Genomic DNA, 60948 nt, shown 5'->3' with positions numbered 1-60948 from the left:
AATCTTACTCATTGTTACAGGTACAATCATCACGGTGAAATCATACTCATTGTTACAGGTACAATCATCACGGTGAAACCATACTCATTGTTACAGGTACAATCATCACGGTGAAACCATACTCACTGTTACAGGTACAATCATCACGTTGAAACCATACCATACTCATTGTTACATGTAGAGTCATCACGGTAAAACCATACTCACTGTTACAGGTACAATCATCACGGTGAAACCATACTCACTGTTACAGGTACAATCATCACGCCGAAACCACATTCATTGTTACAGGTACAATCATCACGCCGAAACCATACTCATTGTTACAGGTACAATCATCACGGTGAAATCTTACTCATTGTTACAGGTACAATCATCACGGTGAAATCTTACTCATTGTTACAGGTACAATCATCACGGTGAAACCATACTCATTGTTACAAGGATAATCATCACGTTGAAAGCATACCATACTCATTGTTACAGGTACAATCATCACGTTGAAACCATACCATACTCATTGTTACATGTAGAGTCATCACGGTAAAACCATACTCATTGCTACAGGTACAATCATCACGGTGAAACCATACTCACTGTTACAGGTACAATCATCACGCCGAAACCACATTCATTGTTACAGGTACAATCATCACGCCGAAACCATACTCATTGCTACAGGTACAATCATCACGGTGAAATCTTACTCATTGTTACAGGTACGATCATCACGGTGAAATCTTACTCATTGTTACAGGTACAATCATCACGGTGAAATCATACTCATTGTTACAGGTACAATCATCACGGTGAAACCATACTCATTGTTACAGGTACAATCATCACGGTGAAACCATACTCACTGTTACAGGTACAATCATCACGTTGAAACCATACCATACTCATTGTTACATGTAGAGTCATCACGGTAAAACCATACTCACTGTTACAGGTACAATCATCACGGTGAAACCATACTCACTGTTACAGGTACAATCATCACGCCGAAACCACATTCATTGTTACAGGTACAATCATCACGCCGAAACCATACTCATTGTTACAGGTACAATCATCACGGTGAAATCTTACTCATTGTTACAGGTACAATCATCACGGTGAAATCTTACTCATTGTTACAGGTACAATCATCACGGTGAAACCATACTCATTGTAACAGGTACAATCATCACGGTGAAACCATACTCATTGTTACAGGTACAATCATCACGGTGAAACCATACTCACTGTTACAGGTACAATCAACACGGTGAAACCATACTCACTGTTACAGGTACAATCATCACGGTGAAACCATACTCACTGTTACAGGTACAATCATCACGGTGAAACCATACTCACTGTTACAGGTACAATCATCACGGTGAAACTATCCTCATTGTTATAGGTACAATCATCACGGTGAAACCATACTCATTGTTACAGGTACAATCATCACGGTGAAACTATCCTCATTGTTATAGGTACAATCATCACGGTGAAACCATACTCATTGTTACAGGTACAATCATCACGGTGAAAGCATACTCATTGTTACAGGTACAATCATCACGGTGAAACCATACTCATTGCTACAGGTAAAATCATCACGGTGAAACCATACTCATTGCTACAGGTACAATCATCACGGTGAAACCATACTCACTGTTACAGGTACAATCATCACGGTGAAACCATACTCATTGTTACAGGTACAATCATAATTTATAACGCAATACACAGGAAGCACGATGGACATATTATACAAGTTCAGCCATGTGATTTTCATCCTCAGAGGTACAAAGGGGCCTTTCTGGCCGCATCTCAACGTCAACGTCAGCTTGTGGAAAGAAGTGATCCAACACGGCGGCCGTCAAGCAGTCTCCTGTGATGTTTGCGATTGTGCGCAGTCGACCCCTGTGAAGTAAATGATGCTTCGAAATTAGGATTTGTATGTCAGTGGCCATTATTGGAACTGAGACTATGTTTTGGAAGAATTGGTGATGAAGTGTTGTGAAAATTATGTTTTTTAAAAAGATATTTCGTACTTTAAAGAAACTTGTCCAAAAGATATTTCAACTTATAGAAACCCTTCTTTATGAAATAAAGCAACAAAACCCTTTCCATATCCAATAGAAATCTATTGTACGATTCCGCCAGTGTCATGAGCATTCGTTTATGAATCACTATCAAATAGTGATGATACCAGGTGGTCGCGAAAAGGTCTGCGTATCCTTCCCCACCGGTGGCACCCGTCACAAACACATGCAAAGGCAAGTCAATTGTTTACCTAAAAAAAACACGGGAACATGTGGTACAAGTCAAAATAGGGACTTGCATCGGACATCATTATTGTCACAGATGCGTTAAATTTGGAAATGTCCTCTATATGTCTACCATAAAACCTTTTGAAAGCTTTACTGAGGCCTCGAATGCTGCAACCTTGATCAAACAACTCCTGAGCAAGAGTCGTATGACGCTCTTTGAAATCTTCGTAGATAGAGCATGCTCGATTGTATCTCAAAAGTTGTGAAATGTAATCACCAAAGGCTTGAGCAGCTGGAACATTGCTTGACATGAAGGGAAAGTTAACCATTGGAAAGTTGAAGTCATCCCTCTTGTCATGCAGTCTTGTGGAGAGCGTTTTGTCACTCTGAATCTTTATGCATAGATCTAAATATGAAACTGGCGAGGCGGTCTCACTGGTTTAATTTATAGTTCAGGTGGGTAAATCAGTAGAAGGGAAATGGCTATCTGATTGTTATTGAACAATATCAGACCAATGATATGCCTGAAGCTTAAGTTAAACTTCTTGGCCACATTACCTTGTTTTGACTTTGCCAATCCGAGCAGAAATTCCGAACCATGTGTATAAAGAAATACATCCGCAAGAAGGGATGCACAATAGGTGCCCATGGGGATGCCTACTTCCAGCATTTCACATATTTCTTTCTAAGAAAACTTCAGATGGCATTTGCTTTCATTATTAAAAAATTGTCCTGAACCTCTGAATATAGATACGGAACTTATCAGTGGTCACCACGTTTTGTAACAAAAGCCCCATGAATCAAGGAATGAACTTATTCCTTAAGTTCGTCATCCTTTTGTTTGTTTCCCTAAGAAACCTGTCATTAAGGCATCGTTCATTGATATAGATAATAGGAAGGGTTTTGTCGCTTTCTTAAAGATATTTTTTACATTATAGAAAACCCTTCCTTTTGTGGAACAATTTCTGAGAATTCTATTTCCTTCCTTCACAGAACCACCCACAACATAGTGTTACTTTTTCTGGAATGCTATCCTTATTTTTATTCGGGTCTACTGTTTTGTTGGCCGAATGATTCTAGTAAGGCATCTTATTGAAATCTATCAATATCAAAATTTCAACAAAGCAAAAGAACTGTAGATAAGCTTTATCTTTAAGACACAATGAAATGTAAGAAAAAAGAAAAGGGTTGTTTTGACTGACAAACTTTATAGTTACTCCACTTTTCCAAAGTACACACTTTGATTTGTTTTTCATTCCTACAGTTAGATGGATGGGTGAATGAATGAATGAAGGAGTGCCTTCATGTTTAGTTTTAATAGTTTTGAGTCATTAGCTCCATAAACCAATTATTTCAAAGTAACACACCAGGAAAGGCCCTGGGCTATGTGATACTCACAGGAACCAGTCCACCGCTAGCAGGATGGAGATGCTCTCAGTTGGCAGACCGACAGATGACAGGATGACAATCAGTGTCACTATAGCAGCATTTGGGATTCCTGCAGCACCCACACTTGTCAAAACTGTACACAGACTGAAACAAGGAGTGTTGATGAGACATTTCTGGAAGACGATTTCAATGTGTAACTTAACTAATCCTGTACCTAGTTTTGTTGAGAGGGTGAGTTGTCTCGTACGTAGCTTGATCATCTATCCAACGACGAATGTACCATATTTATTCAACACCTACTCAATGGCAACACAACTTGTTTTGTTTAATGCTGTACTCCAATACCCGAGATATATAATCCGAACAGACAAATTAGTGATAAATGAGCAATGATCCAAACCGTCGGGGTACAATGACATGCAATCAACCAAATCGCCGAGCCTGACCACCTTTTACGATCATATAGCACATAGGTTGCTCGGGTTCTATTCTAGAACGGAATCCCCACGGGATAACGGTAAATGTAACCATGATTATATTGAGATATTTCTGAAAGTGCATCAGACAATCTTCAATCCTTTTCAAAGAAGATGTAAAGTGTACATTGGACACTGAAGACTCACTAAATATTTTTGGATTCATATGAAAAAGAATTTCTTTTTTCAAATTCATCTCGGACAAACATTACACATAAAATGATGATCATCATTTAAACTAGATACGATCAAACGGCAAGAACCGGACAATTAATCAAAGGGTTATCTTATCTTACACGACATTGACCAATAATGGCTTGAAATCAACTGATGTAATATTTATATATTTTAAATGATTGTATGTACATGTGTGTGTTCAAATGATACTATATAATACAAATAATAAAAACAATTCCATTTCAAGCCATAAATATCTTTATGTTTTCGCTTATTTCCTATTTACCTCAGCAGAATCATCTCGAAGAAATGAAGGGATATTGCGTGCATCTGGGCAATGTAGACAACCGATACCACATAAAAGATTGCAGTTCCATCCATGTTGATCGTTGCCCCGAGTGGAAGCACGAAGCGAGTGATGGCATTATTAATCTTCAGGTTCTCCTCGCAGCACCGTATAGTTACAGGTAGTGTGGCAGAGCTAAATGCAAAACAACAAGAGTTAGTATAATTTTAGGTATATCGATGATCTGATATCGTTCAATAACCAATTGATAGCCAAATAGCCAGTTCCCTTCCATGAAACGTAATTTCTGTTCGGATGGGCAGAACCGAACTGAGGCAATCAGGCCAAGAAGTTTAACTTATAATACGCTTCAGGTATATCGACGATCTGATAGTGTTCAATAATGGTCAAATAGCCAATTCCCTCCATCCTGCTTAGCCACCCGAGCTTGAAATAAAGGAGACCACCTCATTTGTTTCATATTTAGATCTTGTCAAAGCACTCCCCAAAAGACGGTAGGGCAAAGGGAAACTTACTAATTGTCGACTTTCCCTTTACATCGAGCAATTTGGTGGTCACATTTCCCACCTTTTGAGGTACAATCGGACATCCTCTTTTTGACAAGCTATGAAAGAGCGTCATACCACTCTTGCTCATTAAGTTGTTGGATCAAGGTAACAACATTCAAGGCCTCAGTAAAGCTTTCAAAACGTTTTATGGTAGACATTGACTTGATTTGCATGTACATTGTGTATGTGTGACGGGTATCACCGGTGGGACACGATACGCTTACCTTTCCGCGACCACCTGGTATGATCACTATTTGATAGTGATTCAACACATGCTCATGATGTAGTCGGAATTGTACAATCGACGCGGAAAGGGTTTTGTCGCTTTTATTGACACCGCTTTTGGCAATTATCCAGCCACATCACGGCGGGGGACACCAGAAATGGTAAAACAAGACGAGGAGCATGGGACCTATCTACGTAACTTCTTTGAGAGGCATTAAGAAGTTTGAGTATTAAGGATAAGATTTATGGATGAACTATATTTGTGTGTGTGTATATATATATATATATTTATATACTGAACCAAATTAAAAACTTCACAATCCTAAAATTTTAACATTTTGACCAGTTATCATTGTAGGCCCTTATTGTGTATTTAAACAGTAATAGCCACGTATTTTCTTCAGATAACACCCGTTTTTGTGCAGGTGAATCGATCAAAATCATGTGCACAGCACTACAGTGGCAAAAGTGGTTTTTCACGTGCAACTGGTCACGTGGCCATAATACCGCACGTGTTTTCAGCCATACTTGTTAGCAGTCATTAACAAATAAAGAAAAACACAAGAAAACAAAAGTCTTTACGGCCATTTGTCATGCCACGCCTTTCACGTGCACGTGCCATCGGCATGTTGCAGACGGGAACGTCGCAAGGCCGATGGGTTGTAGCCGACGGACTGTTTATGATTTACAGACGCGTCTACAGCAAACGGGTACCACCGCTGATCGCCCTCGGCCAGGTCGACCACATGTGACGTCACATACAGAGGATCGTCAGATTGTCTTACGTCACCTCCGTAACCGATTTTTGACGGCTACATCAACCAGAAATGGACTGTTTAGGGGTAGACTGAGTGCGCAAACTGTTGGTAACCGTCTGAGAACTGCTCACCTTCAAGAACGACGGCCATACTGCGGGCCGATTTTCTGACGTCAACGTCAATTGTGGGCATAGAGACACTTACGATGGACTCAGAGGAATTGGAATCAAGTCGTCTTCAGTGATGAATCCCGATTTAATCTTCGATTTGCTGATGGTAGGGCGAGGGTGTGGAGGCGCCGTCATAAACGTTACGCCCCGTGTTGTTTATAGGAAGTTGACAGATTTCGAGGCGGAAGTGTCATGGTGTAGGGTGCTTTCTATGGCAATGCACGTTCCAGGCTTCTTGTCATCCGTGGCAACCTCAACGCTGCTGCTTACCGCGACCAGGTACTGGCACCAGAACGTCTGCCTTTTATGGCAGCAAATGGACCCGGTTTGATCTTCCAACACGACAATGCCAGACCCCACAAAGCAATTTTGACAAGGACTTCCTTAGAATGCGGGAGTCAACGTCATGGACTGGCCGTCAAGGTCTCCCGACCTAAATCCCATCGAACACGTCTGGGATGCTCTTGGCAGAGGTCTGCGCACTCTCCAGAACCAACCACAGAATTTGCAAGATCTTGGCACCATTTTGCAGCAACAATGGCCTCGTCTTCCCAATCATGTGTTCACAAGCATCACAAGGTCCATGCGGAGGCGTTGTGTGGCAGTTGTCAACGTACATGGTGGCCATACACGCTACTGAACTTGTGCGCCATCAGATTCTCGTGCTTGGGACTTATGATTTAAACTGTTCATGTTATTACCGAATACCGTAGGTGCTTGGAACAAATTATGGTTACCACCGTTAATTAAAATCCTTCTTTGGACATTAATGATTAAAAATTACCTTCTCTGATACATTTGTCCGTTGTATATCATATATGGGATTACTTTTAAAAATGTGAAGTTTTTAATTTGACTCAGTATATATATATATACACACACACAAATATAGTTCATCCATAAATATATATATATACACACACAAAAGTATAATCCATTTGCAGAAGAGAGTGCTCAATACAAAGTAGAGCATAAATACAGATTTGGATAAACTTTCTTTATATCAGTTTGGGTCTGAGGAAAGGGTCAAACTAAAAACAATGTTTCATTATGCAAATCGGAGTTGCAAAACGATATAAAGAAAGTGTATCCAAATCTGTATATATATATATATGATATAAATTAAACACAAATTTAAGAATATGTTTTTAATTAATTAATAAGCTACTGTATCAAGTTATCATGAAATAAACTTGAGATTCACATGCTTTTAGGCATTTGACCCATGTAATGCTTTATGCCCGACAGGAGTCATGCCCGACAGTTTTCCATACATGAACTGTATATTTACTGCTTACCATAGGATACCCCATAGGTCGCAGAGACATATTTGATACAGCGTTGCTTGCGACTAAAACTGGACATGCTTTTCAAACTTTAAGATATCTGCATACATATTTTCTTCTTGAAACACCTTTGCCACCCCATATGATCATGAACAATGAATATCTCTCTGCCTGCAGGAAAAAACATATTCGTACATTTGAATTATTGTTGCCTTTTTGTCCATGGTGATATTTATGTATAACCAAAAACCCTTCCTTGTTATTGTATTTTCGAGCTATCCGACACAGGATGTATTCCCCGATCACAGGAAATTAACTTAAATTTCTAAGGAACCGACAATTTGTTATTCTCGGGATCCACAACACATTTGTTTCCGAACACCCATCATGTGTTTTTGACAAACTATATTTTCCAGTCTTTTCCGGAACAGAATGTTAAAAACCAAACGAAATCCTAGCCCCAACACAGAATATAAAATGGTGAGTTTCTGTAAACGCTTTATATAAGACGGACATAAATAGCTATTAACCTGGAAGCAATGGCAAGAGCCGTCACGACTGCCTCTGGTATTCCTCTGAAGATTCTGAACGGGTTCTTCTTGGTTAAGACAAAATATAAAAGAGGTAAGAGTATCAGCACATGGATGATTGCGCCAGCTATAATAGTGGTTAAATAGACGACAAGTTGCCTGGCCGTGCTAGCCATATCCTCCACTGATAACACCTTCCCTATGATCAGAAACATTATCCCGACTGGTGAATACCTGCAACATATATTCATAGAATTCATTAATTACCATGACATACATATTCAATTACAATTGCAGTTAACGCAGGAAAAGGGATGTCCCCAGTTTGTCTATCTTCACTACCAACAATAACACATTAAGTTTGTTAAAACTGGTTAATGTAACTAGAACTGGCTTCGGAATAGTTGATAATTGATCATTGCATTTCATAACATAAGTATTTTAATGAAAACGATTCTCTTCAACACTATTATACAACACAAAAACGTAACCTCTTGCCTCACGAAACTCAAAAATAGATAACTTAATATGGCGTGTCTGGTATATATAAATTAGCTTTAACCCTCTTGGAACCACGGAATCATATATGGCCCCTCACAGTTTACACCACCTTAATGCGACGGGACCAAATGGTCTCGTGAAAATGTCCCTTTTCAGCTGTGAATTAAGATGTCAAACACAAAACAATCAAAATTATGACCATCTTTCACAGCAATCAACTCTGCTTTAACTCATATTTAATACAGTGCTACGGATCGCGAAATGTGGTGAGATTGGTAAGGTAGTTACCGCACGAATGACACCGAATTTTGGTTATGCACTCATGTCACATACACGTAACTATTTTAGTATCAGATAGCCAATTTGTAAAAGAAATCTGATCTGACTGGTCAGAAAGGTTTACTTTTTCCCCACTACACAGTTATTGGCGTACGACTACTGACGTTTAATGTGTGTCATGACGATTTAGCACGGCGCTAGAGACGAAAGGACAGTGTTGATTGTCGTTCTGTTAATTATGCCGATTGCCAGAAAGTATTCAAATCTTATGTATTGAAAGATAGCTGTGATCGTTAATATTAAGGTGGTATAATGTATATTTATGGGCAGGAAGTCCATGATCAACACGTAAACATTGAATGACAAAGCCCGAAGTGTTCGACAGGGCATGTTCGCATAAGCTCAGCCGCGATTTCTTGTCGACCAATTGTCCTACATGCTCGCCCGTTTTGACAAATAACTGCTGCTTTTTTCCTATGAAATGACTAAGTCACGTGTGATTGATCACATTTCAAATGCGGTACCTCGGGACAAGTTTCTGTCGATGGTACACGCGACACAAACATAATACAATCACTGAAAACATCAACATGACTTCCAAATGATGACGGCAATACCTTTTTGCATTTGAGTAAAGTGCTTATAGATACGATGGGTTGTAACGTTCGGTTTCAACATTTTTCCCCCTATCATTGAAAGTGTGATAGTGACACTATGATTAGTTTGCTGAAATAGTATTTTCCGTGTGTCTAATTTGCATGTAACATGTTGTGAGTATGCTTGACAACTAATAACCAATTATGTTAGTAGATATCAAATACACATTGTAGGTTTTCTTTGAAAATGGAATATATTAATCATAACATGACAGAGTTCGTATTTCCATCATTCTGCAATAGATATTAGATCTAATTATTTTTAGATTCACAAATTATTGATGTAGACTGTACTCCAGATTATCGTATGATAATCTATCGCATTGCTTGGACTTTTACTTGATACGTTATCTGTAGTATCAGCAATGAGTAAACGCTTTGTTTGTTTCGTTCAATGACGTTATGTGCAATTTTATTTGTGTAGGCTAACATACGGTCGGTGAATTCCCGCTGCTGCAAATCTGTCGTCTGGACAGGTGCGCGTGGTTTGACCTCGCATGTTTGGACGTGGATGACGTCACGTCAAACAGTTAATCTAATGGTGTGGTCGTATATATGGACACACGTGGTGTCAGTTTCTAAATAATAATATTCTGTTTGACAGAACTGATCTGAACTAGAACGTACGAGGAGCGTTCAATACGTTTTGAAACTTCAATATAAGACCAAGTCGCAGAATATCTTTTGCACTCTCCATTCACCTCAATACACTTATTCCATTTGTCCTTCATGCTGTTAATACCACTTTTATAGAAATCCGCAGATTGGCCCTTTAACCACGCCTCTGTGGCAGCCTTTATGTCCTCGTCATCCTTTGAAGCTACTTCCACGTAGGGCAGATTTCATTTGCCGGAACAGGAAATAGTCATTGGGGGCTAAGTCTGGGCTGTAGGGTGGGTGATTTAACTGTTCGAATCCACATTCACATATGGCGGCCTGCGCAATTCTCGACTTGTGAACGGGAGCGTTGTCGTGCAAAAGTAGAATACCACGTGTTAACATCCCACGGCGTTTCTGGCGAATAGATCTTTGCAATTCTTTCATTTCATTAGCATAATACTGTCCATTGATTGTAGTTTTTGGTGACATGTAATCAATCAGTAATATGCCTCTAGCATCCCAAAATATGGTGGCCATTACCTTGCCAGCCGATGGTTGAGTGCGAAACTTCCTCGGAGGCGGAGAATGGGGGTGCTTCCATTGCATGGATTCCAATTTAGTTTCTGGGTCCCAGTGGTGGATCCAAGTTTCATCACCTGTCACTAGACGATAAAGAAATCCAATTTCATCAGCAGTATAGAAATCATGGAGGTCTCGATAACTTGGTCATACCAAGATGCACATGAATAATGGTTCCAACAGTTCCAACTGATATTTAGAATTACCTAGAAAGTTATTTTCACTCGCCGGTCAGATAAAATTCTTCTTCCTATAGCAGCAATGGTTTCCGGTTGGGTGGCATCTGAAGGCCTGCCTGACCTTGGATCATCGTCTATGGACTCCCTACCCCTTTTAAACCGTAGAGACCAATGGAATAGTCAGGAGCATCCTTACCCATCACTTTACACATGCGATCATGGATTTCTTTTGCTTAGCATCCCTCCTTGGTAAGGAACTTTACTACAGCGAATCCATGATTGTGACCACCCTTAGGTGAATGAAACCATCACATCTAACCTTTTGTTGTGTCTGGAACTTGTTATGACACGTGTCAACCTGATGTTATGACAAGTGTCACACCTGTCACAAGTTGACGTTGTTTGTGTAAACACATTTGGGAAGATTTCCACAGCGACCGATGAGTCAATGAGACGAGTTTATCGGTGGACTAATTAACACCGTTAGAATTTGGCGCAGTTTTCTAATTTTGGTATGGCGACATGTGCTTTTCATATTTGTTTGAAGGCGTGATATTCAAAACAATAATGAGCATACAGTTGAGTGAGGGAATGGAATGTTTTTACGGTGAGAAAGTTGTCAAAATGGATCGAAGATTAAACAGCCCTTTTAATTTTGTAGCCATATATACATGAAAATTAACACACTGAACTTACTTTTCACGATCTTATGAGCTCGTAAATTGGTGAGGTAAAACATTTTTTTACAGACATCCGTGTGGAATACATTCTCGCGATCTCGACCTTTGACGAGCTAAATATGCCAAAAACACGAGAATGCGAGTGCTATGTATCAAAACACGTGAATGCGAAATCGCGAGAACGCGACATTTTAACCAAATCTCGCGTTCTCGCGATCTCGCATTCACGTGTTTTGATACATAGCACTTTGTGTCAAAAGTCGACAACGCGAGAATGCGACATTTGGACATGATGAAAAATCTCGCAATCTCGACTTGTGATATTAGGCCTCAAAAACACGAAATCGCGAGAATGCGACATTTTTATACTCCCGTTTGAGATCAGACAGCGCTACGACACGAAAAGTGAAAAAGTCGGATTACAATCCTCAATGATCTGGAATGTCCTATCATTGTCTGAACGCAGTCGTATACGTTCGTAACAGAGTCCAACGGTTCGGGAAAGGTCCAGAGAGGTCGGCCAAGCACTCCCGACAGTATGGTGCGTCCCGTAACATTCGGGAAACTCGATCTGTAGTCGGATTACAGTCGTGACTATGTCGTGACAGATTCTGCTGTATCGGATCAAAATCGCAACAATGTCCTGTGTTGCCTGGACGGTGTCCTGTGGATCGCCACGCTGTCGTGATGAACGGGCATGATTGAGTCCAGATTGCGTCCAGATCTTTCCGATTGTGAACCGTCTTTGTCGTTTCACTGTCCGGTCATTGTCGGATCTCGCATTCGGGAGAATCGGGACGCTGTCGGGACAGACAAGGTCGTGTTTTACCATGCGGTAGTTACAAATCGGATCAGATTGTGATTGAGAACGGAAGAATCGGGACGAATTCGGCTGAAAACGGCTGAATCGGGACGCTTCCTGAACAATATCTGATTATTTGTGAACTTCCCGCCACGAATAACAGGATCTTGATCAGACTTTTGACAATTTTTAATAGGGAATGGTCCTATCAAGGACGGCAGTAAAAATCCTGAATGTGTGACTGAGCCCTTAGGCAAGGTACTCGGGGGCACCAACACCGCTACTACTACCAGTATGTGCTGACATGGCGCATAGCACGTCTTGTATACATGTAGTGAAAGTGCCCCAGGAATAAGGCCGTGTTCAAAATGGTGACGGGTTGGGTTATAGCACAGACAGAGATTTGGGATGGCTCACTTTGATCCCATCGCGCACATGTTGGTTTGGTTGGTTGGTTGGTTTGTTGTTTAACCCCGCACTCAGCAATATTACAGCTTGAGACGGCGGTCTGTAAATAATCGAGTCTGGACTAGACAATCCAGTGATTGATATCATGAGCATCGATCCATGCAATTTGGATCGATGACATGCATTAACCAAAGCAGCGAGCCTGACCACCCGATCCCGTAAGTCGCCTCTTACGACAAGCATAGTCGCCTTTTGCGGCAAGCATGGGTTTATGAAGACCTATTCTACCCCGGATCCGCATGTCGTTTCATAAGTGTCAGTTCGAGGCCTTGATTATTTGGCGGGGTCTGCGCTCTCGCTAAGCTATGTTTCGTTTTCAGCTCAGTCACACGTGTTGTCTTGAGAAGATTTGCGGATACAGTACAATATTCATTCATTTGGATCTTGACTTTAGAAATAATATATATACTCTTCAAAAAAAGAAATGCACAGGTAGTATGTAGTTCATTGAACATGACTACACAAAAAATCCGGTTTAAAAATTGGATATATGTTCTTGGAAAATGTTGGTGGCCTGATATTCGACAAACGGTGCGTCAAAACGCAGCCATTGTTGATTTGCAATGTCTTAAACGGCATTCAAAAATGTCATGGCGGAAAACAGTAAAGCAAAATGCACGTGCAAGTTATGGCATTCGTAACTCTTGGCTATAAAAAGGCAAGCATAAGGCAAAGATTTGTCATTCCATTGTCAACATTTTTCAAGTTCCAAAATGCCGAGACTCAGCGCTACCGATCCGAACATCGGATTGTTTGAGCTGTTCAGCCATCTTTTCGCAAACACCCGGAATCATTACTACATGTATAAGATATTGATTAACAAAAAACATGCTTACGATACAATCGATTCTGCTTTATGCAAAGATTTCTATTGGATATGGAAATGGTTTTGTCTCTTTCTCCATATTATGTCCTTTGAAAATGTCCGATGCCAATCACCCCGAAGTTGTTTTTATCACTAATGAAAAGCACAGACACTGAAACATATATGGACGTATACGGGATTTCTTTGAAAACAGTCTGCGCATGAACTAACCACGATCACTTTCGTCAATTATATTTCGACGTCAATTACACTGACAATTTCAACGGGATTATTTATCGGTAAATTAAACTCGCGGACAATTCGCAATGAATGTACACATAAATGTTATATTTCTATGTTATATTTATATCATCGTTAGGATGTGTACTTTCCAATGATGTAAATTATTGGAGATTCTAGATTTCAAACAAGGGCTCTTGCTAGACTTTACTTTCGACACATTTCGAGTGCTTCAATATCACAGTTAATGTAAAATAAATAACAAACTTAGAATACCGACACTTTCATCGATGGCTAGGTAGTGCATACACATTTGAATTTAGATACTTTTCGAGAAACAATCAACTCCAGTTGAGTTATACAATATGGTCACGTGTGTAGAAATAAGAACGTTGAGGTGAAATTGGGTTTAACGTCGCGACCAAGATTATTGCACTTATATAGCGACGTGCTTGCACGTGTGTGTGTGTGTGTGTGTGTGTGTGTGTGTGTGTGTGTGTGTGTTAGGCTGCTTGTACTATTCCGGACTGATGCCGATTTATAGTGCTAGCCCACTGAGATACCATGCCGCAGTTTAACATGATTACCCCACTCAGACACAGCATACTGACTCCGAGCCGACCAGTATGCCGAGCGCCAGACAGGGTAACAACAAGTACCATCTTTTAACGTCTTTTGGTATGACGTGGCCGGGGATCGAACTCTGGACCTTCCGCTCTCCGGGTGGACGCTCTACCACTAGACCACGGAGGCGGTCACTGTAACACTTTCGATACAATGTATACGTTTTTGAAACCGCGACGTCATCACATTGTTGCACTGAGCTGTATACAAAACCAGCTGACGGCTAGGCACCATGATGGTAAAGCACTATTCTTTTAATAGTTTTTTAGGTGAACAATTGACTTGCCTTTGCATGTGTTTTAGACGGTGCCACCGATGGGGAAGGATACAATCACCTTTTCGCAAACACCTGGCATCATCACTATTTGATAGTGATTCATAAACACATGCTCATGATTTAGTCGGAATCGTACAATCGTACAATCGACAACAGTTTGATTAGTGACTGCAGATAAAGAATGAATTTCACATAAAAAAAGTGACAGCAATGTGTTTGTAGCTACCATATGTTCTCGACCATTGAATTAAAGATATTGCCTAGATATTTACTTGAGAATCTTATAAATACGACTCTGAATAACACATCATTACGATACTCACCACATTACTATCCATACCATTTGGATAGTTATATCATTCAGAGTTACGAAGAACTGCAACACGATCTTTCCCTTTTCTCCATGTCGACCAAGGATAACTCCAAAAATTACGAAGAAGCATAATATACCTGTTGGCGAGGTAGTAGGTATTATAAATATCTCTCAAAGGTAAAAGAATCAAGAGAATCATAAATAAGTGTGTACGAGAGGAAATCTCTCTCCTGTCTAAGTACTCGGAAAGAAATGTGTTATAAGTGCTTTTATAAAAGTCATCTGATGAACTATATGAACTTTATCGAGAGCATCGTCGCACCAGACGTTTGAAAGCAGAGCGTACAGAAGATGCATGTTAATTTCAAACTCACGAGCTGGTGCAATTTAGTGATAAGTTGGTGTCAAGTGAGAGAGAGATATTAAACGAAGATATAATACACTGGATAACCGATGATGGTGTTTACGCAATGTCGCCGCATTGTGCCGTCTTGGTTTATATATGACCAAATCCAGATAAACAAATACATCTGATCCAAACACGATGATACGATACAAAATGCTTCTCTCAAACTAAAACCTATCGGTACAAGAATTGGCAGAATAGACTTGGACGTGAGCGACTAGGTTTGAGTCTGGACTTTGGTAAGTCAGTACTGGACTTTGGGAAGAGAGTACTGGACTTTGGGAAGAGAGTACTCGAGCCACGAAATTAACAAAATGAAATAATTATTATTTGTAGTACTTAATTATCATGTTTCATGAGAATTTTCTTCTCTCGACCGTTACGAGGCTCATGAAATTACTTTTGAAAAAGCGAATTGCATCATTCAGTTATCAGGATTCTATACGCAGTTTTCTGTAAATAATTTACTACTGGCTAACACATTAGCTAAAGCATGCCTACAATTGCCGCAGTTTAATATCATTCATTAGTATGACAACATTTTCTCACACGTCAACAGAAAGACCACATAGGTGTTTGATAGATCGCGAGGAAAATAATGGTTTGAATGCCAGATGGGTGCATAATGTGTGTTGTACAACCAAGTATATCTTACTGTTATGTTGGGCCCCCAAGTCAAGCCTCTTTTCGTTTCCATTATTATTATCAATCATATATTGTACTTCATATGAAAATGAAGCACAAAGTATTATCTTACCTAACGTGTTCATTCCTGGCCTGTAGACAGACGTTGGTGTCCATCGTCCATCTGTGTTTGGATCTGTATCATTATTGCTGGATCTGTTTCCATTTTTTTGGATAACAGTGCGCCTGTCCACTGGTTTGTCCATCTTCACATACACGGTACCACTCGTTTCAAACGTTGCTTGTACTATGTTTTCAGGGAAGATATTCCTTGAAAAGAAAAATACCTTATCACTGTTTGTAACTGTTCACTCAAGGTTAAGTGTTAGACCCCTAGCATTTTGTCTTGTGAAGGGTTTACCTAATAAACACAGGGTTGTGTAAACCAGATGTGTGCTGTCCATTGTACAACACTGTCATTCGATATCAATGACATCGTCATATGGCTGGATATTTCTGGGTTCGAAGTGAAACAAATAAATGTTTCTCAGCAATCGTTGGGCATTAAAGAAACATACATATTTGCTTCTCGTAAACACATATATTCTATAAGCGTTGGATATGTCATTAAAGAGGAACAATCCATCACAGACTGGTGCCAAGTTGCAGTCCAGGTCAAAGAGTTTTAATCAGTGAGTCAGTGAGTAACTTGGTTTCAGTGCTGCTTGTAGCAATATTTCAGTTATATCACATTGTGACATGTTCATTTGGGAGCAAATGGGGAAAATGTTTCTCAAACCCCGCGAACACAGGTATTGTGCCGAAAGATCAAGCAGCTTAGGGCCAACATTTTGTTTTGTTTGTTTGTTGTTTAACGCCGCACTCAGCAATATTCCAGCTATATGACGGCCGTCTGTTAAATAATCGAGTCTGGACCAGACTATCCAGTGACCTATTCTACCCCAAGAAACTTCACGGGTCTTACGGCCAGAAAGGGATTGTACGCAACTCTTCACAACAATTGCGGAGCCAGGGTACAGTGTGCCTCACGTACCTGTGTAATAAGTGCCGTGTACGAAACTGATACATTCTCTATATAATAAGAGCAATGCCAACTATTGCACTGATACACGTTAAAAAGCAAAGTTGGTATTACATAATTTAAATCGAACATATTCCGCACAAGACTGACAAGCAATCAAGCATGTATTATTGGAACAACAGTTGAATCAACATTAATGTACTGTTTACTGTCTATGAAGGTAAGAATGCTTAGCCTACTAAAATGTCCGCCGGCATATAGCTGGAATATCGCTGAGTGCGGCGTAAAACAACCAACCAACCAACCAACCTACTAAAATGTACGTGGAACATACATCCTGGTAACCTGGACAATCAGCCAAAACCGATCCCCTGGCAATGATTGTACAGGACCGAACCGCCGACCTTTCGTGTTTACGTCCTTGATCAAGTGATGGCAGGTGCCGTTATCAACTTTAAAGAAACTAACTAATAAGATACGCCAAAAGCAATAATGATCCGTACGTTCTATTGAGTTCCGGGATTTAATTCAGATGATTCAGAGTATAATGAAAATGTCAAGTTGGACCCGCCAACCTCTAAATGTAAACATTAGAATATCCACCATGTTCACACAGTGTTTGTGAATTATACAAGATTCGTCAGCTCCACACATCAGTATTCTTCTGACGCCAACACTTCAAAGACACAAACTATTACATGCAGTAAACATAATATGCGATTTACCATCTATATGATTCTAGATACCCACAACAATGGGCCTCGGATTTGGTCCAATATGCAGTATATTAAAAAAATAATGAAAACTTACAACACTGAATTTAGTGAACAAGAGTCATCAGAAGATGGAAAGTTGCTCCGGCCCCCACAATAGTAAACGACTGAACTTTAGAGCCTGGTTAATACATGTACAAAGTTTGGATGAAAAATCTTTCACGGTTTTCAAGTTATGCTCCGGAAACGAAATACGGACGGACGGACGGGCGGACAGACGGACCAGATGATGACTGTACCCCACGCTTTATATGCCAGGTGGGACAAAAACACCAGTATCGCCCTTCCTGTACTGATACTGGTCGTTGTGTGTGATGGAAGGGCACCTATGAAGTCCCCTCCTTTCATCTTCACATGGCTTAGAAACTATAAGAAAATGCGTTAAGTGATAATATTTCTTACTGAATTAGAATTTGAGCTTCTAATGTTAGAAAAATAGTTATCACATCGCTTTAGTTTCCCAACGTAAACAAGAAATGTAATTTGTTAGAAATTGTTAGAATTTGTTGTAATTTGTTAGAAGAGATCTATTTAAAACTGAACACTCATAATATGGTATTTACAAGCAGTATACGTAGAACTAGTATATATTCATGCCTTCATATTCATTATCAATATATTCAAGATTCGTGTTTTGAATCAGAAGATAAATAGTTACGTTTGTTACTTTTGCCGAATGTTATTGTCATTCAACGACTGCAAATTCATTTGAAACCTTACCTCCCTTAGAATTGACTCGGTTTTCACTGACAAAGTGGTCATTGCGGACAGACACTTTAAGCCGAATGTTATTGTCATTCAACGACTGCAAATTCATTTGAAACCTTACCTCCCTTAGAATTGACTCGTTTTCACTGACAAAGTGTTAATTGCGGACAGACACTTTAAGCCTAAGTATTATTGCCGAAGAAGTTGTTGACAGTTACAACAGAATTAGTCATTTCAAATATTCCCATGACAGAAGTTTCCGATTGCCTGACATTGTAATTAGCGAATGCTGACTTCAGTGGAATATGACTTGAGACTTTGATCATTTTTGTGACCAGTTATTTTTGCAAATCTCCCGATTTTCTACCCCAGATAAAAGAGTGACTGCAATGGCGTGTAGATAGTGATATGTGTACACAGTTGTCAACTTTGCCTCTTTGCAAATTACTTTCATGAGACCGCTGAATGCACTTTTCCCCATCGAACGAGAGGTTTAAGTCGTTGAAACAATTTTGGGGAACCCTTGGAACGTTAAGTCCATGAGTATAAATATGATATTGATGTTTATAAATTGTAAGATTTTTTCAAAAATATATTTAGTGGTAATGGTGCAACAAATGATACTTACTTTGCTTATCAGATCATGAAAAACGTGATAATGACATAACGACTAAAAATCTGTATTCGCCACTTACAAGAGGAATAATGCTTTCCTCATGAAATACATTGTTTTTATTTTGCAATCCCATTAAGGGAACGAAAACTATGAGTCACAGATTTTTTCCAGTGAAGTTGTAATGAATTATGTATGTTTCGGGAAATCCATTATGTATATGATTGCAGTACATCAAAGTAATATTCTTTATAATAATATAATGACAGTAAAGGGCTATGTGGCAGCAATATTGCCGACGCAATGTCAAATTGTAATTACGGCACATATATTTAATTATCTTGTCACTTTTATCTTGTTCACGCAAACCGTATCATATCGTTTATATCCGATGCTTTTATTATCGGTAATATGATTATACAATTGATATTTAATATGTAATTCAATATTCGTTAAGCTAATGTACATATATAATCAATATGACTGTCATAAACGGTTAATTGGCCATGCATGTAGGTAACTTCATTTCTACATGATAGTACAATAGGAATAAATTGAAGTGTGTGTGTGTGTGTGTGTGTGTGTGTGTGTGTGTGTGTGTGTGTGTGTGTAAGAGAGAGAGAGAGAGACACAGAGAGAGACAGAGAGACAGATGGGGGCAGGGAGAGGTTGGGGATCGTTGTGTCTTAGTAGACATAAAGCATAAAACACGTTTGGCGCCCATTTGAGGAATAAACATAAAGGGGATATAATGTATAAGAGTCAGTCTATATATGGGGTTGCTTTCACATGCAGATTATCCAGGTAAAAAAAAGATGTTGATGAGTATCTTACATAGTTTAAACACTTTCGCTGATTTTTCATATACTTTTTTTGGAAAATATTTCATGCAAAAATTAAAATTAATTCTTTTTAATATAGCAGAGGTCTGGTTTTAAGTTCGCAAAAATGTAATTATTACAAGCTTATTGAAATATACAATTCACAATATTTGTTTGATATCAATTTTAAAAGATGTTGAATAGGCTTGGCACAATTTAGATGCAGCTCTCAAAGACATATGATTGAATTAGGCACACATGGACACATAGCTACTGACTTGAGAATTAGTGAGTAATGTGATTTAAATTTGATTGAAAATTGAATTGTACTATGGGCCTGTGGAATGAAAACCGATCCTATCCTATCCTATCCTATCATCTCGTGTCTTTAAGGCGTTTGCTTCTGACCTTTTCCGATGGGCAGAGCTTCTAAGTCATGTGACTTTTACAACCACTGTGTGAATGTGGTGGCTAGTCTCATGTTTAGTTGTTTAGTTGAGTCATTGTGCAGTCACTGCCTGGAGCTCGGTTTAGAGCATGTGTTTATATGATGTGGAGTTGCGCTTTGTGTGGCCTTTGTTATTATTATCAGTAGCAGTAACAGTAGAAGCAGAGTGCAAACCTTGCTAAGTCCAGGAACACATCTCTGGTAGATTGCGATGGAGTAGCGTCTAAGGACTTGACTGTGATGGCGCCATTGCTGATAACATCACCTGGTCTGATTGAGATGACGAGGATGATGCCGACAACGGTGGCAACAATGGTGGTGAAGATGTAGTAACCGATAGCGATCATGCCGATCCTACCTGCAGCTTTTCCGTTAAGATTTGCAAGACCTGTCACAAGTAATCGTCGAAACGTGACATGTCTTCAGTTGTATGATCATCTGGACATTGTGGTTCTAGGGTTCAGTAAATCATAGTCACAAATGGCTGTTTTGACACAATGATTACAGAGGGTCTGTTTTTTTCACTCTTTACATTTACAGTGTTCATATTTTTCATGTTTTTAACAGTTCAAGTCTCTATACCCCAACTATGAACAGCATCACTATCGGCATGATCATAGCTAAAGAGAAGTGAATTCAGAATAAAAGAAAGGTCGTGCCAATTCAAAAACAATCATGGCCCATTATTTTCGACCCTTTTCTCGAACAACTGGTGTCATCACTGTTTTTCAGTGATCAATTTATATTAAAAAAATCGCCAGTTTGTCTTTTAATCCCTAATGGAATCAGTGCCGTTTGATAATTGAGACGTGTTATTCTGTGTTATTTACGTTTTATATCTACTCTCTGAAAACATATCTATGAGAATGTCAACATTATCGGTTCTTGGTGGCAGAAGTGGGGAGGGGCGTCTGAAAACTAAAAGAAATAATTTATTACCAGTAACAAGGCTTGTCACCATCAGGGGCAGAATGAGCATCTTCAACAATCTTAAAAATATCTCCCCTGGAAAAGTGATGAGGAAGACCACATCAGAAGAGAGGTTCAGAGGACGACATAGTGTTCCTATTGTAATACCCAGAGTCACTGAAGTGAGGTTTGCTATCAGCAATATGTTCTTAAGGAGACATGCCCGTGCCTGAAACATAAGAAATTAATAGGGTCAGCATGTTTAGCCATAATTAAAAAGCATTTAGGGCTTTATTTATTACTTGGTAATTACGAATCCGCGAACCAACCAAATCCAAATGGGTGATCGACAAGTCTGTTTTCCTTTCTTACTCCTACGCCGAGTCTGCTAAAAAATTCCAGTAATGCCAGGAAAGTTGAATGCTAAAAAGAGATTATCTTTACATATATTTTCCACTTTATTTCCTCCCAACGTTAATCTTTTGATCACAGAATTATTACTTTTTTAATTAGTATTTGTATTTATAAATCGACCACTTACCTTATGTTTCTAGGAAATACAATTCGTAAATCAAGCAATTTAAAAACCAGACCTTAGTCAACGTCCAGCACGATCCGACCGACTCCGTGGTCTAGTGGTAGAGCGTCCGCCCGGAGAGCGGAAGGTCCAGGGTTAGATCCCCGGCCGCGTCATACCAAAAGGCGTTAAAAGATGGTACTTTTTGTTTCCCTGTCTGGCGCTCGGCATTAAGGGATTAAAACAAGGACAAGTCGGCTCGGAATCAGTATACTATGTCTGAGTGGAGTATTCATGTAAAACTGCGGCATGGTATCTCAGTGGGCTAGCACTATAAATCGGCATCAGCCCGGACTAGTACAAGCAGCCTAACACACACACGCATGCACGTCGCTATATAAGTGCAATAATCTTTGACGCGACGTTAAAAACCATTTTACCTCACCTAACCTCCAACACGATCCTCTCAGTGATATTACATGTTGTCTTATGATCATCTTACACTGCGCTTAAAGACGGGAAGCATCTCTAAATTATTTCAGTGAAGGAAACTCGTAAACAAACCTTTGACATCACTGTATGCGTATCTGTGTTGATCGGCGCCGTCTTACCTACAATCATTGATAGCATTTAGTTTAAATAACTCCAATAAATGGTAGCCTAATATTTGACAGATAATATTTTTCAAACTACAGAAAACCTAAATAATATCGGGGCTCTGGGGTAGCCTAGTGGTTAAAGCGTTCGCTCGTCACGCCGAAGACCCGGGTTCGATTCCCGACATGGGTACAATGTGTGAAGCCCATTTCTGGTGTCCCCCGCCGTGATATTGCTGGAATATTGCTAAAAGCGGCGTTAAACCATACTCACTCACTCACTTGATAATATCAGTTATCTTGTAAATATCATGATATGGAAATGGTTTCATCCAAAATAAGTATCTTGGAGAATCGTATATATCCCTGCCAACTTACGTCTCTACATACTGAGCATATGCTTTGAAAGCAACAATACGGATGCATGCCCATTGCACAGTTGATGTATACAATCAACAAATGGAGATTAGTTATTTCAAACCAATCCACGATGTATGACGGGCCCTGATCGTGAAATGTATGGTTTATAGTGATTATGTAGATGAAGGTTAGCACAGTCGCCATTTACGGCAACCATGTGTTAATCTTCACGTGTCTAAGGTTATGAAATGCATGAAGGAATTACCAATAACCAGACCGAATCCTCTCGATTCATATTGAATGTGAACTAAATATAGCATGAATCAATGCGTTGAAGAGGTTGGGAAATTCATCTTGTTTATGAAATATTCTTAGATTTAAATTAACATTTCCCAATCAAACTTAACTGATTACTCTTAAGTGAGAGTCGAACCAGGTCAGGCGAACCTGATCACGCACAATTGAACACTGATCATGATAGTCATTTGGATTTACAGATGAATATATCAAGTCTGGACACATGAAAAGGTTTCAACCCAACTGACCTGATTACTCAGAAATATCACTGATAGTAGCTGGTGTCTACAGATGAATATGTCAAACCTGAACATGTGAAAACGGTTTAAGTCCAACAACAGAAATATCACTGATAGTCACTGGTGTCTACAGATGAATATGTCAAACCTGAACATGTGAAAACGGTTTTAGTCCAGCAACAGAAATATCACTGATAGTCGCTGGTGTCTACAGATGAATAAATCAAACCTGTCAGTGAACAGGTGAAAACGGTTTTAGTCCAACAACTCTAATCTCTCACAAATAAATGCTGATAGTCACTGGTGTCTACAGATGAATATCTCAAGTCTGGTCAGATGAAAAGGTTTAAATGTAACTAACCTGATCACGTACAACTGAACGCTGGAGGTTACTGATCTCTACAGATAGACACACCGGGATTAGTCAGCAAGACTCTTTTAATTCCACTCGCCCTATCCGCACAGTTAAAGGCTGAGTGGCACTAGTAATTACAGACCAATCAGACAAGGTGGAAATAATGACAATACTATGTCACGTGTTAGATTGGAGCGACAGGGATACATCCATCATAATTTGTTTCCTAGGCTACAAGCTATGACTTGCGTGAATGTTGCAACCAGCTTCTTGTTTAATTGCACACGCGTGTTCAAGCACATTGTGAATGTACTCTGACAGCGTGTTAGTAAATAGTGCTTGTACAAATGTTAATATTACATCACATCAAAACTAGTTTCTAAAACTAGAATTAGTATCGATTATTTACAGACCGCTGTAATGTAGATGGAATATTGCTAAGTGTGGCGTTAAACAACAAACAAACATGTCATCATATTGCATTACATAACGTGAATACAACTGTTTGATATTTCATTTCTTAAACAATCGATTGTTATATTAATAGGATAATCTAGCTTTATCTTAGTCATTAAAATAAAGTACATGATAAAATAATGATATTAACTATTTTTAAACATAATGTTTTTCTGCTTTGCCAAGTATGTTATAGATATAAATGTGAGAACCCTATACATAATTGTTGTTCACAAAATGTCACCAAGAATTTTACAAATATGATTATACGCTTCCTGACTTGAAAGAACCACACACACGAGTGAGTGAGTTGACTTCAACGCAGCTTTAAACAGCAAATGAGATACATCACAGTTGGTCTGATTAATGATGGATGAAAGTCCAAAGTGGCAGATTGTACTAGGCGTGCAAGATACATACATATTAGTACAAGTAACAGACTTTCCATATTCACGAGGCAACATGCCACACGTGGTTTGATATACTTCCCACTAGGTTAACAAGTATAACATAATAATTACCCACATACAAATCCCTAAAAGACTAAAAAGATAGATTTAGTTAGATATTTTCCCCAAAACAATGTTATATAAAAAGGCCCTTTTCAACAAACATTGACTTGAGACAATTCCACAAAGTAAGTTTCGATTATTCGCAACTCGGGCGCCGTGTGATACAAGCATCGCTTGGTTGAAATCTAATTTATAAAAAGTTTGAAGGGTAAAAAAATTGAATTTGAGTAGGCCAATTTTTTCAATACAAGAAAAACGATAACTAAGAAGGAATTATTATTGTTGTTGTTTTTTTAGTACAATTGTAGATCTAATTAATGTCTTGATTAAGTGAAAGTGCGCGCAGAACGGAAGGTCCGGGGTAAGATACCCCCAGCCGCGTCATACCAAAAGTCGTTAAAAGATAGTATCTGTTGTTACCCCGTCTACTGCTCGGCATAAAGGGGCTAACACAAGGATCGGAAGCGGTATACTGTGTCTAAGTCGGGTATACGTGTTATAACTGCGACGTGGTATCTCAGTAGGCTAGCACTATACAAGCGGCATTAGTCCGGACACACACACACTTACACACTTACACACACACACTCTCTCTCTCTCTCCCTCTCTCTCTCTCTCTCTCTCTCTCTCACTCACACACACACACACACACACGAAATTGCTACAGAACAATAATAATAATTTTACAGAGTATGTTTAAAGGAATTATATGTAGAGATTATTCTTTTATGCTTACAAAAAATGGACAGTGGTCACGACAAACTGCAAGTACACCCCAGTCCCGTACACTATCAACGTCTGTCACCGGACTTTTGGGTGATTCTCGTAGGTTCTCTAATAATTTGTGAAAGACCATGCACCATTTGAAAATATTCACGTATTGTATATTTAATACAGCATTCCTATATTACTTTTTACCTGCAATTACAGTGTGCATATCCATATGAAATGCGTTTCCAAGTGACTGATCAATGTTCTCAAAACGCTTCACTCGCTTCACTGACAGTACTAATTAATTATCACGGGTTTTGCATTTAACATATTCCAATATCGCCTCTAGACCAACGACAACCAGCTGATTCATATATTTGACATACATATTATCCTTAACGTATATAGCTACTCCACCCCTCGAGTTGTCCTGCCGTAAAAACCCATCCAAGTAAACAACAAAATTGAACATGAGATTATTACCATTATCTCGGACAAGAAAGTAAATCTGAAAGAACAGGGAAACAGTTTCATACAGAACCCCTGTCTGTGGGTAACTTCAGTAATTTGTTTATACCATAATGCTGTACAAGACTCGAGAACACCAATCAATATTGTACCTCAATCATGTTTCTTTATCAGCTATATGACCGTTATACAACACTGCGAGATGCATGAACGTCCCCTTTTCCCCGTAAAGAGATTACGTAAAATGGAAAAGCACCACATGTCAAATGTGGACGCTCATATATGGATACTCATGTGTGAATACACGTCTAAGGATATCCGCCAATTACCACATCTTAGGCATGATCTTAATGTTATTGTTGTCAACGGAGGAGAAACATAACTAAATGTGTTACCGCAGTACTGACACCTTTTACACCCGTGAAGATCCGGTTTAGAATAGGTCTTCAGCAACCCATGCTTTACGTAAAAGGCGACCATGCTTGTCGTAAAAGGCGACTAAAGGATCGGTTTATCAGGTTTGCTGATTGAATCATGGCGCCGTATACCAATTGCGTAGTCCGATTCTCATCATATCATTAACAGGATGTTCTGGTACAGACTCGATTATTTCTATATTTCAGCTATATGACGGCGGTCTGTAAATAATCAAGTCTGTGCCAGATAACCAAGAGATTGATATCACGAGCATCGATCTACGCAATTGGGATACGATGACATGCATCAAACAAGTCAGTGAGTCTGACCACCAGATCCCGTTAGTTACGACAAGCACGACAAGCTTGAATTGATAAAGAGCTATTCCCGGATCTTTACGAGCCGACAATACAATGCAACTCACATGTTCACTTTAGGGTCCAGTTTAGTCGAATTAGATTTGAGCCGTCATTAGATATGATGTTGGAATTCCTCAGTATATTCCTCTTCCCCAGATAAGGGATTTGAGCTCACTGTTTTAACCCTTGCCGAACTAAGCTGGAATTGCTGGGCTCGATCGTAGCGTCAACAGTGGCCATTGCGAGTTATGTCACTTCTGTGTCTCCCCTACTATCCAATCAGATTCTACCTCTCGTAACACTTGCATTTGCTTCAAATAAATTGGTAGCGACCAGTCATCTCATCGTTAATAAAGATCCTTATAGTTATAAAACTGGTTTTGCCTCGCGAACTGCATCAAATCACTCGCGCACCTTGATTACAAACATGAAAAGATTTGGAAAATATGTGTCGACGCCCAGTTGACGGTACACATGCTCTGAAAATCCTGTAATCGAACGAATTCAGCATGGCAGTTGCCATGTTGATTATGAACCGGATGTCGATTTCATTACGGAATTTTGATTGGACTATGCATAGACTCGTTAGTCCAGCTAAATATAACTCCATAATTCGAGCCTAGTTCCACAAGGGTGGGAAACTGGACCTTAATTGACTTTGCCCTTGCCCTTGCCCTTGCCTTTGCCTCGGGAAGATGGTCAATATATCTCTTCATTCAGGATCAATAAGAACTGATTGAATTAATGGCGTACATTGCACGAAAAAGAAATACACGTTTCTGATAGGGTGGAAAAACAAGTGAGAGGCACGGCGCAATTTTGAACGATGGCGGCAGCCTATATTGAATGTGTGAAGTGGGCATTACGCCGCTTTGAACACCATGTTAGCTTTATCACATCTACATGACTTATTTGAGAGGCATTAAGAAATTGGAGTCTGTTCTGTTTGTTGTTTAACGCCGCACTCAGTAATATTCCAGGTATATGACGGCGGTCTGTAAATAATCAAGTCAGCAATGACAAACATAAGATCAATTCGGATGGGGAAGATCAATTCTAACCCTGATCATTATTAATCAAATCAGTATTTATCAAAATATCGTCCTCATATGGTCAAGTGATCTGCCAGATAGCTATTTCTGCTTTCAGTAGAGATTTCTTATGGTTATAGAAATCTTTCTTGAAAACTGTATTTATTCTGATGGCAATTGAAAATTAATTTAAACAGGCATGTACATATTCACATAAAACACATAGACACATGACCCTAAATCGCACCTTCAGAAGCTTATTGTCGGTTGCTAAATGAACATGTACTGTCGATTGTGCTTTATTGTTTACCATTCTATTGTAAAATATGTCCTAATATAAGTAAGTATTTTTACAAATCACTGTTAAAAGGTATTGAGCATTCAAAAAAGTTGGTATTACTTATGTTTCAACGCCTGCCATTATCAGCTTCTTCTTTATCTGAACTTCACAGTTTCTCGTTCGTCAGGGACAGTGACTATATTCAGAACCAAATAACACATATATTACGATAATGTTTCTTGTCTGGTGTTCAAAGTAGAACATATAGCAAACCTGACTGCGTAATCTACTGTGTCTTAATAGATTGCAACAAGAATGGACGCTATTAGGAATTTACATCGTCAACATTTGTTTGACTGTTAGATGGGTCAAATCAATCCATGTTTCCCAAATTTGCATAAATAAGGAACCTCTTTATAATTAGAATAAACTTCCGAAGGAAAAACCTTTTTTGATTGAAACAATGTGCGATGCCAACACTCACTATACATGGAATTCGAATCAGCAGTGTATCATGTTGAAAATGCAGACACCTAAATGTCAAGCACATCTTGTTAACTATGAGCGTCCACTGGGGAAATCGTTCTATATGTAAAAGCTGTAAATATACCCTGACAACAAGACAACAACGCTATGCGAGTTTGGTACAATTATGTTGCATACAAGACATTCACTGATAAGAGCAAGGATACAGCACTTTGAGCTGATACCAATATCCCAATATTCTCTACATGAATTCAATGTGCATATACTCATGTAATTGTTTCTTATTACGCCAAGGAGTAATAACTACTATATAACTATATTTGATCGATGACTTGATGACATTCAGCTGATTACTCACGCGTTATTTACTGCATGTATGTCTGTTTTGCGTCAACAATTTTATTTATAATGGAAAGGAATATCTGTGAGGTAACTGGGGACACTATTTTGACTATCTATTCAGTATCATCTCTTTCATCTGCATTTAGAAACAACTAAAAAAGTCGTTACTAGTTATGACTGACTACAGTCAAACGGGTTTCTCTTATTAGTGAGTGAGTATGGTTTTACGCCGCTTTTAGCGATATCCCAGCAATATCAAGGCGGGGGACACCAGTAATGGGCTTCACACATTGTACCTATTTCGGGAATCAAACCGGCCGGGGCTTCGGCGTGACGGGCGAACGCTTTAACCACTAGGCTACCCGACCGCCCCCTTTCTCTGATTAAAATCTGTTTTAACTGTAACATCTTCAAAGTAAAACATCATCTTTTTTCTTGTACCGGTAAACTAAAGATGTCATTGTATAATATTTTTCTACGTTTCAGATTCCTTGTTCAGTGTTAAAGTCTTAAAGAGTTCGGACTGCTAAATGTAAATAAAAGAATCCCCCTCGTGTACCATTGAAAAGAATTTCCCCTGAACAGTTTCAAACAAGTGATTTATACACTGGAGTAGGTATGCCAGCCTCCAAATGTGGTTAAATTTCGAAACGTCAATAATAATCGGTAGTAGTAGTAGTAGTAGTAGCAGCAGCAGCAGCAGCAGCAGCAGCAGCAGTAGTAGTAGTAGTAGTAGTAGTAGTAGTAGTAGTAGTAGTAGTAGTAGTAGTAGAAGCAGCAGCAGCAGCAGAAGAAGAAGCAGTAGTAGAAGTAGTAATAGTAATTGTAGCAGCAACACCAACATTAGTATAGTAATAGTAGTATGTTGGCATTTTTCAATGAGGACTGATGTCTTTGAAACTAACGCATTTAAATTCACTGTTCACTGTTCACTGATATGCATGTAGGTAGGAAGCATAGGCAAATCTTATTTGCCTGGTTTATCTTTTTTACGAAATGCCGATTGGGTGTCATTTCTTCAATACTTTGACTGTGAATACTGTGCGTTATCATATGTTTTAAAACCTTCATTTCTTATTATACAGATTGAAGATCGACACATGAAATTTTTCATTAAACATTCACCCATAGTGAGAATTGTTTCAGGCCGCCTTTATCAATATTCAATTGATATCATGGCGGAGGACACCAAAATTAGGATTCATACGTTGTACCCACCGTGTGGGGAGTCGAACGCGGGTCTCCGTCTTGAAGAGATAACGCTTTAACCACAATGCTACCTTTGTGTTGGCCCCCAGGAACCAGGGTGCCGTCAGGGTACGATAACACGCTATCAATAAATTCACCGAGCCTGACCACCCCATCAAAGTGATTCCACGAGGTAGGTATACTCTAGTCTATGTAACTCCTAGGCAGATATCTGATTTTATGTTGTAAAGATTACATATTTCGGATGTCATCACATGTTTCTGAGCATATCAGATGTTAACTGGAATGACGTGTATGTACTCGTATACACATCAGGTGTCTACTAGATTGGCGTCTGTATAATCAGCAAGTTTTTATTTACTCAGCAAGAACCATGACGCATGTGTATAAGTATTCTATGTTTAGAATAATGACATGTGTGTATACATACCATATATTTGTTAAAATGACATGTATGTATGCATATATTTGATAACATATTTACAAGAATAAGGTGGGTGTGTTTATATATCACATTTACCAGAATGATGTGGGTGTATACATATCACAAATTTACAATAAATGGGCGTATATATGTCACATCTAGAAGAATGATTTGGGTGTATATATATGGCATATGTACAAGAATGGTGTAGGTTTATATATCACTCACAAGAATTATATGGGTTCATATATATCACATATTTACAAATAATGTGGTGCGTATATCACACATTTACAAGAATAATGTGGGTGTATATATATCTCATACTGACAAGAATTATGTCGGTGCATATATCACATATTTACAAATAATGTTGGTGTATATTTACTACATACTTACAAGAATAAAATGGGTGTATACATGTCACATATTTACAAAAGGTGAGGTGAGGTGAAATGGGGTTTAACGTCGCGTCCAAGATTATTGCACTTATATAGCGACGTGCATGTAAGTATGTGTGTTTGTGTGGCTGCTTGTACTAGTCCGGACTGATGCCGATTTATGGTGCTAGCTCACTGAGATACCATGCCGCAGTTTAACATGAATACCCCACTCAGACACAGTATACTGACTCCGAGCCGACCAGTCCGTGTTTTAGCTCCTAAATGCCGAGCGCCAGACAGGGTAACAACAAGTACCATCTTTTAACGTCTTTTGGTATGACGCGGTCGGGGATATTTACAAGAAGTAGAAAGGGTAGTAGATGGGGTAATTGTACATTTTCTGTTTTCAGTTGCAGGAGGAAGGATTGACGTGTACATGAACAAGTTATAATAAACATAGTGGATAGTGTTTTAACTGCAGAAAGCGAGTATCGTGACGGTCTGTAAATATTCAAGTCTGGACTAGACTAACTAGTGGTTGACACTAAATCTGGTCTTATAATTCCTAAAAAGATGGCATGAATATTAACACACAATTCTTGAATGTGTGTTGTGATATGGTTTTACTTGATATTGTATATATTGTATATTGCATATACCAGCTACATCAGGCGCAGTGGGCATGCGCATCGAGATTGTCATAGACCCCGTTGGGAAGTCGTGGCAGAAGGTCGTATGCAGCTTCTTCTTCGTAATATCTAAACACCTGCAAACTGAATTAATACGTTACGTATATTCAAACAGAAAACATACATGCCATGGCTATGTCATGGATTTACGTTGCTGTCAGGATTACTGAAGACATGAAGGTGACTGCCATTATAAGTCTAATGTGAATAGATGTTTACACTCACATTGACGTTCTTGAGAGCTAAACGGAAGGGTTTACTTCACGCTTGAATCTTAAGGGGAAATGAAAAAGGAGGTTACTTCACGGAACTTTAACAGTCTGTGATAACAGCTGTATTCCTATACGTTGTGTTTTTAACTGTATCGTTTGCAGTTTCGTTACCTAATAATACAACTAGAAAATGACTATACGTTCGTGTATTTACGAAGTCATTTACTTACGTGCTCCATTTCATGCCTCGAATGTTGTACACGTAGTAGCTATTGGCACCCATGGTGTCCGTCAGACGCACATAAAGAGAGAACGTTTTGGGGTTGTAGCCGTCGAGAACCAAAAACTCTCCCTGTGACTGGTTGAAACTTGGGTAGAACTGGACAACACAAGGTGAAGAATATATTGATATTCATGTGTTACTTGAGATAAGCATAAGCATACTACACATTTACTCACACACATCCACATATCATATATGTATACTTAATACATGGTTCCTAATCAGAACTAACTTATCAGCTTTCGCCATTAAGTTACGGTTAAAATTTATGGATGAACAACTTCTTTATTACAAGTTGTTCATCCATAAATCTCACCCTTACGTTATACTTCTAAATGCCTATCAAAGAAGCTATCGCCATGTTTGCATTTTTCCTCACCCTGTCATATTCTCTGGTTGACTTTGTTGTTATGTCTTCCAAGGTTTCTACAAACCTGACAAAACACAAACCTATATCTAGGAGTCACTAACTTTTTTATTTACCCTCGTAAAACTGAAATACTTTCAAATCAGCGTTAAACCCAACTCATGATCAATAACTCTTTTAAGAGTAATTACATGGTTAACTTATATATTATGTATCAGCTGCACTTACACTCCAAGACCGGCCATTGTTGTCAGACTGTCCACACTTAAAAACTCCAGTGGTCTGCTGGAAACACCCATACGCCAAGGCTCCTGCTTTCACAAAGCTGCACTTAGGACCTAGGGGATTTGACTTGTAATGGTCTGTGATAAACCGTTGCACTCCCCTGAATTTTGGCACTGTCTTTGGATCCTCTCCCGTGTACTCCAACATCCCCCAACTTCCGTACTTGGAGGGTGTACTTGTGTAGGAGAAGTAATTAAATAGACCTCCTGATAAATTAAATTTAAAGAGTCAGATCCAAGTGTATTTTAGAAAGTGTTGAGGGATTTCTTGTATCAGCGATATCATATTAAAATACTAATAATGTATTCACAGCTTGCCCGTATCTTTACAACACGTTTACATCCAATGTATAGTATTATTCTGTGTAATTATGGATGCATAGAGCTGTTACAATGCACCTCTAAAATATATAATGGTCATATGTGTTACCAGGTGATTTGTTGGACGGATCCTGTGTAACGAGTTTGAACCATGTGTCCATGATGTCAATGATAGGTTGTTCCATGTGGCTGTCTTTGTTGAAGGCAATGGCCTTGTCGGTCACTGCCTGTGTGTGCTGACCGAAGTGAGCTATGGCACCACTCTCCATCACTCCTGGTCCTCCCTCGTACATTACCAGCTGCAGGCCGTGACTCTGACAACAGATGCACCAGTCAGTGGACATGGTGTATAACTGGCAAAATGCAAAAGTCACTGAATCAAGTATGGGAGAGGGTGATACTGGCATACTGCGCCAGATAACATATCTACTTGTAGGGATGTAGCTCTTATATTGTCGTCATTCATTTTCTTCTCAGTAACAAAATTGAGCAAAACATCTGTTGTGGAAGGTTTCTATTGCTTATTCGAATAAATCTGCCATGTTTGGAATACCTTTTTAAATTGTGTTAGTCAGGTAGTGATGTGTTTGCTTGCATGTGATTGTATGGTTCACCTTGGACATGTTTAAGTAGTAATGGAGATAATCTTCCATGTCTGGGACATCTTTCTTGCACAGATCCTGAATCTGAGACATAGACATGGACACGATCTCCTTTGCCTGAAACACAATACAACACGACTACAAAACTGTCAGACATCAAGGGCATTGGGTAGACTGAACGACAGACATCCTAAAGAATTTATCAAACCATGGTTTGCTTTGATTCACCTCAACTGGAAGCTAAGCAGATGATCGCATAATACAAAACTTTGAATAGAAAGTCTAATTAATTGTTTCTCCGTCAAATTGTCTTTATAATAACGACTATCAAATACGCCCTGCTGAGATAAAATGATTCATTCAGGGTGTAGGGATTATTCCAGCATCTAATGTCAATACTGCTATCAGTGTTTTAATTGTACTGAAAGTGTAGCTTTATGTTTATAATACACTGTTCCATGGCACAATATGCGATTTCGAGTTGCTGTCACGTTTATTTTTCAATTGCTTTATCAAACTTGGCACCTACGTGTTTGTCGGCAGCCTGATCGCAGTTGAAGTAGCCCGTGAGAGCAAGGGCCTTGAACTTTTTTATCTTATCTCCCAGGGCCGCCACCGCCTGTCTGTAATAGTCCTTGTACCCTGTCTGCCATGCAAAAATAGGGTACAGCTTGTCCTTGTCAGATCCGAACACCTGAAATTACATCACAATTATATACCTGGAAACAATTAGGCAACGCTTCACGTATTTTCATGTATCATTTGAAATATCTATAGACATGTGTGACATTGGGCATATTTTGATCTGAGGATCCACTGATACCTGCAACACTGTGTTGGTAATTTCACGTTGTTAACAAAGCAAATTAACCACATTAGGTTTTCGTGTTCATATCCAAATGTTGTTGCACGTAAATTAGATATATCATGTGTGATAAAACTAGGCCCAGGCCCAAACTGACCAAATTTCTGAACGTCAAAGTATTGAGAGAAAATTACTTCCTGCATTGTTGTAGAATGTTTTCTGCGGCCAGCCAGAACTTAATTTACAACGGACACTACCGTATGGGAATGACATACTCGACCGATTTTTGCACAGCTGATGTTATTTATAGTTATTAAAATACACAACAAGTTTCGCTGCGAATACGAATATATCATTAGAACTCTTTGTGTTTCTTATGTTTTTGTTGTTACGTCACAGGTAGAAACACCCCAGCTATATCACAGCGGCCGGTAAATAGGTTTGAGCCAGACAAACCGGTGGTTGATATTATGAGCAAAGTCCCACGTCATCAGGGCAAGGTGACACCCAAACAATCAAGTCACTGAGTCTGTCCACTCATCTTATTAAGTCGCCTCTACTTACACAATAGAATACTGGCGATCTCTAACCCAGGTCCTCGCGAGGGTTATAAATAAGGGAAGGACTCATAAGACCTACCTGATTCCAGATGTCAACAATCTCAGCTGATCTTCTGCCATAGTAAATCTGTCCTGCCTTCCACTGCTGAGAGTCAAGATTCAGCTTGAGACCCTGCTCGCGTGAGTATTTAGTCTGTCGGAATATACCGTTCCATACCTCGTTGGAGTATTCCAGGTACACCTACAAACATCCACACCATCATACTATCAGTAAAAAAAGTCTAGTAATTCAGAAGTTTTTGCATTCGAAATGCATCAATCACATTAGAAGACTTCATATAATTTGCCTATAGTTGTATCAATGTTAGGTTACATGTTAAATTTCCTGATTTCTGTGTCATTCAAACTGTATACATTAATTTACTACATTAAATGGCTTCCAGAAATCCATGAATGTTATTCAGTTCATATTTTATATACATGTATCAACTCATTCTTAAATAGTTCAAACCTATTTTGGATTGCAGTCGTGGTTTCGACCCTATTGTTGCATGTCAATACCAAAACTGAAAATCCAGTTCTGAACACCTTGATACGAGTAAATGACATGGGTCACCTTCAGGTCAGGCCTCAGTGTCTGCTTCACCAGCTGAGCAAAGTTTTTGACGTAGTCATCAGTTGCAGCATGAGGAATGTTGAACCAAGGATTTGCTCCCAGTGTATTGGCTAGCTGTATCATGTACTCGATGGCCCCGCCACGTGACCCCTCTTGGGTGTAAGAATCAGGGGTATTACGGTCAGCCCATGTTGTTGGCTCTGGCTGCAGATGATATCACATAGAAGTTTGTTAAAAGAATAGAAAGATGTTTCGGTTCCTAATATGCCAGTGTTCAGTCATTCGTGTGAGTGTGTATGGCTTTACACCGCTTTTAGCAATATTCCAGGAATATCACGCTAGGGGACACCAGAAATGGGCTTCACACATTGTACCAATGTGAGGCATCGAACCCGGGCCCCTGGCGTGAGGAGCTAACATTATAACCACTAGTCTACCCCAACCGCCCTCAGCGGAGCGCAAACTAAAGCCTAGATATGTTGGGGTTTCTAAAATGTTATTTTAGGTTGGGGTTGAGGCGATGTAATGCCGATGTTAACAGTATTCTCGCCAGCAGCAAAATTAATAAAATTAATCATATCCAGTATGCAATGACCAGACATGTGTCATGATCTTTCCCTCAGAAGGCACGTCTAGGACATGATCGGGAGACCTTACGCCGACGTCAAGGGCCACCTTTCGTGTTAACTTGGCCGGGCGTGGCACGACTCCCTCATGTTGTCATTGGGAGATTGACTCGAGCCATGCGGCTAAGTATAAACGAATGTTTGACCAATCGTGGGAATGAGGGTGACAGATTATGGATCAAGTCATCTTAAACGTTCATTTCCATGTTTCTTTTCCCTTACAATACACCGCCAACACGTTCTGTCGATTATCATGTCACACACATTCCTTCCTATTTTATCCACCCATTACCATCACTCGATACCAACAGATATTTCTGTTATCATCTGGTATGTTCGAGTAATCCCTACTGTTTTGGAGAGTATATTAATCTAATTAGAATGTACGAAACGGAAACATCTCGTAGTCACCATGCCACAGCTGACGAAAACGACCCTTGTGTGTCTGTGATCACTTGAGTGTATCCTTACACCCAAACAGAACATTGATGTATTCATCGCCCATCCTCAATATCCATATCCTGATTAGACTATAATATTGAATGGAAGTCACCTTATGACCGTTGGTAGACAAGAAGTCCATGAAACGGAGTTCGGAGTATCGTTTGAGATTTTCTAAGAAGGCTGGGTGAAATGGGAACCGATCGTACACATTCTCGTAGCCTGGGATAAGAACTCGGATGTTCCTTAATGGATTCTTCGGATTCGTCTTATGGATCGTCAGGGTGAAGCCCCCTGAACCAATCTTTGGCATTCTAACAACCATGCGACCTTGAATAAAGAACAGTTCAAGAAACGTATTTAGATTCTGAAACATGTAATTCACTCAAGGGTTATTTTTAACGTAGTTACGAATTCTTTAACTTCAATAAAATAATATGAAGTATATCTCACAGCTGTGTATAATGTAAAGATACTTGAATTGCATATGCTGTTTATCACGTTTTGTTAAATCATCCAGTGCTACCTTTTCCATCATAAAGAATGTGTTCTTCAGTAAGTCCAAAGTCTATAATCCCCTCGCCATCATACAGTGCAGTAAAATTCCCCATCTCTTCATGTGGTCCAAAACCTCTGAACATTAACTGCAGAAGTTTCTGTCCAGCTGGAAACAAATAAATTGATATGAAATTGGAGAAAGTTAGCAAATTGTATAAGTATCAATTACGTAGTCATATAATAATTTCATACTTTGAAGTTTACACTGTTTCTTTCATGCTGATTGGCTGAACTTTTGCCGGAACTACTTTCCTGGGTTTCCCCGAATTCTCGATCGGTGTTTACAATCAACTCGTTTTTCTATTTTCTTTTTCAAGCCCTACATTTATCAGCAATGTAATTAATTAAGTATTTTTGCCTGGTCGTGTAACATGTCATCTGACTTATAAATAAATACATTTCTGGTGTTTGATGTCTTCTAGCTACAAAATGGATTGTCCTTACGGTGATTTGGATATGGAGTGGTTATCTTTCAACACTAATAACGCAGGTAAAGAAAAATAATTCTGTAAAATTACAGAGGTGAACGAAATTGATTAATTGAGCGATATTGACCTTGATGCCTTGTTTTCGGAAATGTCGGGAATCTAGCAACAATGAAAACAATGTCGTACCCTGCCGTCAATCGCAAACTAAAACCCGATTCACTATCGTATCGGGAAAAAATCTAAGATTTTGAGAAACCATAAAACATATAAAAAGGTAAGGAAAGAAACTTAAATTAAAACAGAAAAAAAACAACCTTGCCTACCTGTTTTACCGATTGGTCATCGGAGACGAGAAAATATCCGTAGACGGATTTATAAATCTACTATTCCGGTTTCTGAGTTGGCCGACCTTCTCCATGCATTCTAGGCCGAGAAGCGGCGGCACATGAGGAGTGACGGGGCACAGAATTGAAGCTGGCATCGGGTCATACAGTTGGTCCATCTTAGGTGACAAGAAACACCAGCTAAGCAAGGTATTACAGCACACGCGACAAATCCCAAACTCCAAATATAACACACCCTGACGTTGAAAATTAACACAAAAACACACAAGTTTCAGAGCACTCGGTTCAATCCCCACCAGTCCATTCCGCATCGCCCGAATTGGTTTGCGATTATCCAAACACAAGCAACACATTCATAAATCGGTGATATTCCCAATTTGCTAGTGCCATGAGAGTGTTCACACGTTTGGGTGTTTTCCATAACTGCTTCATAAACGTCATTTTCAACAACAGTATGTATAAATTTCTTCCTCACGTTCGACTCGAAATGCACCTCTTTACAAACTTATGTGACGTTATATATAATCCGCGCTTGAAGGTTGACCTCACCTCGGCGCATGGAGGTCATGTTTATATTTTTGTTCACCTTCCTGTAACCTATTTTTAAAATTTGATTTATCCAAAATATTTTGTTTGTCAATTTTTTTCAGAGAATGAAATTATGTTGACATATTTCCAGATTATGTTGTATATATTCAAAGAACTATTTTTCTTTGCGTAACTGAGTATGAGTGGGGAAACGTATGTGACCGAGAGCCAACAAATACCGACGAAATAACATTGTTGCAATGTTCTTCGGTGAAACCAGAGGACTTCAAATTTAAGCAAACATTGTTACGATATCATTTGGCGAGACCAGTAAACTACAAAGTATGAAATTATAAGAATTGAACGTCAGTTTGGATGGGTTCATTGAAGTGTGAACGATTTAAAGCGCTGGTTAAACTTTCGTGTGAACCTCTTCGCAAGCTCGGAGGTTCACACAGTTTAACCAGCGCTTTAAATCGTTCAATCGTTCACACTTCAATGAACCCATCCAAACTGACGTTCAATTCTTAAATGAACATATAGTTATACGTCAACCTTTTCCCATGTGATTTAAACGCGTGGACTAGTGTTATCACAACGTTCATTCAAGCCTGCATGTGCAAGACACAACCTGTTCAACGTACGTTCAAGACTAGCTGGGTAGCCATCTGCCCTCAAGTGTAGCGTGTCCTGTTCATTAGTGTTCCAATCATGTCGTCCATCTCTCTCCGTGACCCACTGCTGGGACAGCTTGTGGACGTCCACGAACTTCACCTCAGAGGAGTAGTAGCTGATTCCACCCAAGTTCATGCCTACCGCCACATCCTTGTTCATCATTCTGGAGGACAAACGACGGAAACAAAGAAATATCAACCACCAACGTTCAAATTTACTGCTTCATTTTTGCACGGGAATTGTTTTTGCACGTCATTATGAACAAGAGATACATGTACGCATTAACGACCTACGTTCATGTCCACCAGTGCATGCTTGTTCGTAAATCTGGCCCTCAAACGACAGTAATTGTATAAACAATAGGCACTTTGCAGCCATCAACATACATGTTACGACATGTTCATCAAGTAGGTTAGTATGTCAAACAGACCCTGAAACAAATCTATCAAATATAGCCCATGTAAGCAAGTAAGTAATATAGATGGCAAATCTAGATAACTACAGTCTGAACATGAAGAAAGTCAATGTAGACACTATACTCTTTTTCATTATATGTTTTTAAAGGTAATTTTAAAGGTAATTTAACCCCAAAAATTTACCGTTGTGTCCGGACTTCCTTTTGTCTCTCATATGTTCCTTCTTCACGAAAAGTAACACGTTAATTTCATTATGTGCTGTTGTGTACTTACTTATGTTCATGTTCTTTACCAGGTATGTATAGTATGACTTTTGTCGGTTTTACTGCTGGTCAGATACAAACTTACATGCTAGAATCATACTGTGAGCAGTCAACTCCCTTGTATCCTTCCCAGCACACACACTGACCATTACGACAGGCGCCATATTTGCATTTCAGGGTACATCCACACTCCCCAGGGCCGATACAAGACTCGCCTTCAGTAGAGAAATGGTTTAGAAATTGTAACATCTTGATAATATTAATGTTTTTGTGCAATGTTTGTGGAACCATCGTTATTGTTTTGTTGTTTTTTCCTGTGTAAACGATTAAAGTTTCAGTGCTATCGAAATGGTTTCGTTTGAATGTGTAACCTGGAATAGGTCTGTGTTTTAATTGTTTCTACTTGTTGTATAAACACGTAAGGCTTTTTAATATACTAACCCGTTTCTACTCGAAGTAATGTGCTTACACTCTACAGATGAATCCTCGCTAAATCGAACATTCAGTATTCGATTCGGTAATAATCAAAACGACAGCTGAGATAAAGTGACATTAATAGTATCCGCCATGTTATATTTGTGTCGTCTTTCGATTAACCAGACATTTGTGTTAACCATGAATTATTCAAAGTATTAAGGGTTACGAAAGTGTACATATATGTATACTTCCCATAAGAGTACTTTTAAATGATGTCTTACTGGTGGCCTAAGTTATGTTGTCATTACATCACAGTCACGCAAGTTAGACATACTGACTGATACGTTAACATCAAATTCAAAACAGGAAATTAATTTAATGCTGTATCACAATAAAACATTTCAGATCAAGGAATATTTCACTGTACTCAAGAAAACTATTTACTGAAGTTTTGATCATGAGTAAAGTGCGAAGAGGATCTGTTTCAGAATTCCAGTTAGAATTCCCACACCACACAAAGACATGAGCGTGTATCACTAAATATACCAAATTTAAACATACCGTTCATACATTGGCAGTCCCACGCACATTTATGTTGAGTCGGGTTCCATTTCCATCCGTCGGCACAAAGGCAAGTTTGGTCTGTCAGTCATATATTAATGAACCGTTTCAACTGAAGTTGCTTAAATTATTATATTATTCTGTGTTATAGAGTGCGAGATACTTAAATCTGAAAACGTTTTGCAATCAACTTCGAACGAGGGTTGGCGATGTTAATATTTTGCACATGCGCCAAAACGAAGGGAATTAAACTTTAAAGTCACGTCGGAAATATTTCAGCCATACGGTGACTTGATCAAAATATACATTTTTACATATGTCGTGAAAGGAAACTACAATCACCAGTAATTATGTTTCACAGATTTACTTAAAACTAGATATATATCCAAATTATCAGATTTACCGTTTCGATAAACGCAAGGCATTTGTTATACTTCGGCATGAAAACAAAAGCAATCGACATCAAATAACGAAGCCAAAAGCAACATACTTTTTAACGTTTGTAATATACAAACTAAGTGTGATTTTAAACATTTTCTGTACAATTTTAAAACGAATATATAGGGCGTCATCAAACCAATTCTTCACTTGAAAATATTCAGCTTTCCGATTTTTGTGATAATATTTGAAATTGATATAAATGTTACATGTGTACCACTGGCACAGCGTCCATAGCCTTGACATCCACAATCACCACTGCAGTCGTTGCCGTAGAATCCCTGAAAACACTGACAGTTGTTTTTGATGCACCGTCCGTTCCAGTTACACTCGTTGTTACAGACAGCGGCGGCAACACTAGACATGTAGAAGAATCCGTAATACGACATTTATAAACTTAGTTGTGCTCAAGTGTTTAAGGTCACCCACTACAATTGGGATCTGGTCATCGTTTTATTATTGACTGGCCGTCGTAGTTCATTTTGTTGGTCACCGATCACCGATGTCTATGCTGGTCATCGCTACCCAAGCTATTTATTATCCACTGGTCTTGGTAGCTCATGACAGTATTCACCTATCATTGTAGCTTAGATATCAGATACTGACCACCACTGCTCAAGCTAAATATTTTTCACTGGTCTTGGTAGCTCATGACGGTATTCACCTATCATTGTAGCTTAAATATCAGATACTGGCCACCACTGCTCAAGCTATTTATTTTCCACTGGTCTTGGTAGCTCATGATAGCATTCGGGGCGGTCGGGTAGCCTAGTGGTTAAAGCGTTCGCTCGTCACGCCGAAGACCCGGATTCGATTCCCGACATCGGCTTCCGAAAACAGCTTATAACATGCTCTTTCATTTAGATAGTATCGGTAAGGTTACATGGGTATCGCATATTAGGACACTATTATTCTCACATGGATATGGGTATATATGGCTTAACCAATCTGTTGGTGATCAACATTTATTTCTAAATGATTTTCGTAAAATAGCAATAAATATGTTCTATCAAGGGTGGCAATGCAACTTGGAAAACAGTTCACGTTATGATTTGTACAGAACATTTAAGACTCTATTAGAGCCAGAAAAATTTCTATCAGTTTTAACAAATAGTCACCTAAGAAATGGATATATTAAATACAGACTTGGCTTGTCAAAACTTATGATTAACTATGGACGGAATATATCACTTGAAAGAATACAAAGAATTTGTCCATTCTGTAACTCTGCAATAGAAGACGAAATACATTTTACCTTTAAATGTCCTTATTATGCAGAATTACGTACTAAATATATACCAGAATGTTTCTTATCTAAGACGAGTAGAATAGCTTTTGTTTCTATTTTGTCATCGAATGATGCCGATGTAATCTTTAAACTGTCTTTATTTGTAAAACATGGGATGGAACTACGAAATAACATGTTGAGTGGAAATTCATAATTTTAATTACCTCACCCTAGAAAGTCCTCATGATTATCACCGATTGTTAAATGAATGTTATATTTATATAATTTTTGTTGTATCTCCCAATCTGTAAATTCTCACCCACTGTATTTATCTGAACTTGTATATGGGCCGATGGCCTTTGATACAATAAACATCTTTGACTTTGACTTTGACTTGACATGGGTACAATGTTATGAAGCACATTTCTGGTGTCCTCCGCTGTGATATTGCTGGAATATTGCTAAAAGCGGCGTAAAACCATACTCACTCACTCACTCACTCATGACAGTATTCACCTGTCATTGTAGCTAGGATATCAGATACTGACCACCACTGCTCAAGCTATATATTTTTCACTCGTCTTGGTAACTCATGGTAGTATTCACCTGTCATTGTAGCTAAGATATCAGATACTGACCACCACTGCTCAAGCAATTTATTATCCACTGGTCTTGGTAGCTCATGACAGTATTCACCTGTCATTGTAGCTCAGATATCAGATACTGGCCACCACTGCTCAAGCTATTTATTTTCCACTGGTCTTGGTAGCTCATGATAGTATTCACCTATCATTGTAGCTTAGATATCAGATACTGACCACCACTGCTCAAGCTATCTATTTTTCACTGGTAATGGTAGCTCATGACAGTATTCACCTGTCGTTGTAGCTTAGATAGCAGATACTGGCCACCACTGCTCAAGCTATTTATTTTCCACTTGTCTTGGTAGCTCATGATAGTATTCACCTAACATTGTAGCTTAAATATCAGATACTGGCCACCACTGCTCAAGCTATTTATTTTCCACTGGTCATCGCTGCCCATGATATTATTGACTGGTTTGTCGTTTTACAGTCTGGTGTGATCGAAATGCTGTGGCATTACAACTGACGCATCTTCACCCTTGGTTGGGAAAAGCTTATATCACGGCTATATCATGTAGTTCTGCGTAAACGCTGATTTCAAAGTACGAATTGATCACAGTTTTGTAAATGATAACTCAATGACATTTCCAGACTCATATCTTTGTTTGTGTAGTGTACAGTTCTCTGTTCAGTCCGATGTCTGTAGAGGTGAACTATTATGGCAGGAAATGGTATTAAACCTTAGTGTTTAGGGTTGTCTCTGAAACAACCAATTCAGTCACGGAAATCATTTAAAGCAAGTGAAAAGAGGTATGTTGTAAAGAAATAATACAAAGTAACCTTGTACGGGCATCAACAAACATCTTCGAAGTGTAAAACTTTCCGTCGGGGGGGGGGGGGGGGGGGGGGGGTGTCGGGGGGGGAGTAGTTAGGTTCACTTGCAAGTAACACCATTCTTTAGCACATGATGTCATTACACAATGTAGAATCTGTATGTTTATTATACTGTGTTTTCTTTTAATGGATGGGAAATACATGTAGATTTGGATTGGTTGGTTGGTTGGTTGGTTGTTTTACGCCGCACCAAGCAATATTACAGCTATATGACGGCAGTCTATAAATAATCGAGTCTGGACCAGACAATCCAGTGATTGATATCATGAGCATCGATCCACCCAATTGGGATCGATGACATGCTTCAACCAAGTCAGCGAGCCTGACCACGCGATCCCGTTAATCGCCTCTTACGGCAGATTTGGAGTATACAATGGTTAACATTCAGACTTCACATATGTTGATCGGAACATTTATGTCAGTAATGTGAAGGAGTCAGCTGGCCTTGTTTTGGATTAAAGACATGACAACAAGATAAGACATGTTTATTAAGATCTAATTTAAACAGTTTGTTTGGGATCGGTTCTGGACTAGTTTTTGACTTTGTCTTATTGGCCTATATATTTCGCCAATATTTTATTGTGAAATGACGTTTGAAATTTGGTAACTAATTATACCATATTTTACAAGTAAAACAGGACATATTAAGTTAAAACATAATATCACGTCTATCTGCCTCGCAATTGACCAGGTACGTTTGCATTTCACTTAACAGCAGGAAAAAGTTATAAGAACAGTACATTGTATGTATGCACAAGTATTTATCAATTAAAAGAGGCATGATATGAATCGTTAAATTATCATCAGTATCATCAATATCTTCGTCCTGCCGAGAAGTACAATAGTTGCATCTTACTGTGTACAGAACCATTGTAATATGTCGACATCCGCTATAGCATCGCCGTGCTGTTCGTCCGTTAAAACAAGTCAGGATGAGGCTGATCGTGGGTCTGAATCCCAGATTAACTCTTTATGATTACCTGTATGTCAGCACTTTTCGGTTTGACCACTTAGTCACTGTGACTTCGCATCCAAATTCAAGCTGATCGTCCACGATACAAATGACTGATTACTCACTGTAATATCGACATAACAATGCATGACATTGGGGGAACAGGCAATAATTTATGCAACCATATACGTACGTTGCCGTCACTGCAAATGTTGTTATGATTAAAATCCCATGCATTTTGGCTGCATCCTAGGAGATAATGAGCGAGAAGTCAGTTTCGTCTTAAATATATTACAGATATAGGTCAACTTAATCTGGCCTACCTAAATTTAACACAGGCCAACACAAATGTCGTTATAGCGTATGTGAGCACATCAGATGTTTATAAGAGTGACGCGTGTACTGTATGTGTATGGTTGTTTACTAGAATGAGGTTAAGGTACATGTATGCATACCAGCTGTTGTCTGGAATGATACTGTATGTATACGAATTATATATGATATAGTTTGAGAGTTTATGGAAATTGCATTCACTGGAAACCAGCGTTTTATACATATAAGTATCAGTAGATGTATGTTCAGAAATCCTGCACTATCAAAGAACTTGATATAATTGACATATCAAAAAGTGCCACAATTAAGGTCAGTACGTGAACTGAGGAAGAAAAAAACATGCATCAGTACTTTTGATTTAATTTTAAAACCCGAAAACATGTCTATTCCTCTTTTGTACTGGATTCCAAAGCTCCATAAACATTCGTACAAAGAGAGATATATTGCTTGGTCCTGCAAATGTACCACTGAATCCTAGTCTGAAAGATTAACCATAATCCTTATACAATCAAGGAATGACTTTGTGAGTAAATATTTAGACTACGCCTGGCCTTGTTCCAGATTAGAGACATGACAAAGCCTTATGATAAGATCAACGTTTCAAGAAGAGGCACAAACAAATGCTCGAATCCTCAAAGGGTTTCCTTGTACCAACTCCGTCAAAAGATATTCAGGACATCGCCGCTACGAAATTGGCGTGTTCCAGGGGTGTCCCTAATATTCATTAAGAACCAAGACCAAAACATGAGATGCATATGGCACACTAACTCCATGTAAACTTTGCAATAGTTTCTGTCAAAAACCTTACAAGACGTGATCTTTAATTGACAAATTCGGTGAAAAAAATGATCAAATGAAAATCCAATATGGCCGCATATAAAAAAGATATCCAAAAACGGCTGTAGGTTTAAATGAATCAAATTCATGAATCGAGACATGTGACAAAGACAGACCAGGCTCGAACACCTTTAAAAGGTAACTTTAACACTTGCAGAGTAGTACGGACTTTGCAGTTGCTTGAGGTACATCAACATCACTCTGTTTTCCCACTCTGTACCGAGCCTTCCCTGTCTTGTTTACAAAGTATATTTGGAATGATTGGCTGATAATTAGTAAATAGATGTGATGTGTCTTGTTAATTCTTGTATATGTGGGCCGATACATGAATGCTTATGGGGACAGTTCTGAGTAACCACCGATAGACTAATCACTCCTTGACCAGGCTAGTTGTCGAATCATGGCTTACAGTGACCACGACGACACGGAACGGTAATACGTTTAGGTAACTGTTGTAGGGTCCCTTTGAGGCCAAAACGCAGTTACGACAATATCATGTGACATTGACTTGATGAGGTTTTTAGTAGCCATCACTGAGTGTCAAGGTTTTTTAAATTGTCATTGGTAAGGTAGTATTTTTGTGTTCGGAGCCAACCCCCTACGTCGGCATGACACGTGTGTAAGCTAGCATTCATGAAGAAATAGTAATAGGTTGGCTGAAATGGGTGGTCATGACGGTTAAAATGTCTTATTATGGTAGCTGGATGCATAAGACGTTCTGTTTCAAGGTTGTTCAGTAACTTCATTACACATTGAACGCTGAAATGAAGTTCATGTATTTTTGTTATTGGTATTCCTAGGTGCATGGGACTGTTTTATATCTATCTTTGGTATTAGCTTTCCCAATTCGGTGGTATTGTCGTAAAACGGTAAGGGCACATAACTGTCTCTTTAAGGAAGGTAGCAGCATGGGACTTTAAACTTTATAGTCCCATTACATATGACATTATTGTCCCTTACCGGAAGGGATATTATTCAACCGGCAATGGGTATGACTTATTATTAAGGTAACAAGAGGAATATGACTCTGGTCTAAAATTGTACCGCATTGGTCATACGCTTTCCTGACCAGAAACGATGTCATTAGACTTGCAGTGATTTAAGTAGAGCGGAAATGCCCATTGGTTCCTTATTAGTTTACCAAGTGAGTGAGTGAGTGAGTGAGTATGGTTTTACGCCGCTTTTAGCAATATTCCAGCTATATCACGGCGGACACCAGAAATGGGCTTCACACATTGTACCCATGTCGGGAATCGAACCCGGGTCTTCGGCGTGACGAGCGAACGCTTTAACCACTAGGCTACCCGACCGCCCCTAGTTTACCAAGAGGCAAGGTTCAATAATGTAGTAAGAAGTTGTAGCAGGCATCTTTTTCAACAAAGAGAAGATAATCGAAGGTATTAAAATGGAAATACTGGGAGGAATGTAAAACATATGGAGCCCTTCTTGCTTATATGAGCACATGGGAAGTCTTTTACATCCACCTGGTAAAAGCTAAAGCAACAGATTAGTTTTTCAATAGTTAATCATGTTCTTTTCAACATCATCTGTTATGTTGTATGAGTTCCCCGATAATTCAAAGTAGGTGGCATTTGGGCACACCTGTGGTTGATATGTTTTTCAACTTCTCCTCGAAAGCTAGACATAATACTTTTATGTACGTACAAATGAAATAGGGTTCATTAAACAAATTCCATCAAATTTGATGCTTTATTGACGAACAAAAAAAATAATGTAACCGATTTGGAGTCACATCATCAATGTGCATGGTACATGAATGTACAGACATATATATTGCGTATAATATGGTTAGCGATGACAAGAGGTTGTTCACATATTTATGTTTTCAACAATTTCCTTAGCATTTACAAGATGAACAAAGTAAATAATGTAACTGATTTGGAGTCACATAATCAATGTGCGTGGTACATGAATGTACAGACATGTATAGTGCGTATAACATGGTTAGCGATGACAAGAGGTTGTTCACATATTTGTGCTTTCAACAATTTCCATAGCATATACATGTCAAGTCCATGAGGCATATTTGACCACGTCCATAAGAACAATAGTCACAACAAACCCTACGAGAATACATATACCCACCATACCAATACTGACGGCAGAGGGTCGGTAGTCAGGTATTGATATTTTGGATCTGCGATAGGAAGATAATACATTTCTTTCAAGAAGAAGGTGCTTCAACAAGGTCATCATGTCCAGCGTATACAGGCCTCTTACTTTGATGCAGACTTCATGACACATACCTGTGGACATATGATAAGTTAACACGATGTGAAGATGAAGGAAAAGACAAGGTAACAAAACCCTTTCTTGGCCCACTCGATCTGCATAGTTTAAGTAAAGAGAAACTCGTTCCGAATATTTATGTGGAAGTTGGCATACGCGTTCATATGAATGAATACCAGACTTTGTTATTATCACAACTTCCATTTTTGAGACAACACCAAGTATACGGGTACAGTTAAAATCTGTAAAACAGGCTCATGATAGATGTTTTGTTGTGTTTCTGTCTAATGTTTGAATGTGAACAAGAGGTTGAGTCAAGAACAGACATAGAACGGGGAATTCAACAGATTCAGACTCGGCACGTTTTACTTATTTCTTCGCACGGTTAATTTCTGTTCTTGATCATCTGCAACTTGCAAATGGTTGAAACTTTCAAACCTTCAATCTCATCACACCCCTTTATTTTTAAAAAGATATCCGATCCGGTCAAAACGTTAAATAACAAAATTAAAATTAATGCTCAAATTGCCCATAAGTAAACAATACCAATATTATGTCAAGCGCGTATTTAAAGACGATGATTATCTGCGAATATTTAACATTCAGGTCGGTAAGTGTTTGTACCTGTGACATGACAATGATGCATTGGTGACAGAACGAGCTCAATGACATCGACGTTGTCAGCACCAGGTGTTGTTATTGATCGTGACGTTGTCGGCGTGGTCACTGTTGTAGCATTAGTAGTGGTAGCAGCAATAGCAGTGGTAGTAGTTGGTGTAGTAGAAGCACCTGCAGCAACGACGGCAGTGACAACATCAGGGGTGGTTGTAAAGCCAGCAGTGGCGGTTGCGCCAGCAGTGGTGGTAGCGTTAGCGGTGGTAGTAGCGTTAGCAGTGGTAGTAGCAGCAGAAATGGTGGTAGCGCCAGCAGTGGTTGTAGCGCTAGCAGTGGTTGAAGCGCCAGAAGTGGTGGTAGCGCTTTCAGTGGTAGTAGCAGCAGAAATGATAGTAGTAGCAACATCGGTAGTAACCCCAGCAGTGGTAGTATCCACAGTGACAGTAGCAGCAGTTAAGAAAGTGGTAGTTGTTGTGGGAGCAATTGTTGTTGGAGCAGTTGGGGAAATAACAGCAGTCGTCACAGGAACAGTACTTGCCGCAGACGTAGTGGGAAACGTAGTTGAAATAGAAGCACTAGATGAGACGACAGTAGTCGTGCCGCTTGAGAGTGCAGATGTTTCGGTTGTAGATGCTACGGAAGGGGGCGGTGTTGCTGTCGATGATGACGTAGTAGTGTCAGCATCACAAGCGTCGATTGCAAATTCGTCTTTGTTTTCAGCTGCAGGAGGATGGGTGGAGTTGAAGTAACCTGAACGCATTGAAATTGGATTTCAAACATCAACATAGTAAACATATAATTGAGTGAGGGTGTGAATATCGTTTCACACTGATAAATATTGATGCGCTATTGATGCACGAGTAGCTAGCCTCGTTGTGGGACGAAGACATATAAAGACATTTGGATACTTGGACTGTTTACACATTCTCCACCGGATTCATCAAGAGGAAAACGTATTTTCAAATTGCTTACGTTTTCTATCTTGAAAGGTAACAGATCACACATTGCTGACTGCGACACTGACTCAGCTGCTGGATATGCAGTTTCACTTAACGGAATGGAAGGGTCTTCAGCAACCCATGCTTGCTGTAAGAGGCGACTAACGGCATCAGGTGGTCAGGATCGCTGACTGTTTTGATGAATGTAATCGTATCCCAATTGCCTGGATCGATGCTCATGATGTTAATCACTGGATTATCTGGTCCAGGGTCGATTATTTACAGACCGTTGTCATATAGCGTGAATATTGCTGAGTGCGGCATTAGACAACAGACAAACAAACAAATAGTACGCCCCCGCCACACACACTTCGCCTCAAGATTAGGGAAATTATACTGATTTACAAATGAACCTTCTTCAAATTGCTATTACCGTATATCAAGAGTATATTATCAAGGACATATTTACAGACGATGTAGACCATGTATGTATATTTGAAATCCTACTGTCAGTGAGTGTTTCTACCTGTGACATGGCAGGTTCCCTGCAATGCTACCAGAACGATATTACATGTACTTTCTTCATACCCGATGTTGTAGGAAGAGGTTAGCGCTCTCCTCAAGGGTGTAATGGACTTTCAACGCTCGACCGTCAGACGAGAACGTTGAATTCCTTATCACCGTGGAGGAGGTGCCAGCCGACTTGCCGGGTCGTTACGTAAATAACAGCTTGCCGGAACAATGGACAAAAGGCACTCTAGTGGTATCACTGAATGGAGTGAGTGATGTTCAACGCTTCTGTCAGCAATATTCCAGCAATATCGTCGAGTCTGGGTCAACAAAACCAGTATTTGATATTATGAGCTACGTTCAACGCTGTCGGGGATATATCACTGAGCCCAACCACCAATTTTGTCGCATCCTATGACAAATAAAGAATGTGCTTGGAAATAGTCTAACCCGTTGCCCCGAACTTTAATATCACTCAACTTTTAATCAATTTGTTTACATGGTATACGGAATATAATAAATATGTGTTGTAAGTAAACAGACAATCTCATTTGATTTGATTTCTAAACAAACTATTAAACAGAAAGATATGAAAGTTCAGGTTTTTCATCGCTGCCTGTTACTGGTCGTCTCTGGACCAGGCAAACCAGTGACTGAAGATGCAACGAGGCATGCCATTGGGGTAAGATGACATGTAAGCAGAGTTACAGCCAGATACAGAGTTACAGATCCATATTGTTGCATTAAGGTGGCTTCAGTTTTCGTTTATCAGAACACAGTTACCACCGTATTAAATCGTACCTCTATGACATCGTTTCACTGAAACTGTTGTTCGATAAGGTGATGTGACAGGAGGCGGTCCTGGAGGGGATCGTAGATAGATGTGGCATGTACCACTAGAATACTTGAAAGCGACACAAGCATTGTCCTCCACATCTCGCAGCTGGCAATCCCGCTTGCATTTTGACTGCGTGAAATTGGTCGTGATTTTGATGTATTTAGAGACATCTGCATCACGTTTCTTAAACCAGCATTTCACTGCAAAAGTAAATGAGAAGATTGCATGTATTGTATTGAAATGCCTGTGCCTACTATTTGAAGAAGAGTCCAAAAAATATTGAAGTGACAATTTTCATGAAACATAATAATTGCAAAACAAATGTTGACACCAAGGGTGGACAAGACAAACCAGTGTCTGGACGCATTAGAACGATCAACAAAATCGGGTCAATTGATACTCTGTCCCGACACAATTACTGTCCATCGTCAACCCCGCTGAGCACGAGCGCGGCCCCCGACCCAGTCACTATCCACAATCAACCTTGCTGAGCACGAGCACGGTCACAAATCGTCTAACCATACACTGTCAACCTTGCCGAGCGAATATCAACCTTCCTTCTACCAACCGTTTACCTTGCCAAGTAGTAGCGCGGACACGACACTACCTACTATCACCGTCAACCTTGCCAAGCACGGTCGCCGTCACCAACCTACCTACTATCCACTGTCAGCCTCGCCGAGCACGAGCACGGCCATAAAAGTACCTAGTATCCACCGTCAACACCACTTAGCACGAGCACGGCCACAAACGTACCTAGTATCCACCGTCAACCCCACTTAGCACGAGCGCGAACACCAATCTACCTACTATCTACCGTCAACATTGCCAAGCACGATCGCGGCCGCCAACTCATGAATATGCATCGTCAACCTTGCCGAGTACGAGCGCAGCTACCAACGTGCCGAGTATTCACCGTCAAGCTTATCAAGTTCGAGTGCGGCCATCAAACCACGTACTATCCATCGACTTTACCCATCACTGTTCCCAACTTACCTACTATCCACCGCCGTCAACCTTGCTCTGAGCGAGGGCGGGCATCGACCTACCTACAATCTACCGTCTACCTTAATCGCCAACCCACCTTCTACATAGCGCCAGATGTATCCACCACATGTACCCACATACATTTTTGAAAAACTAGTTCATGCTAGCTGGATTCCCTGTTACTTTCTATCACACATACCGTCTTGCTGACATACTGTGTGATACTGTACGCTGCATGAACTAGTCTTGAACGTCCCGGATGTTGACAGCCTCACACAGTGATCGGTATCCTTGTCATCAGGCTCTGACGATGACCACGGTCTGAAGGAACCGAGCGCCCTGCAGTCCTGCCACTGGTACTTTACCCCATCGTGGTCCCTTTGTTTCTTGTCATACAGACCCATCCACATGTCATAGTTTCTGCAATAGTATATATATAATCTGTAAAAACAAAAGTTAAGAACCATTCCTAAATTTTATACATTCCCAAGTCCGAGGTATCGGTTGGAAATATCAACCTGTGATATTGACCTCATTTTTATAAATTTCTAAGATAGCATCTATACTTCATGGGAAGTTGGGGTTCACGGGATTGTTGTTTAACGCCACACTCAGCAACATTCCAGCTATTTGACGGCGGTCTGTAAAAAATAGAGGCTGGACAAGATAATCAAATGATTGACGCATTGAGCATCTATCTACACAATTAGGGTACGATGACATGCATCATCCAAGCTAGCGGGTATATCACTTTGTAAAAATAATCAAATGTGTTTCGTCAGAAATTAAATACAGGATACGATCAATTTTGCTATTCTAAATGGAAATATCTAATACTTATTTTAAGGTGTATTTTAATCATTGACTTCTGGAAAGTTGAAAGGCTTTTCAAATCGCACGTGCACGAGTGCTGGCAAAACGTCTTTGTCTATAAAAACACAACTAACGAATGTTTACATAAATCAATGTACGGTTATGAATTCTGACTTACGCCAGTATCCGGAAGCAATAGAGTGTACAAAATATACTTACAATTTTCCATTTTTCATCCACCTTTGAACCAATTTTAAGAATTCAACACTATCTCTTCCCGATTCAATTTTCAACATGCTAAACCCGGAACTGCTGCAAGCATCTTGAACTTCATTCCACGATCGGATTCCGGGATACAGGATGTATATATGGCCATGAGAAGCAACACACAGTACGTCCCCTGGTTCAACATAGTACACTATGTAAATGAATGTTTACTATACATATTAACCACACAAAGCGAGACATATTAAATGTTACCGGGGTTATCTATTACCTTTGTAACGTAGCTGTAATATACACAAAAAGTCAAATTAACGAATCGTACTCTATTGAATCATAGAATGCACATAAATACAAATGTACTGGTGTTTAAGTGCCAATGAGCTCAATATGGACCACATGGGTTTACCGCTGATTGGGTTTAAACTGAAATTTGAAACAAATTGAACAAAATTAATTTCAAATTGTACCAGAAATTCTGTTTTTCGTCCACAAATACATTTTCCTTGTTATTTCAATTCCCCAGATGTACATGTACAATAGTTTACCCAAATACGCAATATAACGGCATCATGCCATCTGATCTATCTGGACATCTGGCTTGTTGACTATTTAATCTGTAAAGTTGAGTACATCTCATCGTCATCATTATTGTTAATCTTCAGTTATCGATGCATTTAAATGATAACGGATACTTTTGTCATGTTTTATCGTAAACAATAATGCCACATATCACAATAGTTGCTAATGTATAATTATTATTCAAATTGAAATGTTATTGTCTTGTAATGAACAGTACATACTAACTGTTTGATTGGCAGTCTAGAAGATGGTGAGTAAATACGAAAACATACAACTTTATGGATAACATCTTCCGATTTGTTGCATTTTGGAACCTTTCTATCCAGATTATTGCACCGCTATCAGTACATACACTGTAAATAGTGAACACATATTATGGTCAGTAACTCAGCAAATATATGACTTCGTTGAAAGATTTAAAATGTAAAATGTCACTGTACGGCTCTGTACTTCTCGCTGATCATAACAGCTTCACGACACGTTGTATTATTCGAGTGAGTGAGTGAGTTGGGTTTAACGCCGCTTTCAACAGTATTCGAGTTATATCACGGCGTGTCAGCTTAATGTGGGAGGAAAGCCCGAGGTTATGTATGTTTCAGACGTTTGCCACTTCGGTGAAACGCACGAGCACGGGTATAGTGCTGACAAACCTAGAAACATAAACGGGGCGAACCGGGATTCGAACCCACAATCATAGATTGCTGGCGTGCCTAAGGGACGCAACTCTGCACAGCGAATCGCTGCGCCTTGGACGACTGGGCCACTCGTGCCCACTGTATTATTCGAAATTGAACTCCCTACATGTACTTCTTCACTACTGATAATTATACAGTGTTGACAGTAAAGAAATGTTTGCTGATGGAAAACGCAAAAATTGTATGTTTATAATGATAAAAACTTAATGCAGTTATATCATGCATTTATTCGTGTTTACCGTACATTCATTGAAGTTTATCATGCAGTTTCTCATGTGCATCGTGCGCTGGCTTTTGGGAGAACAAAAACGTGGAACAGAGACGTACATGTAGGAACGTACAATGCACATTATGGGTTAGTAGTAAACGACTTTGGAAAAGTGTATCTTTGTCATGTTGACCCAATTGCTTTCAAACAATATTTGAATGCTAGTTATTGGAGATAATTTAAATAAGATAACATGTGGACCTATAAAACTGTACCTTCATATGCGAAAAACGCCATCAATACAAAACAGATCCTTGAAAACATCTTCCTGAAACAGAATTGCAAATAACATAAAGAAACACCATTATTGTATATACATCTCACAATAATTGTCACAATTATTGTCGTAACGGGTCTAAATGTAATGCAGTAGGGGCCAGGCATCTGGGGCGCCTACTCCGTTGAGCAAAGTAGCGTCCTTTAGACGTGTCTGGATCATTGTTGGAATCCCTGTTTCAACCAAATGTTCCCTGGCTGTACTGCATGAAACAGAATTCTACCATGACATTGAAGAATGTTTGATTCTGATTGGTTAAAAGATGTTTTCTTTTTTAAACGGAAGCCTCTTTTAAACATCTTAAGCCTTTTCACACAAAACACATGCGTATGAATAAATCAATAGCCTATGGTTGTCGTAGAGGTGACTCACGGGATCGAGTGGTCAGGCTCGCTAACTTGGTTGATGCATGTCAGCGATCCCAATTGTGTGGATTGATGCTCATGATATTAATCACTGGATTTTCTTGTCCAGACTCGACTATTTACAGACCGCCGTCATATAGGTGGACTATTGATGAGTGCGGCGTTAAACAACAACCCAACCCAACTAACACCAATAGCCTACATATTGATTAATATAAAATGGCTGTCGATAACTGTATACCATACTGATATTTCCTCTTTTAGACGCTCCAATGTGTGAAGCCCATTTCTGGTGTCCCCCGCCGTGATATTGCCGGAATATTGCTAAAAGCGGCGTAAAAACCATACTCACTCACTCACTCACTTTTAGACGCTCGGTCTCAAATACAAGCCAGGTCTCTAATACACGCTGGGTCTGGTGAAATTAATAGAGGTCCAAGTTTCTAACAGAGGAAGTACGGTACGCTTGAGTTAGAATGTTCTTGGCTACGATTTTGAAGTTCTATGCCTTCTTGTGATCGATATTTATTGCCATCACCGTCAACCACAAACGTTAGGATTTGGCAGGAGGGGATTTGAAAGTCCATCGGAAAACACTCCTCCCTTCAAAAGGCCACTCACAAATGTCCCTACATCACTGAAGTCACAGCACGGGCCCTTGATCATAACAGCTTGATGAAATTCATTTCAGGACACGCACAATTAAACAAAACATACCGGACCACTGCCAGGGCCACATTGTCCTTGATATCTTACACCCCTCGTGTCAAAATGAGGGTTGTGTGCAGCCTGAAAATGGCTGTTCAGTCATACTCTCTGCAGTTCCGTTGCCAACGACATTGGCTCATCTGCAGGCTCATTCCCATTAAATCTACCACATCATAGTTCGGTGTTGTCTTGCTTCGCGCAACTTGTCAGAGGCACGGAGAATGTAAACAACAATATTGGCAGCTAATTGTGGGTAATCGGGATGTAGGTAAAGGCCACATCCAAGTTCGGGGTAGAGAGGCATTTATTTTGATCTTAATATTATTTACTGGGGGTACTTGCTAACTAACTAACAAGACTTACACATGTAAAATATATAGTAGAATGTATTTCATAAAGTTCGTTTGAGAAATATTCTTTTGACTATTTCTACTACCTGTCATCCCTACAATGGGAAATGGCTTATTCCATTTCCAAGAAAAACTTCTTTTGTCAACTTCTTTTGTATAAACTATGTGTTTGGGACACTGATTCTGAACTAGTCAAGACTATTGGTATTTTTAATGTTGAGCTTTAGTAATAGTTGTTACATATGTAACTACCTGTGACCTCTTTCCGGAATGTTCTAAGATAGTAGAGCTTTGTCCAGTAGACACTGGACTTTTATAGTCAGCCAACTCCCTTGCCTCGGGCAGACGGACCTTTGTATTCTGTATAGTTACGCGTTGCAAGAGAGCACCGTTTTCAAAACTACCGTGTGCTAAAGCGCTCAGTTTTAAATTGAAAATATGAGGTCTCTTCTTTCAGTGGGACTACATCTAATTTCTAAACACAGTGGGTGTATCTCCTAATTTTTCTGATCCTTCTTTCACAGAAAAGAACTGTATATCTTAACGGAAGAAGTATTCTGTTACTGACAGCAATGCCACTGGCAACCGCAGCACTGCCTGTGATTCATGATTCACAGACAAACCAAAGATTCATGCTTATGAATTAGCCAATTCTGTTAAGGTGCGAGTCACACTTTGTTACAGTCTGTTGGTAATCATAGCCGACCATCTTGGACTCTACTCTGCCCCGAACCCCGAGGGAAGTGTCCAACAGAATACAAATCTGTACAATAGTCAAAGAGAATGAATCCCACAGAAAAATAATTACAGCAGGTATACATACTTACCTTTGTTTCTCGAGCTTCGTCTGCACAACTCTACCGTCACGATTACAACTGAGGAATTTCGAGAAACTGCAGCACCAGTTGATGGGTTTTTTTTATCAATATTTGACATCATGATTCTAAATTAAAGGCTGCCACGCTGTAGGCTGTCATATAATGCAACAGTCAATGACTTCAGCTATACTTTTGTTACCTTCAACACAATCTAACAACACCTCAAACATGAAGCCCAACCAAGTCCAGCAGTAATGAATGCCGATACAATACAACTCTTTGTGAATCATATGGTATCCCTCAGTAATCAGTGGTTTCATAGCCAGCATCAATATTATCATTGATAGCCGCTGATTAATGAGTCTTCGTGGTTGGTAAATGAAAATTCTGGAAATAACTTCGTTCCTCATATCAAATTACGTCTAGGACTATTAATTGAGTTCGTCTATGGACTATTAATTGAGTTCGAGACAACAATTCGAAACATCGGGCTTACAATAATGATAAATATATGGAGCATTTGCCGGGTCGAGACTGTGAGTTCGACATATCCGAGGTCGAGACAAGGGGGTTCGAGTGTATAGTCCATATCGTCATTATCATTATTTGTTTTCGGTTATCAATAAACCAATACTTTTGGCTTGGGTTATATATAAGTATCTAGCTGCATTTTTCTTAATATTCACGTATTAAAAACAAAGAAAAAACGAAGAAAGAATTTGTTGTCTTGATGTTAATAGTCTGAAGCTGATTGTGATGCAAATGCAACACAGTTCCCTTTGGGTTACTAACAATGTATAAAACTGTTGATTACCCCATGGTTCAAGAGAAGCGAATGATAGAAATTATACGAAGCACACGTATAATAAACCATATAAGCATTCTATGTGTTTCCCATGTAGAACCAAGTTACATTGTTGGAACCGTTTAATGGACTTTTAGAACAGATTTCTTATGAATTTGCCGCTTTTATTTACCTGCAGATCTGACGCTACTCGGTGGAATTCGGAAGCGCGAGCAGGGGATAAGTGAGTGAGTTAATTTGGTTTAACGCCTCTTTTAACATTATTCCAGCTATATCACGGAGTGTCACCTTAATGTGGGAGGAAAGCCCGAAGTGATGCAGGTCTCAGACGTTTAGCACTTCGGTGAAACCAACGAGCACGGGTATGGTGCTGACAAACCTAGAAACATAATCGGGGCGATTGGAACCCACAGGTTTCTGGCATGTCAAAGGGACGCAACTCTGCACGGCGAATCGTGGCCACCTTTGACGACTGGGCCACCAGTAGGGGGATGAGATGAAGTCCATTCTTCATAGGTTGCATATTCTAATCAAGGAAGCAATAGCAGCGCCTTTTAACAAAGTATGTCACTGTATATTGGTTGGTTTGTTGTTTAACGCCGCACTCAGCAATATTTCAGCTGTATGCCAGCGGCCTGTAAATAATCGACTCCGGGCCAGACAATCCTGTGATTGACATCATGAACATCGATCAACGAAATTGGGATACGATGACAAGCGTCAACAAAGTCAGCGAGCCTGGCCATCCGATCCCTTTAGTCGCCTCTTACGACAAGCATAGTCGCCTATACGGCAAGCATGGGTTGCTGAAGACCTATTGTAATCTTCCTGTGTCGTCACTGTATGTACTACAACTTTGTTTCCCACCAGTGCACTTACTTCCCTGTCTGACATACATTGACAAAATGTAGCACAGCAACCTTGTAACAAAACGTCATTAATAATGAGCAAATCCATGCAGAGTCAAAATTGTTATTATGACATCACAACGATGATTGTTACGCATTATATATGATGTCACAGTCACTTATTTCAAGGTCCTTGTTGTCTTCAAAATGGTAATACACTATGTTAGTATTTCTATTGAGACATTTGTTTTGCACATGTCACGACTCTGTATTTAATACCCCATTTTTAATATTGTTATCATTTCTTTAAAGTGCATACGGACCTTGATTCTTGACAAAATGGGGATGCGGTCCTCATATCAGGTGTTTCAATCAGAGGTACTTAAGGTAATTTAAAACTTATGATTGGCAATCAGAAGAGCCATAAGAATAGTCACATTCAGTATTTCTATTCATATTTAGATTTGATTCCTGTGATCACTCATTCACTCAACTGACTCGGTGAAACTGAAACTATTCTCTAAGAAAACAGGTAGATTAGTTAAAGATAAACGAAATGTGTTACTTAATCACTCATTGTATAACATTGATGTTCATTCAGAGTGAGTGAGCAAGAATTAGTTTACTCCGCTTTTAGAAATATTCCAGCAATATCACTGTGGGGACACCAGAAATGGACTTAACACACTGTATCCATGTAGGGATTCGAACCCGGGCCTTCGGTGTGACGAGTGAACACTTTAACCACGAGGCTACCACACTGCCCCACAGCCCCACAGACCCAAAATTTAGCTATTATGTTTATATCAGAAACGAAGCCTGTTTGAAATAAATGTCCCATCCATAAACATGGACAGGATGTGTGGAGCAAATTTTTTTTCACATCCCCTTCCGCCACATCACAGCCATTTAAAGGCGAGTTTTAGATAGCCGAGTCTGGCTCAGACAGGCCACTGGTTCATTTACACCATGAAAAAGTATATCAATTTACAGTCAGGGTGCCATGAAAAAGTATATCAATTTACAGTCAGGGTGCCATGAAAAAGTATATCAATTTACAGTCAGGGTGCCATGAAAAAGTATATCAATTTACAGTCAGGGTGCCATGAAAAAGTATAACAATTTACAGTCAGGGTGTTTTATTTGCGATCTGTATTTTAATCGGGTATTGCGACAAGTATGCGTCTTTTCTCCTCGAAACTATCTACGATATATCGAGTTATCAGCAGTTCGAGACAGTACTTATAAGATTGCTGGAAGGTACATGAGTGTCATAAAATTCCATATCAAACCGGCGCAGGCTCGGCTTTTTATGGGAAACTCTCTTAAAGATCTCTGCATCTAGTTTATGTGCAGTATGTTGTAAAGACCAGCAACCCTGCAGTGTTGGTTGGATGAAGTTGGCTGGCCTAAAAAGTGAAAAAGAAGGACCAGGCACTTTCCACTCGAAACCGTCAATGAGTATTTGTTGTTGTTGTTGTTGTTGTTTAACGCCGCACTCAGCAATTTTACAGCTATATGGCCTGCAAATAATCGAGTATAGACTAGACAATCCAGTGATTAAAATCATGCGCATCGTTCCACGCAATTGTGATACAATGACATGCATCAGCCAAGTCAGCGAGCCTGACCGCATGATCCCGTTAGTGTAATTGTGTATTAATCACTGTTTTGTCTGGTACAGACTCGATTATTTACAGACCGCCGTCGTATAGTTGGAATATTGCTGAGTGCGGCGTAAAACAACAAACCAACCGACCAACTATAAATGTTCTATTAGAACAATACATGAATGCATAACATAAAATAACCCCAAACACGCTAACTTCTTCTGAGGCATTATATATAGTGGAGCATTATTGTTGCACATGCCTG

At 39.4% G+C, this 60948-nt stretch overlaps 3 protein-coding genes across 3 annotated transcripts; all 3 read right to left on the bottom strand.

Annotated features, from left to right (window-relative positions):
- Positions 1–887: 887 nt before the first annotated feature.
- LOC124141246 (excitatory amino acid transporter-like) lies at positions 888–20951 on the bottom strand. Its single transcript, XM_046509203.2, has 7 exons — positions 20746–20951; positions 16300–16496; positions 15147–15273; positions 8134–8367; positions 4596–4790; positions 3666–3800; positions 888–1917 (listed from the first exon to the last, which is right to left on the bottom strand). Exons 1-7 carry the CDS (start codon positions 20916–20918, stop codon positions 1761–1763), a joined length of 1218 nt encoding a protein of 405 aa, XP_046365159.2. The 5' UTR covers positions 20919–20951; the 3' UTR covers positions 888–1760.
- A 10575-nt stretch (positions 20952–31526) lies between these two features.
- On the bottom strand, positions 31527–45342 carry LOC124141307. Its single transcript, XM_046509279.2, has 15 exons — positions 45208–45342; positions 41574–41713; positions 40919–40999; positions 40026–40155; positions 39231–39424; positions 37255–37392; positions 36841–37058; positions 35662–35865; positions 35125–35286; positions 34210–34374; positions 33693–33797; positions 33188–33392; positions 32702–32964; positions 32054–32202; positions 31527–31695 (listed from the first exon to the last, which is right to left on the bottom strand). Exons 1-15 carry the CDS (start codon positions 45249–45251, stop codon positions 31590–31592), a joined length of 2304 nt encoding a protein of 767 aa, XP_046365235.2. The 5' UTR covers positions 45252–45342; the 3' UTR covers positions 31527–31589.
- A 2608-nt stretch (positions 45343–47950) lies between these two features.
- On the bottom strand, positions 47951–52732 carry LOC124141293 (uncharacterized protein YBL113C-like). The gene is made up of 4 exons (XM_046509267.2): positions 52522–52732; positions 51299–51535; positions 49059–49799; positions 47951–48451 (listed from the first exon to the last, which is right to left on the bottom strand). Exons 1-4 carry the CDS (start codon positions 52730–52732, stop codon positions 48213–48215), a joined length of 1428 nt encoding a protein of 475 aa, XP_046365223.2. The 3' UTR covers positions 47951–48212.
- Between the last annotated feature and the right edge of the window lie 8216 nt (positions 52733–60948).

Source organism: Haliotis rufescens, unplaced genomic scaffold, assembly GCF_023055435.1.
Source record: "Haliotis rufescens isolate VD_foot unplaced genomic scaffold, xgHalRufe1.0.p SCAF_12, whole genome shotgun sequence".
NCBI lineage: Eukaryota > Metazoa > Mollusca > Gastropoda > Lepetellida > Haliotidae > Haliotis > Haliotis rufescens.
This window is presented reverse-complemented; position numbering and strand designations above follow the sequence as displayed.

Excerpts from the sequence above, each read along its gene's own strand:
- LOC124141246 (XM_046509203.2), bottom strand. The coding sequence starts at position 20,918 with ATGATCGCTATCGGTTACTACATCTTCACCACCATTGTTGCCACCGTT. Across the intron at positions 8,368-15,146 it reads ATGGTATGGATAGTAATGTG|GTATTCACCAGTCGGGATAA; the intron begins GTGAGTATCGTA and ends TATATGTTGCAG. Across the intron at positions 1,918-3,665 it reads CTAGCGGTGGACTGGTTCCT|GGGTCGACTGCGCACAATCG; the intron begins GTGAGTATCACA and ends TTTACTTCACAG.
- LOC124141307 (XM_046509279.2), bottom strand. The coding sequence starts at position 45,251 with ATGCATGGGATTTTAATCATAACAACATTTGCAGTGACGGCAAC. Across the intron at positions 41,714-45,207 it reads ACATTTGCAGTGACGGCAAC|TGTTGCCGCCGCTGTCTGTA; the intron begins GTACGTATATGG and ends CTACATGTCTAG. Across the intron at positions 32,965-33,187 it reads TCCGTCCAACAAATCACCTG|GAGGTCTATTTAATTACTTC; the intron begins GTAACACATATG and ends TTAATTTATCAG.
- LOC124141293 (XM_046509267.2), bottom strand. The coding sequence starts at position 52,732 with ATGTGGATGGGTCTGTATGACAAGAAACAAAGGGACCACGATGGGGTA. Across the intron at positions 51,536-52,521 it reads CACAGTATGTCAGCAAGACG|TGAAATGCTGGTTTAAGAAA; the intron begins GTATGTGTGATA and ends TTACTTTTGCAG. Across the intron at positions 48,452-49,058 it reads GCATCATTGTCATGTCACAG|GTATGTGTCATGAAGTCTGC; the intron begins GTACAAACACTT and ends ATATGTCCACAG.